Below are 72,089 nucleotides of genomic sequence, written 5' to 3'. Positions count from 1 at the left end.
TTGGGTTTTATGCCCTAAATAAAACTCATTACAATCTGATTAGTTATCAATTTAGAAGTGAATTATGTTTACATGTATGTTACATGTTTATGGTTTAATACATATACTTGACATATGCACAAAATCAGTTAAATCCAGAACATATAGTTATTCACAATTACAATATCGTCAATACAGTGGAATGTGATTGTGATTATATGATTCAAAAGATTTGGTCCCTGTTCATCAGTGTTTTGGATTTACACTGATGTGATAATCAGCGATGAAGTATACTTACACTTGGAGTAAGTGTTATGTTCTTTCCAGAACATTGGCAAAGTATACTGGTTTCGAATGCATGGAGTATGCATTGGACTGGACCGATATTGAACTTGGTTAAAGATATTGTAAACTTACCGTTGTATCTTTCCAAGTCAATGTCAGAAGTTGATCTTAGATTAAGAGAATCTAAATCCTGATATGCTTAGGCTCAATCTCAGGAGTGCTATTCTTGTTCTTTGATTTATTAGTTAAAGCCTGCTTTGAGTCAGGATAATACATATATTTTGGGAACATGATAGCATAACTGAATAGGGAGTGCTAAACATAAATATGGAAATCTATAGCTTCTACTGGTGTATAGAAGTAAAGTGATGATTCCTTTTGAGCTTAGTTAAATAGAAGTAAATGGATGAGCTCTTGTTTCAGTGACTATATATTAGATCACTAAAACATCATTTACAGGTAACTAAGTGTTCAAATGGGCAAAATACATTGAGGGGTGTAAACGGTAAATTGGTCCCGTCTCGATGTAAATCATCTATATAGAGGATCTCTAAATCACATTAAGATTATAACAATGGTTAAATGAGATAACATATTGATATCGTGAAACATATGATATGCTCTATATAAGTCTGAGAGTGTAATTCCAAGTTCTAAGAGTGGATTCAACGAGGAATTAATAAGTTAGGGATTTACTTGGTAAACCGGTTCAACTTATTGGAAGCTCAGAATATAGATCCATGGTCCCCATTCTAGTTGAGACTATACTGTTTGTAGGACTCGATAATTGATTTATGATTAATCAATTATAATTCTAAAAGTTAGACTATGTCTAATTTGTGAATTCTCACAGTTTAGGGATGAAATTGTAAATAAGAGGGTTTCTAGGTTTAATTATTAATTATGAGACTTTGCATGTCTGAATTAATAATTAATTTTAAATGGCAATATTATTTAATAATCTATTTTAGTTATTAAATAATTGGTTTTGGCATTTAAATGATTAGAATTGGAAAAATGGCATTTTTGGAGAAATAGAAATAAAATTGAGGAAACTGCAAAAATCATGTGAGGCCCATTCACACCATGGCCGGCCACATCAATGCCTTTTCCCAATTATTATTTTCAATTTAATTTGTCATTTAATTGCTAATCAAAGCCTAGCCTAAATAGGAAAGTGGTGAATCACACTAAATAAGGCAGTTATTCTATTACACAGTAAAAGAGGAAACTGTTTATTTGGAAAGATGTGATCTTCCCTTTTCCTATTTATAGCAGCCCCTCTTCTCTCTTTATCAATATGAGTTTGCTTGAGAAAACTTTGCTCTGCAAAGTGTGTCACACGAAATCAAGAGAGAAAAACAAGAGAGAGATTTCGAAATCCCTAGTGAGAGAGAAGTGCCCACTCACATCATTCAGTATCTCATCATAGTTTGGAAGATTGTGAAGGATAACATCCAACTGAAGAACTTTCGGGCTCAGATCTTGATTATACTCTGCTACAGACATGAATCAAGGGTTAGAGATCTGAGTGGAAGGAGACATTAATTCCGCTGCAATCACTGTAAGTTATTCTTAACTTTTATGTGTTTAGTTCATCGTTTTAGAAGTTCAATATTAGGTTGTTAAATCAACATACTTGCAAATAGATCTAAGATCCTGGATAAATATAATACCAATATCCACTAGGGTTAGATTTGAATTATATGGCATTAAAATAATGAAAAAATCAACTTAAAATACTACAATAGGTGGCCGGCCATAGCTTTAGTGGATTGGGCCTTGCTTTTTGCAATTTTGCAATTTTAACACCTTTTGTATCTAATTTTCTCAAAAATGCCAATTTCCTAATTCAACCATTTAAATGCCAATTCTAACTATTTAATAACTATAAATAATTATTAAATAATATTGTCATTTATCATATTTATTAATTGAACCATACAAAGTATCATAATTAACAAATATGCCCCTATATACTCTTTCTTTACAATTTCGCCCTTACTTAGTGAAAAATTCACAAATAGACATAGTCTAATTTGAGAATTATAATTGATTAATCAAAACCAATTACATGAGTCTTCAAGCAATATTATCTCAACTAGTGGGGGGACCATGGGTCTATATAACCGAGCTTCCAATAAGTAGATCAAGAATTTATTACTAAAATTCACTAACTTATTAATTCTTCGTTGAATCCACGCATAGAACTTAGAATTGCACTCTCAGTATATAGAATGCTCTATATGTTCTACCATATAGACACATCATTAGTTATCCATTGTTATAATCCTAATGTGATCAATGATCCTCTATATGAATGATCTACACAGTAAAGGGATTAAATTACCGTAACACCCTACTATGTATTTTATCCTTAAAACACTTGACCCCGTAGAAATGATATTTCAGCTTATGTGAAATGAGATCTCCACCATTTATTTTTGTTTGGTCAAGCTCGAAGGTGATCATCCTTTGATTACTATTCGCCAGATAGAAGCTATAGATTCCATGTTTATGCTAGCGCTCCCACTCAATTGCACTACCGTGTTCCAAAAAAGTACGTTTCACCCTGACCTAAAAGTAGGCTTAACTAACAATTCAAGGAACACGAATAGCCTTTCAAGGTTGAGCCTAATCATAACAGGATTAAGATCATTTGATCTAGGATCAACTAGGCGATATTGACTTGAATAGATTTTACGGTAAGTTTAATAAATCTAAGTCAAAGTTCAATATCGGTCCCTTCCGATGCATACTCCATGCATCCAACCTGAGCTTTACTTTAACCAATGCTCTGGAAAGAACATAGCACTTCTCCAAATGCAAGTAAACTCTGTTGTAGATTATCATATCAGTAAAACCCTGTGTCTGATAAATCTAGGAAACTTTATTCACATAGTCATCTTTACTTTCCAATGTGTTGACGACACAATAAACAGGATCAAGTATGTGAAAAGGGTTTCAGATGAATTTATACATTATGTACATATAATCATGAAATAAATCATGTGAACCATGCAACATTAAATGTTATTTCTGATCTATATTAATAAGTAAATCTGATTATATTGAAATGAGTTTTATTTAGGGCATAAAACCCAACACCCTAACCGCTGAAAAGAGGCCCCCTCCGGACATCTGTCAAACAGGAAACCCTAGAAGAATTTCCTGGACAAAAGTCTAGTGCAATAAATTCGCAAAAGACGACACTGCGCATGAAAGAAAAAGAAAGGATAGAAAATCGAGAAAAAGCAGTCTCCTCTATGCCCTAGACGACCAGTATACGAAGAACGTATGGTCGTTAGCAAAAAATAGTAACAAATACGTGACAAGAGTAGTCCTAACACCAGAAATGGTGAATCTAGACCTGTTACGTGAAAAATCTAAAAGAGTGGATTCCCAGAAACTTCAAATACCAAACCCAGAGAAACAGACAGATAAGTAAAGCATGCCATTTACATTAACAGTAAAGCAAGGGGTGCAAGAAACTTACAGTGAAGCGTTGAGACTAGGGGTTCTGCTATAGATCAAACAAAGATAAGAAGGAGTGAAAGTAATGAACGAAGGTGGACTGGGAAATTTTGCAGAATGTTTGAAGGTGTTCTCTTGGTCTGAGGATTTTTTCTCTCTACGGAACTTGAGCAAAGTTGGCAAGAAATGGGAAGTAACCGAAATGAAGGAAATGTGGTGGCTTTTATAGGCAAACATGCATGAGGAACAGGCACTATCACCTACCAATCGAACGGTTGGGGAGACGCACGATTTGAATTCCCAAAGATCGACGGTTGGATTGATTCGAAATTAAGGCGGTGGAAACGTTTGAGTATCCGTCTGACACCATTAATGCGCCGTATCAATCAATGGGCGTGAAACGAATCGACCTCTGCAAAAAGTGAATCGCTGCATTAAAGGCTATCATTAAATACACCCTCACGCGCTCAAAGCTCGTGCCAGGAAACCGAGGAGTCGACCGGAGGCACTTGAGCAAGTCTTGTTTTATTTTTCAAATAAACAAGGCTTGGGGGGTAAATGTTGCCCCTGATTTTGCCTTATATACGTGGACCAACCAGACAAGGACACGTGGATCAAACAACTTATCATTCAAACTATTTGCTAAGTCCTTATGTAATAAGGACTCATCCGGGACATGCCTCCCGGAGAAGGCATATGGGACCCCATATGCTCCCGGAAGCCCAAGTAACGCTAAGGCATCTCCGCGAGGTGTCAGGCTTCCCCTGAGCAATCAAGTCGCATTTAATGCCGCATGGGAGGAAGCGTGTTGGGACTGCTACACGCAATAAAGTCTGACGGCACAACCTCCAACCAGCAGCTACAAAGTAATGATCATTTAAGTCTATCGACGGCTACACTGTGAAGAGTCACGTCAGAAAAGACGATAAGGACATTCCACATAAAAGCCCTACAACACCTAGGGATTTGACAATGTATTACTCATGGTATATTCATTGGGAATGCCCAACTTTATGGATACTTACAGATACACTTGTACAATAGTTCTGGGGATCACCCCACCAAAAACACTATAAATACCCCTTCAAAGCTCATTAAATGGGGTCGAGAATCTTGGGTTGCATAAGAGCAAGAAGAGTAAATACTCACCAAGAACATTCTCTGTATTTATAAGAGTAAAAACACTCACCAAGTACATTCTCTGTATTAAATACATCCATAAATAACATAGACTCGTGGACTAAGGCTCATTAACGCCCCAACCACGTAAAAATCCTTCTCTAATTTTCTTACAGCTCTAGAATCTTATAATATTTTATTGGTTGCCGAACCTCGGTCAACATTAAGTTATGCATTTGGTGCGGACGTGAAAATTGTCTAAACAATCACGTCATCATTCTATTTATCACGTGTGAAAACCTAATAGAAGAACCATTCCTAGTGTGAATAGTTTGGGAATTATTTTTAACGAGCTGAAAAATTCAGGAGCACAATAATAGATATATCATAATTTAGTTGGCAAAAATCCTAAATAGCCATAAAAATGCTCTATTTGACTAAGTTTATGATTTTGATTAAAGCTTGAAATACAAAATAAATAAAAGTTGCACCTTATTTTAGGTAACTATTCTGTAACTCTTTTTTTTTTTTTTTGTAATGAAGTTATTTTTAAAGTGTTTGAATATTAATTAAAAAAATTGTAAATAAAATAAAAATTATTGAAATTAAAATATAGTTTTTAATATATTCTTTACGTAGTACAAATCCATACATATTATGTACATTTTTTTTTTTGCTTAACAAAAATATTTCATTAAAAAAAGCAAAGGCCAACCAAAAAGACAAAGTCTTAAGTGAAAGCAAGAGGTTCCACCTCCTCAGAGGACACAAAACCAAAAAAAAGAATGAGCAGCAGCCCACGCTGCAAGAGCATGAGCATGAAGGTTAATAGTCTTGCAAATCCACACCACTCTAGCATCAATCAAAGAATCCAACCGATCTAAATACTTATCTTGCCAGCATGGAGCCTTTTTAGCAAAATCATCATCCACCAACACTTTACAATCCGAAAGGAGAATTGAATTCTGCCAGCCACGTAAGAAGCAGAGGGAAGGTGCATGAAGAAGAATAATGGTTTCTCCTTAAACGAGAGAGGAGATATCAAACTTGACTGTCAAAGCTTCCAACACAACTCCACTATTGTCCTTCACAATGATAGCTCCCACATCCCACGAGCCTCTACAAGCAACATCCACAAAGATACAAACAATGTCTGCTGGGAAGACCGGCATCACGTCATCAACACTAGGAGCTACATAAGATCTTATGAATTCAGGAGTCAAGGCCTAAGAAATCTGGGTTGCAGAGTTTTGAGCTAAAGCTAATAAGCTCGCCACCGATGGAAAAATACCCTCATGATAAGCTTTATTCCTTGCCTTCCACAGCTCAAAGCACAAACATCCTGCGAAAGTACTAAATTGCACCTTAAGATCAAGGGGGATGCCAAGATGAAGATCAGGATTTATGATCCAGTTCAATAAGACAAAAGAATTATCAAAAAATAAATCCTCAGTTCTCAATCCCCAATGACTAAAAAATCAAGCTCCTTTAGCCACAGGGCAGCTAAAAAAGAGATGTTGGAAGAATTCTCACCCACATGGCAGATGGAGCAAGTCATTCTATTGCCCAAAACCCATTGAAGACGGCTACCAAAAGGAAAAACATCTCTTCCAAGCTTTCACAAGAACAGGTGAAATTTTTCATGGACCTTAAGCTTCTAAAGTTCTTCCCACAGAGGGTCCCAATGGCCCCATTGATGCTTAATTAGAGCTCTATAAGCCAGTTTGGTAGAGAAACAACCATCATGAGCATCTTTCCAAATGAGTTCATTAGGGTGTGTAGGTGGCAACCTCTTCAAAGAAAGAATTGACTCATCCAAGCTAGGCACAAACCATTAGCGAAGCTTGTTCGAGTCCCAATCACCATTTCCCTTATCCAAACAATGGGTAACAAAAGATGGGGAGACCTCAATAATATGATTAAAAGCAGCTTGATAATTATCCCAGGCTATCCAAGGAATCCAGGGGGACTTCCAAATGTCAATAGCAAAGCCAGGGCCTACTAGGAGACAAGTTTCTTTTCTAAGAACCTCTCTTGTAGTCATCACCCCACGAGCTCCAAAAGACAACGGACCATGTTCATTTTTAACGACCAGAAAGAAGAGGAATTATGAAAATACTTGGCCAAAAAGGAACGACACCACAATGACCGATCCCCCAAAGCTAATTTCCAGCCTAATTTACAAATAAGTGACGAGTTAATATCTTCAAAGCATTTCAAATTTAGGCCACCTTTATCAAAAGGAAGACAAATGGATTCCCAAGATGCCAAAGCCAAATAGCGATTACGATCTACTCTCCCCATCCATCAAAATTTTCAGACAAACGTATCTAACTTTTCACAGAGGCCTTTTGGAAGGAGAAAGGTAGACATAGTATAAAGAGGAGAACTCAAAGCCACTGATCTAATGAGAGTGCTCATTCCCGCCTGAGAGAAAAGTTTTCAGCGTCATCCCTCAATGCGAGCACGAAGATTATCCCTAACAAATTGGAAATCTTTTTCCTTGTTGTTAAAGAAGAAAATTAGGTTCCCTAAAAACTTATCATGCAAATTCAGAGCCCGAAAACCCAATGCTTTAGAAATATGCACTCTCATGTGAGCCTCAACATTCTTTGAAATTGATAACCTGCCCAGACCACGTGCAATAATCCTCTAGACACTTCTGAACACAAATAACTTCTCTCAAATCAGCTGTAATGCCCTGTCCAACAGGGACGCCATGTGTGCGTGTTTTTATAAAATTCTTATTTAAATACTATATAATTATACCAAAAGTGTGGGTAATTAAATTTTGATAATTAAAGCCAAGTATATAAAAACTTCTTTATAGTAAAAGATAAGTAATGAGAACTATGGGGACCCGTTGTTTTCAAAATATTACAAACTAGTTTATTAGTATTTTTTTTTCAACATAAACTTTACAATTCCAAAATACTATCAAAACAGAGCATCCTGTTCACTGGGCCGAACCACTGCGGCTGATATGTACATTGCTGCTACGACCTCGAACTCATGGCTGCTCAACCTTTGCTTTCCCCTTACCTGCACCATAAAGCACTCGTGAGTCACAAAGACTCAGCAAGAAAGTGAATAAAATAATAACAAGTTATATTCAGCAATTCAATCTCAAATTAACTTGCATACACATTTGCTCAATATTATACACAATTCTGGTACTTTATAAAGTACCCCTTGCTGGGAATATTTTACCAGGATCTAGATTTACTAACAAGTATGTTGGTTAACATCCTAAATATGAATTTTCTAAAATAATGAAATAAACATATAAGGGTTTAAACTATAAAAAAAAAACACATAAGGGTTTAAAAAAACCTTACATTGATTGCAGCGGAATAATATGACTCCTTCCGTTCAAGATCTCTAGCCCTTGATTTCTTTCTGTAGCAGAGCATTATCAAGATCTGAACCTGGATCTCTTTCACTCATTCGGGTTTGGTTACCACCGTCTTACTCACTACGATTGAGTACTTGACTTGCTATGTGTGGGCACGTCACTTATCACTAAGGCTTTCGAATATGGTGAAGAACAATGAAGGAGGTGAAATCTCTATAGAAGGAACTCTCTCATCTAGGTTTGGTTGAATAGTCAGGTTGACATTAATTTGATGAGTGAGAGTATCATGTTTTTTTTATAGTGTTCCAACTAGGGCTTAGGGTTGAATTATATGGATTAAAAAAGAATAAAATATTGGGAAAGAAATCAACCTTGGCCGTACAAGATAGTGGACCTCTTTCTAGTTAGATTTTTGCCACTTTATTTCAACCACTTATTCTTTTTTTCAATAATACCATATTTTCCAATTCAAACCTATAAATGCCAAAACTATTTATTTAATAATTATAATTAATTACTAAGTAAAATTGTCATTTATGTAATTTATTAATTAGACCATACAAAGTCTCTTAATTAACAAATTGACCCCAAAACCTCTTTTCTTCACAATTAAGCCCTTGCTTAATGAAAATTCATATATAAGACATAGTCTGATTTTAAAATTATAATTGATTAATTAAAATCAATTGACTGAGTCTGCAAGCAGTATTATCTCAACTAGTGAGGGGACCATGGGCCTATATAATCGAGCTTTCAATAGGTAGATCTAGAATTCACCAAGTAAATTCTCAACTTATTAATTCCGCCTTGCTCAACTATAGATTTAGAATTGAATGCACTCTCAGTTATATAGAACGCTCTATATGTACCACGATATAGATATGTTATGATTATCCATTGTTACAATCCTAATAGTCAAGGATCATCTATAGATGATCTACACTGAACAGAGACAAATTTACCGTTCTACCCTTCAATGTATTTTATCCTTAAAACACTTAGCTACCTATAAATGATATTTCAGTAAACTAATATAATTACTGAAATGAGATCTCAATCATTTATCTCTATTCAGCCAAGCTCGAAGAAAATTATCGGTTCACTTCTATGTCTAGATAGAAGCTATAGATTTCATATCTATGTTTAGCGCTCCCACTCAATTGTACTATCATGTTCTCAAAATGTACATATCACCCAGACCAAAAAGTAGGCTTAACTAACAAATCAAAGAACACAAATAACACTCTTGAGATCAAACCTAACGTCAGGATTAAGATCCATAGACCTAAGATCAACCATTGATATTGACTTAGAAAGATATAACGGTAAGTTTATGATATCTTATCCAAGATCAATATCGGTCCATTCTAATGTATACTCCATACATCCGATATTGGTAAATTTTGCCAATGCCCTGGAAAAGATATATCACTTATCCAAGGTGTAAGTATACCTATCGCTGATTATCATGCCAATCTAAATCCAGTGAACTGACAAATCAGGAAATTAAACTTTTGAACATATAATCATGATTATATTCCACTGTGCTGACGACACTATAATCATGAACAAGTACATATGTTCTGGACTTAATAGAATTTATACATTAAGTATAATCATGAAATAAATCATGTGAACCATGCAACATAAATTTATGATATTTATTAATTAATAAATCTGATTATATTAAAATGGGTTTTATTTAGGGCACAAAATCCAACACCCCTTTACCACTCGATCATCACGAGCTGAATATGTCACTATCGTTGCTTGATAAAGAAAACGATAAGTAAAAAACCTAACCGCAGTTTCAAGAGTAATTACTCGTAACGGTATTAACCGTTTTCAACCCTAGGTCATAACCTAGGCTCAACAAATATCTAATCAAAGTCTTGATAATAATCAAGGCCATAACCATTCTACTATTAATATTTAGTCACATACGATGCTTACCACTTTTCTTACCTTAGTTCAGAACTCAAGCGTACGGGCCGACCTGAGTGGAAAACAAGCTAGGCAATTCCGGTCTTATGTCACGACAACCAAAACTCAATAAAAACCTTAATCAAATTTTTGATACTAAACTCTAATTCTCATAATCGGAAACACCTTATTTTTTCCCGGATCAAACTAACTTAAACATCTCTAAAACACCCTGAATTTCACTCCAGAAGATACCCCGAATCAGATCGGACATGAGGAGAAAAACCCAAAATCCCTCCCCTGCTGGGCAAACCGGTCGACCGGTTTTTCCTGGGCAGCCATGGTGATTTCTGGTTTCACCCCAAAAACCGATCTAACCTCCACCAAACCTGCTCAAACCTTCTAGAACAGTTTAATATAGCAAATATAACATAACCAAACAACTAATTCATCACAACTTATCAATTTGCTCAAAATCACACTTTAAAGTGAAGAAAACACAATTTTTAACCTCATGTAGCTTAATCAATTCAACCAGCCCCTACACCTAACTAATACAAACTCAAACAACCTCAACAACTACCCTAGAATCATATTCCATCATCAATATACTTTACAGCCCCTTGGAAATTCAAAACCCTGACCAAAACTCATTAAACCTTAATAAATCAAAGAAAAACACAACAAGAACTTACCTCAAACTTCTATGGTGCTCTAAGGAATGGTTCAGTAAGGAAGAGGAATGGATTTCAGCTAGGTTCCTCCCAACTTTGCTGGCTTCTAAGCTTCCACGAGAGAGAAAAGAAAGAGAGGAGTAGGTTAATTATGGGACGGTTTCTTAGCTCATAAGTCATTTATAGTAAAAGTTTCTTTTCTTTCTTTTTTCTTTTAAAAATTCTGCCCGCACAAAAGCATAATACTCTCTTTTCTCTTTTCTCTTTTCTTTCTTTTTTTCTAAAAGACTAATTTACCCCCCAAAGAGAAATTAAATTTAAAAATAACCTAGGGGCATTTTGGTAATTTTACCAATCCATTAAATCGACATTCTAAAAATTCTAACCTAGTCTAGAATATCCTCAAAATAATTCTTCCATTAATGTCGTTACATTTCTAAACAAAATGCTAAATTTCCACAGTCGTTGGGCCCGATAAAATATTTTTATTTCAAAAATGGTATCCTCGATACACACATATCCCAATATAATCTGCGTAATTAATAAATTACGCTGATCATTCAATGAACCCTTATTAATTACCCTAAGTAAGATCATAATCTTACTTAGGAATGTCAATCTGGGCCATTTTTGCGGGCCCGGCCCGACGGGCCGACTGTGGCCCGAATTATTCGGGCTCTTATCAGGCTTCTGGCCCGGCCCGGCCCGGTATGTATTATTTCGGGTTGGGCCCGGCCCGGCCCGGTTTCAAATATTAAAAAAAAAAACCTAAATCCCTAAAAAAAAAATCCCAAATTCTAAACCTAAATCTCAGTTTCGACTTCTCTCTCTCTCCGACGACAGAGCCCAGGCTGCCCAACCCAACCCAGTCATCGCTCTCTCTTTCTTCACCTCCCACGGTGGTCTGGTTCATGCTCAGTAGTCTCCTATCCTCGTCATCGCTCAGGCTGGTTCTCTTCTCTTCTTCTTCTTCTTCTTCTTCTTCTTCTTCTTCTTCTTCTTCTTCTTCTTCTTCTTCTTCTTCTTCTTCTTCTTCTTCTATTTAAGCTTCAATGTGAACAGGAACACAATACTAGCTCTTATATATTATTGTGCTTTATGATGTTGTTTTATGGGATTTTGGGCTCACTTACGAAGTCCCAGTTTGACCCTTTCCTAGCTGAAATTTTTTTGCCTGATAATCACGTTTGTGGCTGTGTGAGATTCTAAGGAATATTTTGTTGTTGGTATATTAAGATAAAGAAGTCTTAGCTTTGGGTTTAAACATTCTCCAGTTTGTATTTTTTTTTTATTTCTGATCAATTGATTGGTCAAATTCCATGCAATGTGGCTTTGGCCTTTGGAAAGTTCAGCGTACAGAGCTTGGTTTGTTCTTTCGTTGCACAAAATTAAGAAATTAATAAGGTATTATTGAGTACTTATTACTATCATCTAAACAAATTAAAAATTATTATAAAAGACATATATAAGAAGCTAGATTAAATGAGTATAGTTAGTAGTGAGTATACTTACTCATATTTCTCCTTCTTGAATTTAACAAAGCCAGTCTTCATTCTCTCAACTGCATCATACCCTCTTATTTTGCCATCAGCTGGAGTTTGTAATTCTGTTATTATTTGCTCCAATTTCGAAGCTGCTGTAGTTTTCAACTCTCCATTTTCACTGCAAATTAATAAATATATAATAATTTAATCTTTAAGTCATACTTGTCAAAATGAAAAAGGGATATTTTATCATCAAAATATTTTTACTTGAGAAGAAATCTGTTTGTTCATTACTCACAACACAAGTCATTCATCATTCATTTATTGGTCAAATCTGTTATGCATATTCTCTTCTAGTTCAGTTTTACAATGTTTCTTAAGTTTGACTCTAATTTTATATATAATCTTGTTTATCTTCATAGACCAACATAATCAATCAACCATGTTAGAGCTTAATTAATTAATTAGTATTGAAAATCTCTCCACTCACTCTTTTGCTCAACTTTTTGTCATTTGTGTTCAAACATCAATTATTGGCTCCATTTGATTTACTCTGTTTTATATTTTTTTTTTATAGGCTTTGGCGTTTTGCAAATGTTTGAAAAGAACTTGAGTCAAGTGGAAATTTCAATCTCGATTCATCGGAGGTATATATATTTTTTTTATAATTACTTTATTATATTACATATAATTTTATAGAAGAGTTTGAATATCTTATATATTCATCCATAGTGAAGTAGGTTCTGCGAAATTTGTGTGCTGCGGTGATATAAGGATGATAAATTGTGTGTTATCTGATTATTTATAGTTAAAATTGACAGATGGTTAGGTTAATAAAATAGGAAAAATGCTGCCCGATTTTTCGTAGATATGTTTATCATATTTTTAAAGTAATTGCATGAATTAATTGATAGATATGAGAATATGGTGTTAATGTAGGTTAAAATAGTATGCCTGGTCAAATCGATTCTAATTTTGAGGATGATGTTGATTTTGTGCCATCAACTACAAATGAAGTAGAATCTGTTAGTAATACAGTAGATGAAACTCAGAATCAGAGAAAAAGAACTTCTCGTGCATGGGATCATTTCACACGGCAAAAAATTGATGGAAAAATTAAAGCAGTTTGCAAGTATTGCGAGCGTAAGCTGGTGGGAGAAAGTTCTAGTGGGACTAGGCATTTAAATTCTCACGTAAATACGTGTCCAGTAAGAAAAGGCCCAACTTGCCGCTAATCCTAGTGCAACTGCAAGCCCTTCAGTTTCTTTTAATTTTGATCCTGATTTAGCAAGGAATAAATTGACTCAAATGATCGTTAAGCACAAATATCCCTTGTCTATGGTTGAGCATAGCGGGTTTATAGAATATTCAAGCACTTTATGTCTCATGTTTCAAATGGTGTCAAGGAATACAATTAGGTCAGACATTATGAAAATGTATAAAACTGAGAAAGAAAAGTGCAGGCAAAATTTGGAAAAAAGTAGGAGCAGAATAGCCATAACCAGTGACATGTGGACTGTAAATCATCAGAAGAGGGGATATATGGCTGTAACTGCTCATTTTATTGATGATTCTTGGAACTTACACAGTCAGATATTGAGTTTTAAGTATGTTCAGTGTCCTCACGATGCTCCAGCACTACTTGAGGCCCTAAGATCTTGTCTTAATAATTGGAAAATAGAAGACAAGATCAGTACAGTGACTCTCGATAACTGTACTGCCAATGATGCCATGATTGATCTTTTGAAAGGACAATTTGAGCTTGACAGTTTTATTTTGAAGGGAAAGTTGCTACATGTCCGTTGTTGTAAACATATTTTAAATTTAATTGTCAAAGAAGGCTTATCTGTCATTGGTGATAATGTTGACGAAATTCGAGACAGTATTGCTTATTGGTCGGGCACACCAAAAAGACATGAAAAATTTGAAGACACTGCTCGTCAACTTGGAGTACCATACACCAAAAAAAATATAACTTGATTGTGTAACGAGGTGGAATTCAACTTTTCTGATGCTTAGCACAGCTTTATCGTACAAGACAGTATTTGAACGTGCAAGGCTGCGGGAGTTGCGTTTGAGGTGTGCCCCTTCGGAAATTGATTGGCAAAATGCTCAACAATTGTGTGATACGTTAGAGTTTTTTCATGAAGTAACCGAATTAATTTCTGGAACAAAGTACCCTACCGCCAATATTTTTTTTTCCAAAAATATGTGAAATTAAGACAAACATTGAATCATGGATGTTATCAGAGGTGCCTTTTATTAAGGACATGGCAACTCAAATGATGTCCAAGTTCCAGAAATATTGGCAAGAGATTCACGGGCTTATGTGTGTGGCGGTTGTTTTAGACCCGAGGTACAAGTTCATGTTGCTCGAATTTTATTTCTTGTAATTTATGGAGATGAGCAATATGTAACTGAAATTGCGAAGGTTCGTGAGCTTTGTTGCGAGCTACTAGAGGAGTACGGGTCTAAGTTTTCTCATTTGAGAGAAAGAAGGGTTCATGAAGAAAATGTATCAACATTGTCTTCAACACGCCGATTGGATGCCCTTTCTAACTTTGACAGATATGTTAGAGCTTCCTATCGAGTAGAGAATATGAAGTCTGAACTGGATTTATATTTAGAGGAGAACTTAGGACTGAAGAGTCATTTGATATATGCAACTATTGGAAGGTGAAGAGCCTCAAATACCCTTTGTTGAGTATGATTGCCAAGGATGTATTTGCTGTGCCTGTTAGCACTGTTGCTTCGGAATCTACATTCAGCACTGGTGGTAGGCACGTGAGTTCACATCGATCGAGGCTTCATCCTTCTACATTAGAAGCATTAGTATGTACACAAAATTGGTTGAAAACTGACAAAAAAGGTAGATATTATTTAACAATTGTAAATATATATTTATATACATTTTTTTTCATTTCTTAATTAGAATTAATATTTATTTTGTTTTTTTTAACAACAACAGTGAATGATGAAGATAAAGATGTTGATCCAACAATGGTAATTAGTTAAGTTTTTGTAATTTATCAAATAAATTATTTATTTTTATTATTAATACTTTTTTTGTTTTTATTTTTGTGCAGGAGCCTTACGTAGTTGATCTTGATGATTAGAAAGTACATTGTTCTTTTTAGTATATGAGTGAGGACATGGATGAGAACAAATTTTTAGTGTTTAGCACTTATGGTTGCTAGTTATTATATTTGAGTTTATGTTTGGTAGTTATTATTGATGTATTAAATATTGTTAGGAACAAAAGTACAATCTCAAACTTTCCTCTATTATGCATAATTGAATCACTCATTTATTCATTATAACAAAAATTCAATTATTCATTGAAAACCTTAGTTTCCAACCTTATCTATTATTAAAGTAAAATTGACAAAAAAAATTACCATCACACCCTTATAATTCTCTTCATTAAAAATAAATTGACTTGCATAATTATTACAATATTGATTTTAAAACGTAATCAAACAACATAATATTTCTCCCATTACCCATGACTCAAAACAAGACAAAACCAAAGAAAAAGAATCCCTTTTAATAAGGCATGTCATATTGTAATAGTATAATAGTTATATCTAACCACTTCCTAATAATAATAATAATTTTTAGAAAGAAAATAAAAAGAAAAGAGGGCAAATAATAATAATAATCAATGGTGGGTTTTGATGCATTATCTATTTTCTCATCAAATTTTCTCTCTCTCTAAAATAACATAATAAATAAAAAAAGGTGTCTATAATGAATTGTCTCAACCACCACCAAAATTAAATACCATTCACTTTACCAAATGAAACAAAACAAAGTAATAAGTATTCTAACTAAAAAAAACAATAAAAAAAAAACGGGTCGGGCCTAACCCGGCCCGATTATCTCGGGTCGGGCTTGACCCGCTAGGCCAAAAGAAGGAGTCGGGCCGGGCCGGGCCGGGCCGGGCCAAAGTGATGTCGGGCCGGGCCGGGTTTGTGGCGGGTCGAGCTCGACTGACATTTCTAATCTTACTTTATTACCAAAATAATTACATATTTAATAAAATATGTCTATTTAAATATCATTTATTTTTCGGGATATTACATCAACTCTACAGAAAATAAAAGTATCGTCTGCACACATCAAGTGAGAGATAGAAGGGCATCGAGAATTGATCTTAAAACCATGCAACCATCCTTGTTCTTCATGTTTCAACAACATCTGAGAAAGAACCTCACTACAGATAATAAACAAATACGACGATAACGGATCACCCTGACGTAATCCTCTATGAGGACAAAATTGTCTGAGAGGGCCTCCATTAAGGAGAACGAAGTAAGAAACTGAGGAGACATACTTCAAAATAAGAGAAATGAATCTCTCATGAAACCCAAAGATCTCAACTGCTCCAGGAACTTCCTTTCGATCCTATCATAGGCTTTAGACATGTTAAGTTTAAGGCCAACATAGCTACACAAGTTGCTTCTTTTCTTAAAAGAATCCATAATCTCATGGGCAATGATACTATTTTCCGCAATCCATCTCCCCGAAACAAAGGCAGACTGGAATGGGGAAATAATATCACCAAGAAAAGGCCGCAAACGATTTGCCAAGAGTTTCGAAATGACTTTATATGCAAAATTGCATAAGCTTATTGGCCTAAAAAAGTATGTGCCACTAGTTTTTTAGGAATAAGCACCACGAAAGTTTGATTCAACGTCTTTACAAACTCACTTGTCTCAAAAAATTGGATAACAGTGTTAACCACATCATTGCCCACTATATCCCAGTAATCCTTATAAAATTTTCTAGGCATACCATCAGGCCTCGAAGCTGTAAGAGCCGGCAAAGACCAAATCACATCCCGGATCCTCAGAAGCAGAAAAATTCTCAAAAGAGTCACATTCATCTCATTAGTAACCACCTGTTGGACATAGGGAACCGAATTTGGAGAACAAGGGAAGAATGTGGAATACACTACCTGGAATTTAGAGATGAAATAATCTCCCACTGCTTTGCAGCCTTCAATCCAATTCACTCCATTATCAGAAACAACCCTAATAAAATTTCTCTTCCGCTTGATAATAGTAGCCACATGGAAAAATTTGAAGTTACGTTCCCTGTGTTTATACCAAAGCTCCCTAGATTTTTGTTTCCAAATTTCAAGCTAGCAGGATTCCACCTCTTCAATTTCCAACAAACTTTCAACTTCCAAAAGTAAGTTTTGCTTGGAGGGCATTCGTTGTTGAACCTCCAAAAGAAGTTTATTCAACAGTTTAAGTTTTCTTTTATAAAAACCAAAGTAAACTCGGTTCCATTTGGCAAGATATTTTCTCGTGAAAGACAGACGGGTCACCATGATGGGGCCAAAGAATTAAAGAAGTTTAAATGGGGCCAAAGAATTAAAGAAGTTTAAATGGGGCCAAAGAATTAAATAGTTTTTTTTTTTTTTCTTTCTATAGTGTGTTTTTAGGTTTTTTTATTTGGGATAAGTTATTTTATTAAAATATAACTACTTTTATAAGTGAGTTGTCTAATATATTTTCACTCTACTTAAGTCTATCATATAATTTACATTAACTTAATCTAATGGGAATAAATAATAAAGGGTAAATGGCGGCAAAACCTCCAAAACAATCAATTTGGTTTCACTTAACCCCCAAAACCCAAATTTGGGCGGTAAAACCCCCAATACTCGTATTCTGTTAGCAATTTAACATTTCCATCCATTTTAGGTGTTAAGTGCCATGTTGGACTGGACACAGTGTACACGTGGCACAATTTTATTGGTCCACATAAAAAATTATTTAAAAAAATTAAATTAAATTAAAAATAATTTTTTATTTTTCTTTCTTTTTTTCTTTTCTTTCTTTCTTTTTTTTTCTTTTCTTTTTCTTTTTCTTTTTCTGTTCATCTCTCTCGCTCTATCACTCTCTCTCTCTCTCTCGATCTCCTTGGCAGCCATCATCGATTAGGGTTTGCTGCCCATTCCAAATCCGACAGCGAGCAAACCTTTATCTGATTCTGATTCTGGGTCCAACCTCCTCCTCCTCCACCACCTGCTCTTACTCGGAGACCAAGGCACAGAAGCAAGCATGAACTCCCGCTTGACAACCCTTGGCCGAACCCTAAAATCAACCTCAAAGAAGCTCTTCTCATCCTCTACCCAATCCACATCCACCACTTCCCAATTCCCTCAAACCCTAGTGGGTTTCCGAGCCCTATTGGCTGCGGAATCCCCCTCACTCACTGATTTCGCCGACAATCTCAAATCCAATAGCTCCTATTCCGTCGAGGTTGGGACCAAGAAGAATCCTCTTTCCCAAGCCCAAATGGATGAAGGAGGCCGTCCGCGGAGGCGAGAAGTACGTCCAGATTAAGAAAAAGCTCAGGGAATTGAATCTCCATACTGTCTGTGAGGAGGCTCGATGCCCCAATCTCAGCGAGTCCTGGTCCGGCGGTGAGACTGGCACTGCCACAACAACGATTATGATTCTCTGTGATACTTGTACTCGGGGTTGCCGGCGAGTTTTTTCTTTTTCAAAGCTGATATTTACTTGGGTTTGGGGAATGTGCGAGCAAACTCTAAGTTTTGGTGGCTGCCGAGGAGATCGAGAGAGAAAGCGTTATCGAGCGAGAGAGATGAATAGATGAAAGAAAAAAAAAAGAAAAAAAGAAAAAAAAAGAAAGAAAAAGAAAAAAAAAAAAGGAAAAAAAGATTTTTTTTTTAATTTTAAATTAATTTTTTAATTTTTTTAAATAATTTTTTACGTGGACCAATAAAATTGTAACACGTGTACACTGTGTCCAGTCCAACATGGCACTTAATACCTAAAATGGATAAAAATGTTAAATTGCTAACAGAATACGAGTATTGAGGGTTTTACCGCCCAAATTTGATTTTTAGGTTAAGTAAAACTAAAATAAAAATTTTAGGGATTTTGCTCACATTTACCCAATAATAAAAGTGGTAAAAGTGGGCATATGTTTAAAGGGAATATACATAATTGGTACCTCATGTTTTATTGAAATATTTAGTTGGTACCTTACATTACCAATAATACTTAATGGGTACCTTATATTATGAAAATTAGTTAAAAATGGTACCTTATATTATGAAAATTAGTTAAAAATGGTACCTTTTGTTTCAGTTTAATCAATAAATATTTTTTTAAGACCATATTACCCTTTTTTATGAATTGATTTTCTTATTATTCCTAATAAATTTTTTAAGAATAATAAAATTAATACTTTAATTAACAAACTAAATATATCAAAATAGTTATTCATTCGATTTTATAATTCTTTCTACCTTTATTCTTTATTCTGAAATTTTCTTCCCTTTTTACCGTGTAGGTGAAATTGCATATTGGTAAAATAGTCACTATTTTCCACGTCGTAGATTCAAGGTAGGTTAATTATCTCATTATTTCTTCTTGTGTCCTCTCTCTCTCTCTCTCTCTCTCTCTCTCTAAAACACTCATCTGTTCAATATCATCTGGTTTGTGATGTTTTTGGATTTTGTTAATAATATATAATCAACAACGACATCTTGATATATAGAAACTTGATTTGCAGCAATGAGAAATTATGGAGACAATGAGAAATCCAATAAGCAATTTTATTGCTCTCCATATAGAGACAAAGATTGTGATAATTTTCTTGAATAGAATAAACAATTTTGAAACGGGAGTAATGATGAAGAAAAAACTTCAAGTCTATGAAATTTTCTGATGATCGAGCGTCTCCAAAGATTAATGGCAAAAATGCCAAAAATTACCTATTAGAGAATTTATGCACAAGTGTTATTTTAGTGATGTTGGTTCTTTTTTAATATTCAACATGTAATTCAGTTTTGCAGAAAAGTATAGTTCAATATTTTAAACTATGTAATTTGTATCACTAACATTGCCATAAGCAGAATATCCATATATATATTTTTTATGGCATGCTAAATTTGAGTTATTCATTCATATATATATACTAGGTGATTGTTACGTGCCAAGCCACGTAGTGTTAGTTTTATTTAATATTTTAGTTTTTTATTTTAATTAATAATTAAAATAGTATAATTATTTGAACGATTTGTTTTATAAAAATAAAATATGTCAGTATATTTAGTAAGTAAAACATAGTTGTGTTATAATAATGTATGTTATTAATAGTAAAATGTACATTAATCTTCTAATTGAAAAAAGTTCTATTATCTCATTTCATATTTAATAATAGCTACACAACTATATATGTATAGACTTTCACATTCTTTGCAAATTACTAATAAGCCCCAATAATATTTTCATATTCTAATATTTTTCAACCTTCTCCTCTTGGTGGTAAAATTAAAAATAAAACTAAAAATAAGCACAAACATATAAGGTAAATACTAATTACAGCCCATTTCATCTTTTTTTTTTTAATTATTTTTTTAGGCTCAAGCCTAAAAATCTCTAAGCCAACACAATCAATCTTCTTTTATATTATGTTTTCTAGATATTTTATCTATATTTTTATTTTTTAAAAAATAAATAAAAAAATTATTAATATTCTCCCAGATATCGTTAAATTTAACAGAATATTCTTTTATTTTTAAGTATATTTTGTTAAACCATTAAACCAAGAAATTTCGTTAGATAGGCACTTTTAATATCTATTCTATACAAAGTGTGCCTATATAACTAAAATTTTTGGTTTATGAGAAATTTATGGGTGACTTTTTATTTTTATTTAATAAAATAATAAAATATTATTTATATATAATAAAATAATAATAAAATAAATTCTATTAATATTTGAATTGATATTTAGCAATCCATTTTATTTATATTATTTAGAATAATTTATTGTGGTTCAAGATCACAATGAACAGAAAAAGTGGCAAAAACACAAATGTAGTTCAAAATCATAGTAAACTAAGAAAGAATGAAAAGAGATTATTAAGCATTAAATATTCTCAGTAAACACACTCAAAGAATCGCATTGAGATAGGAAAAAAAAAAGAATACCAATTGTGATATATATAAATAAATAAAAGCGAAGAATGTTATATAATTATTTATATTCTAACAGAATATGACAGAATTCTTAGTTTATGAGAAATTGACTTTTTATTTATATTAAAAATAAAATGATTTATTAATAAAAATAAAATGGTTTATTAATTTTGAAAATACAATTTTAAAAATTAAAAAGTAAAAACAAAACCAAACCAAACAGATTTTTTAAAACTACCAACCAATCAAAAATTTTCGTGTGGACTCATCTTTTAAATTTTTAGAAACATTAAACTTTTTTAAATTTTAAACTAATCAAGCATTTGTATATATGTACAGTTTGATAATAGATATATATGGGGTGGATTTTTAAATAAATTTAATTTTGTAGGTGAAAAAAATGACAAAATTGGTTGTAAATCACAAAGAAATAATTGAGGTTGAAAGGATGAGTAGGGAACCGAATATAAAATAAAATGATTTATTAATAAAAATAAAATGGTTTATGAGAAATTCATGATTTAAAATATTTAATTTGATATCTTAATTATTAATAAACAATACCATAAATATACATCTACGATCATATAAGAATTTTATTCTAAAACTATACGATCATAGTTTAAGTGGTCAAGGTCCAAAGAAAAATAATAATTTCTTATAATCTGAAATCAAGACACGAAAAACAGAAACTAATTGAATAGGACTCTATTCAATTGAGGTGTCGACCATGCATGGTAAGTAAAAAGCTATATATTAAATTTTATGCCATGATACAATTAAAAATTAAATAAGAATTTACTACTATTTATATATTATATATATATATATATTGCTAAAGATGCAAAAGTATTGCATTTATATATCCCACGATGTTTCAAAAATACTTGAAAAGTTCATCTTGAATTAATTATTAATATGTAATAAAAAATATTAGTTATTATACTATTACTTCAAACAAAGGAAAGTTCTAGCGGTGCTTCTACTTTCTAATCATAAACCTCAATTTTGGCTTCTTTAACCAACTGCCACACACAACTTACTTACTCTGAATTTATAACCATTTACAATTTTTTAACACTCAAAAAGTTACTGAGTTTGTTTTCTATAGCTCTACTTATTAAGGTAGAAAAATATTTTTAGATTGACTCCATTCTGTTTATTAAATTAATTATTTTCAAGTTGACACATTAACGTAAAAATGACACAATAATAACCTACTACAAAGTATACACTTATATTCATTCTATTTATTGAGAATCAAAACTTTAATCTTCTTCACTAGATTAGCCAGAGACACATAATATTTGGACATAAACACAGGACACAATATTATAACTCAAACTCAAAAACACTTAGTCGAAACTTGAATGAATAATGTCACTCTTTTAAGTTTTAAGACTGTATATGACTAGGCAATTTTATTTATTGTATTATTATTCCTGCTACATAGTTGATCATTTTTAGATTTTTGATGTGAAATTTCGTATTGTGAGCTTTTTAGAGTTTCTTATAGACTTCAATGAGTAATAGATTTATATACTTATACCTGGAATAAATTTTCATAATGTTGTTTGGTGGATTCCTATTTTGTTATTAGGTAACATAATATTATTATTCGTTAGGTCTGTCACAATTATTATTAAGTGAGAATGAATCAATTTAAAAATCTTTTACTATATTGAAAGGTGAGATTGATTTTAATATGAGCTTAGTTATATTTAATTTAATTTTGTATATTTATTGTTTTATTTGAAAACAGGTGAATAAATGACTACACTATATACAACAATTAAGGACATCACTCCAACTACAGAAAGTTGGAAGAATAAAATGAGAGTGTTAGAAAAATTTGAAAAGCGGACAAATAAGAGTTCACCACTCAAATATCAAAAGCTTAATGTTAGCAGACAAAAAAGTATACAATCAATTAATTTACTGTTGAAATTGTCAATACTCTACTAATAAATGCTATATTTTTCTGAATTTTGCCTGTACTCGCGTTGCAATAAATTATTATTTCATAAATATTTTTTTTCTTTAAAAATGAACACAGGGTAATGATGTTGAACCTAATAACTAATAATATTTTTTTTAATTTTTAATTGTATCACGTTTTAGTAACGTAGAAAAAAACTAGCATAAAATTTAGTATACGTGCCTCGCACGTAACTTTTTACTAGTATAAAGATATATATACATATTCTTAAGTCAAAGTTAAATTAAAACTTCATTTTTTAGTTCTACAAATCCAGGTAACAATATTATTTTTGTTACAAGAAAAAAAATATAAAGAAAATTTTCAATTACTGGTAACTTTTTGAATGCAGCAAAATAACCTTGTATCATCTTCTCATATTTTCTTTTCTTTGTTGAAGACGACTTCTTGTGTTCTCTTTATAGGAAACGATACCATTTTTTTTTTTCATATTTAGTCTTATATTTTTATAAATTTGATTTATTAATTTCATATTTTTTTCCTTTTTTTTTTTTTTTTGAAAGAAAATGGTAACTTTATTAATAAGAAGATTCAACCATTACAATAGAAAGAAAATCAGCAGGAACATCATCCTCACTAAAAATACGATCTGGATACGAAGCAAGAAATTTCACGAAGAATGTGCGAGAACTTTGTTTACAGAACGTTTAACAAAATTAATTGAGACTAACGGCAAATCGGCCAAAAGAGAACGACAAACCGCCATCTGAAGGCCAAAAGGAGAAGGTATCTCCACTGTACTTTGGATTGCCTGGACAACAACTAAAGAATCGGTTTCAATCTCAACCGGTCCCCAATGTTTCCTCTTTATCCAACTCAAGACCTCCTTTTAATAAATGACATTTAATTTCTCCTGAAGAGAAAAAAAAAAGATCATCTTTCTTTTCGGTAGCCAAGGAGATGGCATCTGCATTGTCCAATTCATTCAACGTCACTGAGTTTGTAGTGAACCAAGGAAATGGCGTAAAGGGTCTAGCCGATTTGGGCATCGAAGCTGTACCACAACAATATATCCAACCACTTCACCAGAGATTCGACTCTTCCATAACCAACACCCAACATTCCACCATACCCATCATAGATTTCTCCAACTCGGACGATCCTCAAGTCAAAGAAGCCATCTGCGAAGCTGCAGCCAACTGGGGTTTCTTTCAAATTGTAAACCATGGCATTCCGATCGACATTCTCCACGGCCTCAAGGCCTCCGTCCATCGATTTTTCGACTTACCAGTGCCGGAGAAGAGGAAATATCTGAAAGATTCACCATCGGAGAGTGTCCGATTGGCAACGAGCTTCAGCCCGAGAGCGGAGCAGGTTTTGGAGTGGAAAGACTATCTCATGATGCTCTATGTCTCAGAGGATGAGGCTTCCGCCTCTTGGCCTCCGGAATGTAGGTTTGTCCAATTTAGATTCTTTTATAAAAGATATATTTCAATTTCCATTTACTTGTTTTGGGATCTTTGTTCGTGATGTGTAAACAATTACAAATGAGTGTTTTTGTATTCAATAATTCTGTTCTCTGTTTAAATAAATGGATTTGGTTATTTTATCTTGATACAAGTTAGTAGTGTTTTCAATAATAATTTTAAAATCATATATATTTAGTACTATAAATTCAAATTTTTTGATAAAATATTAATACAATCAAACTCTCAAAAATTTTATGAATTCTAAATTCAAATTTAATATATTGATTATATATCACTTTAAGGTACTTTAGTTAAATTGATAAAAGTGTATTGATTAAATTTTTTTTGATAAAATTTTATCAACACAATCAAACTCTCTTAAAATTTTATAAATTTTAAATTCAAATTTAATAAATTGATTATATATAATTAAGATCTATTTATTTAAATTAATAAAGTTGTATTGATTAAATTTTAATTTAGGGTACGAATATTTACAATTTAAAAATATGATGAAATACCAATTAAATATCATTGAAAACACATAATGTTAAATATGTTTTTCATGAAAACATAACAAACTAAATGAGGATATTCCTTTCCTTGATTGTATATTTAAACAACTGGTTGCATTTCTCTTTCTGACAAATTGTTTTGTTTATATATAAGGTTCAATTGATGTATTAGAAAACAATAGATTGATTAATTACATTGAGTGTTTATGTATAATTCTGTGATGCAATATTTTTATGAACTTAATTCTTATTTTTCTCTTATTAATGACTCAAAAAAATACTAGGCATGAAGCAATAGAGTACATGAAGAGAGCTGAAATTGTGATCAAAAGGCTATTGCAAGTGCTACTAGACAAACTGAATGTGAAGGAGATTGATAAAGAGAACGAACATATGCTAATGGGGGCAATGAGGCTCAACTTTAATTACTATCCCAAGTGTCCCAACCCAGAACTCACAGCAGGAGTTGGCCGCCACTCGGACATATCAACCATCACTGTTCTCCTCCAAGACGACTCTGGTGGGCTCTTTGTTCACCGGGAAGGTGACATAACTGACAGTTGGATCCATGTGCCGCCTGTGAATGGTGCATTGGTGATCAACGTCGGCGATGTGCTTCAGATAATGAGCAATGATCTATACAAGAGCGTTGAGCATCGGGCAGTGCCTAACAGGAACACGAGTAGGATTTCAATCCCTATATTTGTGAATCCAGAGCCTGAGGCATTAATTGGACCTTTGCCACAAGTATTGGAGAGTGGAGAGAGGCCTATTTATAAACAGGTTAAGTACTCGGATTATTTCAACCATTTCTTCAGTAAGCCTCATGATGGGAAGAAGGCTATTGAATTCGCCAAGTTACATGTTTGAGTAAGTCAATTCATTAGTATGGTTAATGTAAAGTGTCATATCTTTTATAATTTAATTTCACTATGTCAATATGATTTAAAGAGAGAAAGTAAGCAATATGGAAACAATACTTTGCAATGCTACTATATTCTTGCGCAACAAATATTTAGAGAAATATATAATATATTTTCAGTATATAACTTATTGCAAAATAATAAGTGCTGATAGATTGCCGACCCCATATGATTTTCTTAATTTACAAATTATGAAACTTACCATTTTTAGGAGAGATTGAAGCTTTGCTGATTTAGAGTTAACGTAGAAAGGGGTGAATTTTGCATATATGTAAAACTTCATAAAGTAAACATTTTAACAACATTAAGTTGGATCGAGTCACGTCATTGGCAACATGTGGTCCTAGAAACCAATTGTCTTTCGGTTGTTCAAGTCTTGCGAAGCTCAATTGTTATGATATCCACGTTTGGTCAAGTGGTTAATGATTGTAAAACTATTCTTAATGTTTCAAAAAATATTTCTATTTATTTTGTTAGACGATCAGCAAATATGGTAGTTCAAAAGTTTGCTAGAGCTTCTGTATTGTTCCCTAATTGTAATTTCAGTTTGGAGTCTGTTCTAACTGATTTGTTATCTAGTTTGGTGAGTGAGATGGTTATCTAATTAAGTATGATTTTCTATTAAAAAAAAACAACTAAAAGTGGCGATGGGATTGGGGTGCATTTTAACAACTCTATCTTGTTTGGTTTTCATATACTGTATTAGACACTTATGGTAAGTAGTGTCAGGAAATGGTAAGTTGGTAACCGTAGGCAGAAATTAGACACTAATGAGCATATACTATTATTACTACATCTAACTCTTGTAAGGAGCTACACATTATTCACATTCAAATTCAGCAACTAAAGATGATTTTACGTACACTACCATATATATATATATATGTACGTACATGCAGTGGACAAACTTTGTTGTGCGTAGAATGAAATGAGATGGTCTCTTTCCCTTCTCTGAGCAGTCCTCATATATCATCTTCTTCAGTCCTGTAATATGCACTACAATATGGAAGCTAGTTAGTCTTCTAAAATTAACATAAACACTCAAAATAAGAGACCCTTCTTCTCCATGAAAAATACAGTCAAATTAAGTAGAATTCAATTATTACTAACCTTGGTCGGTACCTATTTTCAAGGATAGGACATCCATTGATGAACAAAGAGCGTAGAGATGTGCTCGAGACCACTTGCTCTGGCAGAACTTGCAGATTCTTGCAACTTTGGAGTGACAACTTATGAAGAGATGCTAGGGGTTGAAAGGCATTGTCATTTAGCTTTTGTAAGGTTGGAATATAATTTAGTGACAGTTCAGTTAAAGAGATGGGAAGCAATCCCTCTGGAAATGAATCAAGCACTATTTCACCATCATATCCATCAATACTTAGTTTTTTGAGAAAGTTTAGTCCTTGCAGACCCCAGTGCTTGTGTTGTGCCACCAGTTGGCTGCAATTGCAGAGATGAAGCTCTTTTAGAGTAGATGGAAATCCTTCATGAGGAAATAGCTTAATATCTTGACATTGGTAGATTCTTAATGTAGCAAGAGATGGAAGAAGCTTTTGCATGTGTTGAGGCAATGCCATGACATTTCTACAATGGTGGAATTCCAAAACCATGAGTGAACGGAGTTCTGAAATGCCATTTTCTTTTGAAAAGGTAAGCGATTCTAAGCTTGAACAATCGAAAAAGATCAGCTTCTTCAGACTTGGGAAGTAATCTAAAGGGAATGACTTAACTGAGTCGCCAAACTGAATTATCAACTCTGTAATAGAAACACAACAATTTCTCCTCGGGAACTCCAGTTTCTTGCACAACAACTGGTTGGGACATGTATATGATCGAGGTTCTGGAAAATAACAACCATATATACCTGAAATATGGAGAATTTCTAATGTGTCAAGATCAGGAAAGCTCCCACTCAGGTTTGGGCAACCATTCAAACTAAGCTCTTTCAGAGAAGGGAAAAGTTTGAGCATGCCACCATCTCTATCATCACTCCCAATAGTGGACCACTCCTTCCATCCTGACATGTCATGTAATATCAAAGTTTCTAGTGATTGGAATGGAGTAATATTATTGGACGGATAATTGCCATAATAAAACTCAGCGCCTATTGTCTCCACCCCATGATAGCTTTGGATCTCAAGCTTTTGAAGTGAAGGTAACTGCCCCAATGATGGCAAGGACCAACAATGTTTATTATGACTCAGATGAATTGACACTACATTTGAAAATGATGAATCTCCAATCCAATTAGGGAAACTAAAACCGGCATACGAATAAATTATGAGTTTCTTCAAGTTTGTGTGAGGTTGCAGTGCCTCAAGTACCTCTGTTTCTAGTCTTGTGTTTGTGGTCTCACCCAGCCATTGAAAGGTTAGACCTGTAAGTTTCTCCTTATACCTCAAATTAGCTTTAAGAGCATCATTTACATTAGCTACATTTTGCATACCTGTAATATAAAGCTCTCCACTTAACTGTTGAAGCTCTCCCAACTCTTTAATGGTTGAAGCATTGTCATGTCCTTTACCTAAAACAAATTCAGGTAATGTATGCAACTTCTTCAAATTTCCCATTTGTGGAGGCATTTCGTCTAGTGGCGAGCCAATAGTATCAAGATGGCGCAAGTTTATTAGCCTTTCCATGTCCTTTGGCAATCTTCTAAGGTTTCTGCAACATGACAATAGCAGTGTCTGCAAATTGTATAGCATGCAGATAGAAGAAGGTATCTCTATTATAATATTTTGAGATAAGTCTAGATACCTAAGATGTTTAAGTTTATTGATTGAATCTGGCAACACAAATGACACAGAAAAACTATGCAGAGATAGTACTCTTAAGAATTTTCTTTCTACAAAAAATTCTACAGTTATCTTATTCTCACATGCTGTACTCAGTTCTATCCAAGTATGCAAATTCTGTGCTCTTGATAGTCCTTCCCTAACCGAGTCACAGTCAGTAACAGGTGTTGTTGTGTGCGATAAATGGCGAGTCTTATTTGAAAGATTCCTTAAATTATTATTGTCCTCTGCTGCCATACAGAATTCTCCTGAGACAAACATAGCTAAGTCATGAACCAAATCATGCAGGATAAATTTGGAGTCATATCTACTCAATCTTTGAAACAATGACCTCGAAACTAGATTGTCAAAATATTCTTCTCCAATTTCTTCTGGTGTCTTCTCTAATTGGTTATCTTCCAAAAACCCTTCTGCCATCCATAATAAGATCATTCTTTCCCTCTCAAATTCATGATTCCTTGGAAACATAGAGCAGTAAGCAAAACATTGTTTCAAATATGAAGGAAGATAACGATAACTCAACCATAACCATGGAACTATATTATTGTTCTGGCTTTCACACCATTCCCAAACATGACTCCTTAAGATCTCCTCCCATTTGATTGGATTGTTTTCGAATTTTAGAAGACCACCAACAGATATCACAGCTAATGGGAGGCCCTTGCATTTCTCAACTACAATCCTTCTTCCAATTTCTTCCAAATGTTTATTTGCTTCCCAATCTCCATTGAAGGCATGATCCATAAATATTTTCCAGCAATGACTAGGAGATACTTGTGATAGTTCATAAATTTTCCCCGTGCCTACAATTTTGGCCACTTGCTGGCTGCGTGTGGTCACAATAATCCTGCTTTCACGGGCACCAGATGTGAAGATGAGCTTCAGGGCATCCCAGTTGTCTTCATTTTCATCCCACACATTGTCAAGAACAATGAGAAATTTCTTGGCTCTCAAGGCTTCTTTTAGTCTACGTCGAAGTTCCTTAACTGAAACATCAGTAGTGATATGGGAATCGGTAGCAGCCTGCAAAATAATCTTCATTGTTCTTTTAATATCAAACTCAGCCGATAAAGTAGCCCATAGTTTAAGCTCGAAACCATGTTTCTTTAGTTTTGTATTACTGTAAACGAGCTGAGCAAGAGTAGTCTTGCCAAGTCCACCTGTGCCAACTATTGGAAGCACACCAATCTTATCACTACCTAATGTTTCGTTTTTTGTCAACCACTCCATTATCTTATCTTTATCATCATCTCTTCCATGTACCTGAACTCGGTGTTGTTTTCTCAGTGAAACAACTGATCTTTGTGAAGAGATAGTGCTTTGAATATCTTCTTTCAAACCCAGGAGAATTCTTTTCTGTAAAAGAAGGTTTATATCAACCAAGATTTTAGCTATCTCCGCTGCCCAAGGAAATGAAAGACATTATTAGTTGCAACTTCTTTTTTTGTCATAATAATATTTTTGTGATTAACACATTATATTTTGATGTAAAAATAAGTTAATTATTTTCCCATTAATCATATGTTTCAAGACCATAATATCCAGTGAATATATAACTATATATATTTATATTATATACAATGAACCACCTGTTGCAACATTCTAAGTGTTAACACTAACAACAAGAAGAGAGAAGCTCCATTTCTTAATGGGGTCTTTATCTCTAAATTAACAAATTGACTGGTGAGGTTCATGCTGAACAAACATTATCCCTTTTTTTTTTGATAAATTAATTTATTGTATCATAATAATTGATGAGAAATTGTAAAAATATTGTAGTATTGATCACCTTGAATAGCTCTGTCGAATTCAGTCAAAGAAGAGAAGAAGAATTTCATTTTCATAAGCACAGTAGTTGTATCAGTACTATTAGATTCATGTCCAAGGCTGTTGGATAGGAGTTGATAGTCAACATGGTCCACCATGTCTTGTGCTCTGTAAACTACATGATTAAGATCATCCAACCATTCCTTCACACCCGGCTCCTTGAGTTGCCTCTCTTCGGCATCATTTACCAGTAGACTAGCTGCCTTTAGCTTAAGGTTCAACTCCCTCAGTTGCTCACAAATTGATTTTTTTTCCTGGAAGAAGTTGGCAAACTCTGGAGAGTCTAAACTTTCAAATAGCTTGTCAAACAACACAGTGAGAAAAGCTTCAGCCATGATCAGCTATATTCTTGATCTGGTACTTCTGTGTTAAGATATGTTGATTGAGCACTCTCTATGAGTGAAAGAGTTTTGCTATTTGTCAAAAGTTATGACTAAGATATGAGTTGACTATTTTGTTGTGTGTGCAATGGTATAAAGCCAGATCCATTAATTGTGGTGATTGCAGGTGCAGATAATAATAGTGTTATTATTTTATAGTTATAAGAGGAGAAATCTTAATTAATTGGTGTCATGATGATAGTCAACTCATCCTCAGTATATATATAACAAACAGTAGGAGTAAGTACATAAACTTTTTAAGAGAGAGCATAATTATAATGGAATATGGAGTAAGTCAATGATAGTCTAAAGTAGGTAGTATGGTAACTATGATTAATGTAATGGTCAATTCTCCAAAAGTATCATATCATTAATAATAGTCTAATTTCAAGGCCAGTATATTTTCTTACAATAAAGATTAATTGTACATAACGATAACAGAGCGTTTATATCAGGTAGTGAACTGAGTTGCACAAATTTCGTGTACAGTTCTAAACTTAACTAATTGGTTTTAGCTTTCTGAGAATTATCGGCCTCATTTTGGTATGACTAGAAGGGGAGGCCTTAGACTATAATTAGTTACTATACCATTTTTTTTCTCTTCAATTTTTCCCCTGGATCAACAATATAGAGATATTCCATTATTTTTCAATGTTTATTGCATTGTTAAATGTTAATTACATGATGTAATTAATGTAATTATTATTTTCTATTTTATCATCTGCCACATATCTAGGCTAGTTTTCAATTATTTCACTAGTATCTTTGCTGGAAACTTCGGTTTTCATTTCATTTGGTTCAAGTAATTGATAAGCAGAGAACTCTGGGATTGGCTGTTGATAAGAGTAAGATGTCTCTGTTATTAATTATTTGACACATTATATATCACAAAGATAAAGTTTTAATGTTATTCTTCCCTTGATGGAAGAACAAGAGCAGTCCCTAACAAGAGCAATATGGAAACATTACTATGTATTGTTAGCAGTGAACCTCTAATTACTATGTTGGTGAAGTTTAAATTAGGAAATGGGGCAAGTATTCGTTCTTGGAAGACGTGCGGATGGGGGATTCTTCCTTGAGAAATCAATTTCCAGACTTAGCTGTGATCTCCTCAGCCAAGAATGTTAGCATTCGTGACATGATTGTTGATGAGGGTGAGGTAGGAAATTGTGTGGCGAGTTGGGATTTTAAATTCAGAATAAACATTATGGATAAAGAAATCCCTAGCTTGACACAATTGTTACAAAAGATGGAGCACGTCAGAGTTCTTAACATTCTTGAAGATAGTCGCCTGTGGATTCCAGACCCTCAGGGGATTTTCTCCTCTAAATCAGCGTTCTGCTGGCTTACTTCATCCGATAACTCCGGGGAGTTGTTTTGGACAAAGATCCTATGGAAAAGTAGAGGACCTTCCAAAGTCAAAGTATTTGAATGGTTGTTGGCCCTAGATAAACTGAACCTACATGCTAGATTGCAAATAAAGCGCCCCTTCTTGTGTATATCACCTGGATGGTGTGTTTGCTGTAAGAGGAGTGGAGAAGACGCGGCACATCTGTTCTTAAGGTGCCACCTTGCGTGGTCCTTGTGGATAAGACTGTTTCACGAATTTGAGATCCAATGGTCCATGCCGTGTTCGGTTCCCCATATGATAGTAAGTAAGGTGGGGGGCAGTAAAAGAAGTAGGTGTCTATGGAGAACAGCGGTGTTGGCGATTCTTTGGGTTGTTTGGTTAGAACGAAATAGCAGAATCTTTGAAGGATCGGAAAGCTCAGTAGAAGCTCTTTGGGAAAAAACCAAATTTTGGACTGCCTCATGGGTGTACAAGACAAAGTTTTTTGAAAATGTTTCATTTTTAGACTTAATTAGAGAATGGAGAGCTTTATTTTAAGCTATGGTGTAAATTTGTTTGCTATTGCCTCATGGGCATCCCTCCTTCGAGAGATTTAGTTTTTGTATGGTCACATGTAATTGATCCTAGGTTTTATGTAACCACGGTCTTCCTCCGCCACAAGTGAGGGTTTTTATCCATATCGGGTTTGGGGCTAGTCTAAGACAATGGCCTCATTCTCTTTGGGAAATTTCATTAATTGACCCTAATAATACAACTTATATCAAAAATTGGACCCTTTTATTTTTTGTACAAATTGATACCACTAATTCAAAAAGATTCCTAAAATACCCCTAAAATTAAATTTCACTCATTCTCTCTGACTTTCCCTCTCTCTCTCTCACTTTCCCTCTCTCGCTCTCTCTGTCTGACTTTCCCTCTTCACGAACCATCTCCGTCGACCTCGACCTCGACCCATCTCCACCACGAACCAAGAACCCGTAAACCCCAAACCCCCAAACCAGCAAACCCATCTCCGTCGACCATCTCCACCACGAACCCAACAAACGAGGCAAACCCAACCGACGAACGAGGCGAACCCAAACCCAAGGTGTGTCTCTCTCAAATTTGACCCAAACCCACGACGAAACGTCGACCCAAATCGAAGGAAGAACCGCCGTCGCCACCACCACCAAATTCATTAAAAGGTAATGTTTTTTTTTGAGAAAAAAATATATTTTTCATAGATTTGGATGCCAATTATTGCATGTTGTTGAGATTAGTGGATTTTTTGTAGCTTTTGTGATCTTTAGGTTGTAGATGTTAGTGTTTCAATGAAATCTATGTATATTACAGGGTTGTCGTTGACATATCGATAGGATGTCGATAGATTGGGTGTCTGTTTGAATTTTGCTGTAATTTGTATGTCGATAGGATATCACTTGTATGTCGATAGGATGTCGATTGGTAGTTTAAGTGTATTTCTGCCCTGTATTGTCGACTTGTCGACAGTATGTCGATGGTATGTCGATTAAATTAACTTGTTGATTGTTAGGTTGTATTGTCGACTGAATGTCGACAGTATGTCGATATGTTGTGTAATTGTTATTTGATTGAATTTGTCGACTGCATATCGACAGGTTGTCGATATGTTGTCGATTGTATTAACATGTTGAATTTATGTTTGTATTGTCGACTGAATGTCGATAGGATGTCGATATTTTGTCGACATAATAGTATTGTGTCTGCTTTTGATAATGTCGACATAATGTCGACGGTATGTCGACATAATAGTCTTGTGTCTGCTTTTTATAATGTCGACATAATGTCGACGGTATGTCGACATAATGTCGACATGTTTTTAAATTTTTTTGGCAGCTTTATTTATTTGGTTTTTGTTTTTCCAGATGGCTCCCAGACTCATAATTCCAGCACCCGAGCATTTTACTGGTCACGTCACATATAGAGGCACCGGAATTTTTGCAAAAATCAAAGCTCGGTTTGAGGAGTACAACTTGAATAACACGGCGAAGGAAAGCCGTTTCGGCAGCTTTTGGAATGTCGTACCCTTGACATTCTCCTCGGTGTTATTTCACCAGCTGATGCTCCACAAAATGAAAGTGGATGCTCAGGAGGAGTTGAGGATGCGGTTTTACGTTGGTCGGAAGGAGGTCAGATTCGGAGTGCTGGAGTTTGCACTCATTACAGGCCTGGACTTCTCCTCGGGGCCAACAGAAGAGGAGAAGGTTGCGCAGGTCGCGCGCTCAGGGTCAGACCGATTGATCAACAAATATTTCAACCGGTCTGATAGTGTGAAGACAGAAGCACTCCAAGATAGGTTCACAAACTGTCAGAACCCGGAAGACTTGTACAAGCTCGGCTTGTGCTTGTTTGTGGAGTCAGTGCTTCTGGGTCGCGAGGCAAACGCGCTGATTACGCCTCACATACTTAGATATGTGGAAGACCTCGAGTTCTTCTTCCGGATTCCCTGGGGGAAGCACTCATTCGCCAGACTCATGCACTCGCTTCAAAAAGACATGTTGAAACAGAAGGCCAACTACGAGAAGAAGCTGAGTTCGGATGTTCAGCACGAGTTCAAATACACAGCATATGGCTTCGCACCTGCAGTACAATATTGGGCGTATGAGGCCATTTTGGAGGTTGGGAAGAGGTATGGCACGAATCACGGGATTCAGTTCCCCAGGATGCTTAGCTGGACGAGCAAAGGCGATATTGGGAAGAAAGACGTCAGCGCATTATTTTCTAGACGGGTATGATTTTCACTTATGTTCAGAATAATTATTTAACATAAATGCTTGTAATAAATGCTAAATGGTTTTATTTTGATATTTTTTGAACCATAAACAGAATCTTGAAGTGGTGAAGGGGCTACTTCCACGGACAGAGGAGGAGGTATTTGTGAGGACCATATCTTACGATGGTGTGGAGAACCTGGTTGATGATGGTGTGGATGACACAGAGGCTGAGGCAGGTAGTCAGGTACCAGAGACTCAGGTCCCAGACACTCAGGAAACAGACACTCAGGTACCAATTTTTGGAACTTTTTTTTATGTCTTTATTTTTTATTGTTTTTGTTTTGTGATATTTGTTACATTGTGGAATTATTGTATGCTTACCGTATTTTTTTTATATATATTTTTTCAGGCCACTAGTTCAGAACCTCAGCCCAGTGCACCATCTTCATCAGGCGTTCGGGGTGCCGAGTACACTGATTTAGTGGCGAGGTTGGATAGGATCGAGGCTGACACTCAGGGTCTGTATGCTGCTCATGTCGAGCTGAAGAAGGCATACGAGACCAGTCATGTAGAGCTGAAGGGTGGTCAGAACGTAATTATGGAGCAGCTCAGAGACATATTGGCCATGTTGAATCGTCTGCCAACGACAGCTTCAGCACCGGAGGCCCCAGCAGATCCATCTACCCCACCACCAGCTGCTTCACCCCCAGTAGAAGAGGAGGAGGTCTTCCCCGACGGGTACGATCCTTATGAGGGAGCTCCAGCGACTCCGATCGAGGCACAACCTGTTATCCATGTACATGACACCGAGTCGCAGGGTGAGATTCTGTCGATAGAGGCACAACCTGCAGTGGTTAAGAGTGGGAAGAGGAAGAGAAATCCTCCTATATGGTTCGGTGACTATACGGAGATAAAGAGGAGACATAGGCCATCTTCGACTTTTGATCCCCTGGAGCCACCGGATGAGAAATTGTTAACCACTTTCCGAAAGTGGTATGTTGGACTCATTCCGAACCACCGACTTCGGGATTTGAGAAGTGGTGATTACGGTCCAGGATTCTTTTGGATAATGCTCACACCAAAGGAATGGCTTACAGATGACGTAAGTAAAGTATTTTATAATAGAATAATTAGCTTTTTTAGTCCCTGTACTTATGACACTATACTATGATGCCCCTTAATTTATAAGTGTAGTTAAAAATACCCCCTAAAATATATCAGTTGGAATAGTATAATCCTTCTATCTAATTCTGTTAAAATTGACTAAAGTTGACTGTTAAATTAATAATGTGGCATTATACATAGATAGTAGTTGAAAAATTATATACCATTAGGAAAATAAATTACAAGTCATAAAAATTACAATCACAGGAAAAAAAAAATGAAAAATAACATCCCAAAAAATAGAATATCATTACCTTAATTTTCCAAAAATCCCATGTTCTTTCTAGTGATATCCATCTCTTCAAATACTGTAGAATCCTAATTTTACACCTTTTTCTAATTTGAACTGCTAAAAAACGATTGGAATTATTTTAATAAAATTATTTTTATTAAATTTTTTTTAAAAGGTCATGAAATCATTTTTTAATCATCTTTCATTGTCAATTATTATGCCACCTCATAGTCAATTTTCCCTCTAAAAAGAGATGAAATTACTACTCTATCCTTTGTTATAATACCACATCATCAATACAAACACTATTTTTAAACAAAATAAACAGAAGGACTAAATGTATGCATATAAAATTATACAAGGACTATTTGTAACAAGCTGAATAGATTAAGGGGCATAATAGTATAGTGTCATAAGTACAGGGGGTAAAAAAGATAATTATTCTTTATAATATTACTTCACTTTACAACTTTATGTGCAATTAATATATTTTTTTGTCTATTTGACATTTCCCTTTATATGCAGCATATAGATGCAGCAATGCATATGCTGAGGAGGCGACGCACCGACTATCCACTGACATTTTCTCATAAGGGTGTCATTCTCTCCACATTCGTGACCAGCATGATCAGCAGTGCATGGACGAGCCACAAGGGTCCGAGGAGAAACTTTGTGTGGGAGGATTATATCCTGTACTACTGCAGAGGGGTTCATAAGGTATTGTTTTAGTAAGATTTTAAATGTTAATTGTTTGGGAGGATTATTATGGTTTGTTAATTGTTTCGTTGTTCTCTGTAATTACAGTCCCAAGTCTTTGAGAGATGGAGGGGTAACGAGTTTATTTACTTCGTTCTGAACCTTCCCGAGGCAAGGCACTGGGTCACACTTGAAGTCGACATAGAGCTGTGGAAAATTAATGTCTACGACTGTGATTCCAGCGTCTGTCATTGGACCGCCATGGAACCCATCCTGAAGACTTGGGGAGAACTGCTGCCCTCGCTAATCCTTGCAACCGGGGAATTTCCACATAACAACCAGATCATGGCGTTAACTAACAGGGACATCACGGTGCTTTCAAAAATGCATTCGACTCGAGCCACTCACGACTTAGTTCCGAAGTCAACAACCAGGTACATAGCGATAAAAAAGTACTACAGTATTAAAATATATTTTACGTTAGACTGACTTTACATTTTATTTTGCATTTAGTGGTGATTGTGGCGTCTATTGCATTGAGTATGTGGAGCATCTCATGATGCAACGTGGATTGACCGATGTGACGCCAGGCCGGATAGCTATGTTTCGTCAACGGTGGTGTGTTGATTTATTTTACCAAAATGTCGGCTGATTATATGTGTAATTATTGGGACATTGTATATTTTGTGTAATTAACATTACAGTTATGTATATATAGACTTTCTCTTCGTTCAAATTATGATAATTATTCGTGGTTTCAAATATAAAATATCGATATTATTCAACAAAAATAACTATTAAACCTAAAAATAATTAAAATATTTAAAAAATATTCAACCTCGACATTATTTTAAAACAGTTTCGAACCTGAAATAGCGATAATTATTCATAGTTAGACCAGTTACTAGTGAAGACAACGAATAAGTACAGGATGCCTCAAATGCAGGCTTTGCATGTTGCTCTGTTGTGGCCTGAACTGCCACAGCGGCTGCAGTTTCGTGGTACAGAACCTTTTTTATCACCAGACGGGAAACGGTTCTCCCGTCTTCTTCCAGCGTTGCTTTTTCTTGGACGACCTACATGCTTCTTTTCCACAGGTACCCCAACTTTCATATTCTTGATGTGTTCTGGGAGAACCCAATCATCCTCGTCACCAGCAAGATTGATGGTATCATCGTAAATTTTCCTCCACGTTTCTTTTGAATAATAAGGTGAGCAAAGTGTGTACACACTTGTGTTCGTTTTCAATGTCGCGACACATGCATGAAGGCAAGGGAGTTTCAATAACGTGAACACGCCGCAGGTGCATGTTCTTTCAACTAGATTCACATCACCACCTCTTTCACCGTTAGGTCCCTTACCAACGTTATACAAATTGGCTCCATTTCGTTGGACGTGCCTGTACCTTGCATTTTCATGAATTTTTGCCAAGTTTTTTTCAAAGAGCGTGGCCAAAGGGGTGGTACATTTGTCAGCATTTTCGAGGCGATCAGCGAACCACGATTGGAGTGTGAACCTGATAAATTCAACCAAAGTAGTTATTGGATATTTCCTGAACTCTTCTGTGACACTATTGAAGCTTTCAGCAGCGTTGCTCGTCATGATGTTGTATCTATCGCCCAAACAATAAGGGTGAGCCCACTTCTCAAACCCTATACTCTCCACATATGCAGCAATGGCCGGATTCATCTTTCTAAGCTTCTCGAACTCTCTATCGCATTCAGTCTTCGACCATGCATAAGCAACATTATAATTTGGTTGTGAAAAGCATCAGTCTTGAATTTGGCGTTCACGTTCATAACAATGTGGTGATAGCATGCACAGTGGACTGCTTCGGGAAAAACGAGTTCAACAGCATGATCAACGCTTTGATGCCTATCTGACACAAACACTAAGTTCTCAACCACGCCAATTGCTACCCTCAACTTCTGTAAGAAATACGTCCAGGAGTCGTTATTCTCACTGTCAACGATACCATAAGCAACCGACAACAATTGGTTGTTCGCATCGTATGCCACAGCAACTAACATTATACCGCCGTACTTCGTCTTCAAGAAGGTGCCATCGATACTCAAAACAGGACGACAAAAAGAAAAGCCCCTTCTACATGCACCGAGTGATATAAAACAGTACTTGAACCGCTCATCCTCTAAGTACAAGTCAGTAATGGTACCTGGATTCTTCTGTTCCAGCATGTACAAGTACCCAGGAAGCTTCATGTATGAAAACTCAGGCGTACCCCTAGCATACGTAAGTCCCATCTCCTTGCACCTCCACGCCTTCACATAACTCATACTGATACCATAGTTGTCAAACATGTCCCTCTGTATGTCTTTAGCCTTGTACTTAGTTCCATCTTGGGTGTACTTCCCCTTAATAAGGTGGCCAACTACCCATGGTGCTGCTTGACGGTGATCTGAACGTCTCGCATTCAAGTTACATGTGTGTTCATTATGAAATACAGTGACCTCAAAGTTGTCAGAATGCATCTTCTTCCTCCCCCTCAATCTCCATTTACAATCTGGAGCCTTGCATGTAACGTACAACACATCAGGGGATGACTTCTTCACCATCCACTCAAAATTGTTATTAAGTGCAAACCTACCCACCACTTGTCTCAGTTCTTCCTTGTTTTCATAAAAATTACCAAGCTCTATCACCCCTGCTTCCTTACTTTGTAAACAAGTAGTTAGCTCATGATTTTCCATTATATCTTCCTTTGTCCACATGGGAGCTTTGAACTTGGTACAAACTTCAAAAGAGGAGAACGTTGAGAAGGTTGCATGACGAGCATGTTCTTCAGTTCTGCCTTGTCGACTACTGCTAGTTCCAGGTGTAGTGCGATTTTCACTACGAGGTTGTCGTTCTCGTTGTGTACCTTGGTTACTCGGTACACACTCTAACCTCAACGATGGTCCCGCTACGGCTTCATCGACTGCCAAATCATGTTCATCGTCCATATTCAAATCTACAATAGGATCGTTATTGTAGAAGGTTGTATCGAACTCTTCAAACTGATGAAATCCTGTCGCTTCTTGTTCTTGCCCTACATTGGTCGGAACCTCTAAATTGGTCGGAACCTCTAAATTGGTCGGAACCTCCTCATTCACACCAATCCCAACATCTGTTTCGGGAACGCAAGACCCTACCACACTTCGAGGGAGAAAATTAGTAGGCGGCGTAGGCTCCGAATTCCCAACTTTTCTCACCTTGGTCACGAATAATGGCATAAACTCTGTATTTGACATTGTTGCCCTCATCTCTAAGAACGTTCTCAGTTGGCGTTCTCTCTTAATAACCTCTGGCGCAACTATTTTTCCCTTCATGTACAAGGAACAAATCTCCAACTTTAAATCATACTCTATCGGATCAATTTCTAACTCTTCATATAAAATTTGTCGCAGTTCTTGTAGGGTTGTCTCAGTTGTAACTGTCAACGTCAAGCTGCTATTTGCTTTGTAGATCCAATTATAATTGTCACATAACCAAACACCATCGTACGATACAACAAGGAACACTTTCTCTCCTGCAATTGCAAACCAAAAAAACAAGGTGAGTAAAGGAAAAAACACCCAAAAAAAAAATAAAAAATCGACATCCCATCGATATCAATCGACATAATGTCGATAACCACAACAGCAGAAATTATGACACTAATTGTCGACATTGTGTCGACATGATATCGACATAACGTCGACAACCACACCAAGCATGCTGGCCATCGATATAACATCGACACACCATCGACATTCAATCGACAAACACACAGTGCATGCGTTTCGTGTTTTACAGTTACACATTTAATGTTAATAAATTTTACCTACGTTCCCAACAACCCTTCCCAACTGACACGTTGCATGTCCGACACGTGTCCTATCGACAAGCTATCGACATGACGTCGACATGGTATCGACAAATAAGTTAGCAGTGTCACAAAATTGCATGTTGTCGACAACATATCGACATTGTATCGACATTCAGTCGACAAATACACCATTTCATGCGTTTTACCTGTACAGTTACACATTTAATGACCATTTAATTTTCCTACATTCCCAACATGTTTACTGCTCTATAAAAGCAAATCCCTTCCTTATTCATAAGTGCTCTTGTCTTCTACTTCTCTCTTACTCTTAAAAATTTCTCTTATTCTTAAGTTCTAAATATGGCGCCAAGAAAGAACAAAGGCAAATTCCCCATCTTAACTCCTGAAGAGCTGAAGCAGGAGCCTGATGTTGGCATAATTACTCCTGAAATGCAGAAAGTTTTTGACGCCCAAAGAGCTTTCGAAAGAGAACGATGTGGGAACGAGTTCAAGTTCAGGCAACTTGAAGCACATTTTTGCAAAACTGGTGTATGGCTGGCTCCACCACCAGGGTTCCCCGAAGGATGGCGTCGTTGCAAACTAGGCATCTTTAACGGTAAACCGGTGAAGCGTGGAACATTATGCAAGTATTGCAAGGCTCACCCACAAGCCAAAGAATTTAAAAAAAAAATAATTTGTTATGTTATGGCTTGTGGTGAGTTTTATTTAATGTTTGTTTTTTTTTTTATGAACTTTATTTTATTTTCTATTTTTTTTAATGTTTTTTTATGTTATGTTTTTATGTTATTTTAATGTTATGTTATGTTTTATTTATGGCTTTTTTCATTTGCATCGATATTTTGTCGACATGGTGTCGACAAAATATCGACAATTTCTCAAAATAAGATAAATGCTTTTTGTCGACATGCTGTCGACAAACTGTCGACAAATTGTAAATAATTTTTGATTGCTTAATGTCGATAACATGTCGACATTATGTCGACATAACGTCGACAATGGTCGTCACTGACCTTTCCTTGTGTAATCATCGACAAACCATCGACAAATTATCGATATATCATCGATAACACTGGAAAACCCAGAATTCGACTGAAAACCAGATCTGCCAGATCTCAACAATTTCAGAACAAAAAACAGCAGTTCCAACAAATAATACACATATAACAATTTTAAACTACATAAAGTCAAACAAAATGCTTAAAACACAACTTACCCATTATAATGGTGTAAGATTCTTGAGTGATATTGGATTGTGCTTCGGTTTTCCACCAACACCCACCGAGAAACAACCATTCAAGAGGGAAGAGAGAGAGGGACGGACGAGAAAGAGGGAAATTTTTGAGAACTTTTTTTAGTTTTTTCTAGAGAGAGAGAGTGGTGCACGAGAGAGAGGGAAGAGAGAGAGAAAGACACCACCGTTGGTTTTTACCAATTTTATTTTATTTTTTTTTAAAAAAAAGGGTAAAATGGGAAGTTCATGTAATCAATGGACTAAATTTGTACAAATTAAAGGAGGGTATAAATTTTGATATGGCTTGTATTATTAAGGCCAAAAAGTGAAATTTCCCTTCTTTTTTTTCAAACAAATATTTACAAAACATGTATACATATAAATATTCTCAGTATTTAACTTATTGCAAAATAGAAAGTTCTGACAGGTTGCCCCATCTCATATTCTCATTTGCCCAACTGCTAAGTTCATTCCAAGTATGAGTCCCATCATTAGAGCTTGACTTGTAGCTCCCTCTTGAAATAGAATTACTGAAACTTAGCATTTTAAGGAGAGAGTTTATTGTAGAAAGGGGTGCAATATTACTTATTACTTAATAAGAAAATTAAAGTATAGATTTTCACTACCAAAAATAGTGGTAGGAAGTAACTGGTGTGTATGCTGACTTGGTATATATATATTGAACAAGACACTTAGTAAGTAGTATCAGGAAACAGTGTCCAATGACCATTGACAGAAATTAGAGACGAATTTTTTAACTTCTGTATCTTCTCTAAGGCTATTCAATAGTAAAAAGGTTCATTATATTTCCAAAAACTTATTAATAAGCAAGCTATTATTATTGCATTTAATTCTTGTAACAAACTATTATTACTGCATGGATTCAAATAATGAGATGGTCTCTATTCCATCCTTGAGTATTTGTTATACCGAAATTAAATACAGTAAAATTGGAACGAATTACCGATAGAATAATCTGGCTGAGTCGCGGACAATGTCGCTCTCTTTAAGACGTTTCGCGGCTCTGCCCGAAGTGTGCACGGCAGTCTAGCAACCACGGCGTCCCCAGGATAAAACAGCCTCTGTATAAGTACGATACGTTCTGCACCGAACTGTATCGCTCTGTAACACCCTACTGTTTGCTCTCAGAAAAATCGTAAAGAAAGAAAAGATTTTTTTTTAATATTGAAAAGATCATTTCTTACGTTGTTCTGATACGACTTATATAGAAGTCGATCCAAGAAAAAACGGTAAGAAAACGGTAATATTATCGTTCGTGGGAGGAGTTGGAAAAGGCGGATCATTGACTGATCGCGTTTTACCTCTTCTGATCACGTGTTAAAATTAATTAATAAATAAATAAATAAAAATAAATCTTTATTTAATTAAATAATTTTTCTTCAAAAAATAAAGTGACACCTCACCCGCCAACCCGGCCCGGCTCGGATCGGTCGGTCGGACGGACGGCGGCGGCGGCGCGCGCACGCGTGTGGTGGTCCAGTGTGTGAGTCCTCACCCATGCGCGCAAAACTGGGTACCCCTTGGGGCCCAAACCCATATCTCAAACTTGCACTAGATATACACTTAAAATGTAGTGTTTCTATCCCATGTGGGACTCCTACTCACACACTTCACTTTTCTATTTTTACATATTTCATACAAAGTTCCAACAATCCCCCACTTGAAATTTTTAAAAATATTTTCTCGAGCAACCTCAACAACTATAAGACAGTGCTTCAGCAAAGATATCTTTCGATTTGAATCTTGCATAGTGAATACGATTTAGATTTTACTAGAGTGACTCGAAGTCTTGAACTCTATCTCTAACGTCGTACCACGCACCAATCTTTCAAGGGTGTATTCAAATAAGCCCGTGCGTTAATGGCCATGCACGTCTATCCCAGTATAGTGAACGCTCTAGAAATTTTGCCCCAAATTTCATAGGAAGCGGCCCCACTCCCACATTCACATAGGTGAGTCTATCAAGAGTACTCCTGTAGCTCGGTACTCCACTCCACATAGAGTATAGATCTCATTAAGAGTTTCTATTAACTCATCCTCTTATCGTTCAGGACTTCATGCTTCTCGTATAACTATAGCATGATCAACACATATCAACTCATAATTTGTTATTACCCGTTGAACCTAATTCTTGGGATCTCCAGTCATTAGGTTGGGTTACCATTATGAGTGACTCATTTTTCTAAGGGCAATAGTCCCATTCCTTTCAAAGTTGTATAGACTTTCTCTCTAGCTAGTCCTTTCGTCAAAGGATCTGCTAAATTGTCATCAGTGCGTACATGATCCACTCTAACAGCTCCTGTTGAGAGGAACTCTCTAACAGTGCTGTGCTTACGACGGATTTGTCGTTTCTTACCGTTATAATAACGGTTCTGGACTTTTGCAATAGCCGCGGTACTATCGCAATGGATCAACACAGCTGGTATCGGTTTTTTCCATAAAGGGATCTCAGCTAGCAGGCTTCTAAGCCAACCTGCTTCTTCACTAGCAGAGGCTAGTGCTATCATTTCAGACTCCATGGTGGACTGTGCTAAAATAGTCTGTTTCTTTGACTTCCAAGAAACAGCGCCACCAAATTATGCTAAAAATATAGCCACTTGTAGCTTTGGAGTCATCTGACAAAGTGTTCCAGTCTGCATCACTGTATCCTTCAAGGATGTACCGGAAACCTTTGATAGTGTAATCCAAGGTTCATGGTTCTCTTAAGGTATCTCATTACCCTCTCAATAGCATGCCAATGCTCTATACTAGGCCTACTGGTAAACCTGCATAATAATCCCACGACATAGGCAATGTCGGGTCTCGTACAATCAGTGGCATATCAAAGACTGCCAATGATGCTCGCATAATCAGATTGTCTCACACCGTCACCAGTGTTATTAAATAGCTTTACACTTGGATCATATGGTGTGCAAGCAGGTTTACAGTCAAAGTAATTATATTTCTTAAGAATCTTCTCAATGTAATGAGATTGATCCAAAGAAATTCCCTTTTCAGACCTAGTAATCTTAATACCAAGGATTACATCAGCTTCTCCGAGGTCCTTCATATCAAAGTTAGCACACAATAATGATTTCACAGCATTAACAGCATGGATATTTGAACCAAATATAAGCAAATCATCCACATATAGGCAAATAATTGTGCAAATGTCATTATGAGATTTATAGTAAATACATTTGTCACTTTCATTCACTTTGAAACCATCTGAGATAACTAAATTGTCAAACTTCTCATGCCATTGCTTAGGTGCCTGCTTAAGACCATACAAAGATTTATCTAACTTGCAAACCTTATGTTCCTGGCCTGGGATCACGAACCCTTCAGGTTGATCCATGTAAATTTCTTCTTCTAATTCACCATTAAGGAACGCTGTTCTAACATCCATTTGGTGCACAACTAAATTGTGTATAGCAGCCAGAGAAATTAAAACTCTAATGGATGTTATTCTAGTGACAGGTGAAAAGGTGTCAAAGAAATCTACATTCTCTCTTTGTCTAAAACCCTTTGCTACTAAGCGAGCTTTGTATTTGTCAACAGTTCCATCAGGTTTCAATTTCTTTTTCAGAATCCACTTACAACCTATAGTTTTGCACCCAGGTGGTAAGTTTGTATAATGCCAGGTTTTATTCTTAATAAGTGAGTCCATTTCATCATCAACGGCCTCTTGCCACAGGTCAGCATCTATGGAAGACAAAGCTTCTTGGAGGTTGGCAGGATCCTCCTCTAAGGTGTAAGCACAAAAATCTGAACCAAAAGTTTTTTCTACTCTAGCTCTCTTGCTTCTTCTAGGTTCTATTTCATTACTCTCAGTGTGCTCATTATCCCTAATGGTAGGAACATTGCTAGTAGATGTACCCCCACTATTTCTTAATTTAAAAGGAAATCTATGTTCATAAAATTCAGCATCATTAGATTCCACTATAACATGTGCATTCAGATCATAGAATCTATATGCTTTGCTATTCACCGCATATCCAATAAATACACATTCATAGGCTCTACTAGCTAGTTTTATTCTCTTAGGATCAGGAATCCTAACATAAGCTAAACAACCCCAGGTTCTAAAATAAGACACATTTGGTTGCCTATTTTTCAAGATCTCATAAGGTGAAAATTTACTCTTAGTTTTAGGAACTCTATTCAGAACATAACAAACAGTTAATAAAATTTCACCCCACCAGTGAGATGCAGCACCAGAATTCAACAAAATAGCCACAACTAATTCAGTAAATGTTCTATTTTTTCTTTCAGCTTTACCGTTCATTTCAGGTGAATATGGTGCAGTCCTTTCGTGTATCATACCATGTGAATTATAAAATTCAATAAACGAGTTTGATTCATATTCAGTTCCTCTATCACTACGAAGCATTTTTATTTTCTTATTATATTGATTCTCAATTTCAGCTACGAATAATTTAAACATGTCAAGTGCATCATTTTTATTTTTCATCAAGTACACATAAGTAAAGTCAGAACAGTCATCTATGAAAGTAATAAAATAACGTTTACCATTTCTGGTTAGCGTTCCATCAAGTTCACATATATCAGAATGTATCAAATCTAAAGGTTCGGTTTCTTTAGTAACTGATTTATGTGGTGTCTTAGTTATTTTTGCTTGACTACAAAAGATACATTTTTCAAAATCCTTTTCTGACATTTTCGGGATTAAGCCAATATTACTCATATTCTTAATGATACGTTTATTAACATGACAAAGTCTAGAATGCCAAACATTAAAATCACACAGCATGTAAGCAGAAGAAGATACTTTATTAAATTCAACATTTAATTTAAACATTCCATCAGTAGCATAACCCTTCCCCACAAAAGTACCATTCTTAGTGATGGTGTACAAATCAGCCCCAATTGTTTGAGTAAACCCAGCCTTATTAAGCAAAAAACCAGAAACCAGATTCTTTCTCATCTCGGGAGTGTGCATTACATCTTTCAGCAATAAGGTTCTTCCCGAGGTAAACTTTAGCTCCACGTTTCCAGTTCCAGCAACAATAGTGGTGTGGGAATCTCCCAACAACACTTTCTTGTCATCAGCAGCAGTGTATGTCTTAAACATAGCACGATCATAGCAAACATGGCGAGAGGTGCCAGTGTCTACCCACCATCCTTCTGATCCACCAATCATATTGATCTCAGAGATCATAGCTATAAAAGCTTCTTCAGTCAAGTTAGCCTGCGGAGCAGAGCTAGGCTTGTTCCGACACTTTCGTGCCATATGACCCGGCTTGTTACAGTTGTAACACAAAAACTGTGCGGGGTCATTCTGTTTATGTGGAGGTGGCTGCCTTCCATGTTGGTTCCTATTATGGTTCCAACTCTGATTATTGTTACGAGGAGGGTTGTTGCGGTTAGAATTAGAATTCGAGTTGCGGTTCTGATTCTTAAAATTTTTGCCATTAGGCTTCAGAACCGCTGGTGTGGATTTCTTAGTGTTGTTGTTTGAAACAACAAGCACTTCATTTTTCTGGTCTTGTTTTCTTGCTTCCTCCTCTATACGAAGGCAGGTGATCAAACTTTCTAAGGAAAATTCCTTAGTCTTATGCCTGAGAGTACTTTTGAAATCCTTCCAGGAAGGGGGTAACTTATCAATTAATACAGCAACTTGAAACTGTTCATCTAAAGTCATACCTTCTGAGATGATCTCATGTGCAATTTTCTGAAGCTCGTGAGATTGGGCTTCCACAGGTTTGTCGTCCACCATTTGATACTTGAGGTAGCGACTGACAGCATACTTTTTAGTTCCAGCTTCTTCAGTATCGTATTTCTTTTCCAGAGCATCCCATATTCCGTTTGCTGATTTATCTGAATTATAATAGTCATACAGATCGTCAGATAAACCGTTAAGAATAAAATTCTTACAGAGGAAGTCATTTTCGACCCAGGAGTCCAAATCCTTTTGTTGCTTCTCGCGTTCAGCCTCTTTGTCCTTGTCGGTAGAAGCTTCAGAGACGACTGGCTTCAGAGCAGTGAGAACGAAAGCAACTTTCTTCATCGTCAGGTAGAACAACATCTTCTGTTTCCATCGCTTAAAATGTAATCCCTCAAAACGGAAAGGCTTGTTAATATCGTTAGAAGCAGAACCAGAAAATTCATCGGTAGCAGCCATAGCAGAACTGAACGTCTTAAAATTGTTATACCGAAATTAAATACAGTAAAATTGGAACGAATTACCGATAGAATAATCTGGCTGAGTCGCGGATAATATCGCTCTCTTTAAGACGTTTCGCGGCTCTGCCCGAAGTGTGCATGGCAGTCTAGCAACCACGGCGTCCCCAGGATAAAACAGCCTCTGTATAAGTACGATACGTTCTGCACCAAACTGTATCGCTCTGTAACACCCTACTGTTTGCTCTCAGAAAAATCGTAAAGAAAGAAAAGATTTTTTTTTAATATTGAAAAGATCATTTTTTATTGCTGGTGTGGATTTCTTAGTGTTGTTGTTTGAAACAACAAGCACTTCATCTTTCTGGTCTTGTTTTCTTGCTTCCTCCTCTATACGAAGGCGGGTGATCAAACTTTCTAAGGAAAATTCCTTAGTCTTATGCCTGAGAGTACTTTTGAAATCCTTCCAGGAAGGGGGTAACTTATCAATTAATACAGCAACTTGAAACTGTTCATCTAAAGTCATACCTTCTGAGATGATCTCATGTGCAATTTTCTGAAGCTCGTGAGATTGGGCTTCCACAGGTTTGTCGTCCACCATTTGATACTTGAGGTAGCGACTGACAGCATACTTTTTAGTTCTAGCTTCTTCAGTATCGTATTTCTTTTGCAGAGCATCCCATATTTCGTTTGCTGATTTATCTGAATTATAATAGTCATACAGATCGTCAGATAAACCGTTAAGAATAAAATTCTTACAGAGGAAGTTATTTTCGACCCAGGAGTCCAAATCCTTTTGTTGCTTCTCGCGTTCAGCCTCTTTGTCCTTGTCGGTAGAAGCTTCAGAGACGACTGGCTTCAGAGCAGTGAGAACGAAAGCAACTTTCTTCATCGTCAGGTAGAACAACATCTTCTGTTTCCATCGCTTAAAATGTAATCCCTCAAAACGGAAAGGCTTGTTAATATCGTTAGAAGCAGAACCAGAAAATTCATCGGTAGCAGCCATAGCAGAACTGAACGTCTTAAAATTGTTATACCGAAATTAAATACAGTAAAATTGGAACGAATTACCGATAGAATAATCTGGCTGAGTCGCGGATAATATCGCTCTCTTTAAGACGTTTCGCGGCTCTGCCCGAAGTGTGCACGGCAGTCTAGCAACCACGGCGTCCCCAGGATAAAACAGCCTCTGTATAAGTACGATACGTTCTGCACCGAACTGTATCGCTCTGTAACACCCTACTGTTTGCTCTCAGAAAAATCGTAAAGAAAGAAAAGATTTTTTTTTAATATTGAAAAGATCATTTCTTACGTTGTTCTGATACGACTTATATAGAAGTCGATCCAAGAAAAAACGGTAAGAAAACGGTAATATTATCGTTCGTGGGAGGAGTTGGAAAAGGCGGATCATTGACTGATCGCGTTAAAATGTAATCCCTCAAAACGGAAAGGCTTGTTAATATCGTTAGAAGCTGAACCAGAAAATTCATCGGTAGCAGCCATAGCAGAACTGAACGTCTTAAAATTGTTATACCGAAATTAAATATAGTAAAATTGGAACGAATTACCGATAGAATAATCTGGCTGAGTCGCGGATAATGTCGCTCTCTTTAAGACGTTTCACGGCTCTGCCCGAAGTGTGCACGGCAGTCTAGCAACCACGGCGTCCCCAGGATAAAACAGCCTCTGTATAAGTACGATACGTTCTGCACCGAACTGTATCGCTCTGTAACACCCTACTGTTTGCTCTCAGAAAAATCGTAAAGAAAGAAAAGATTTTTTTTTAATATTGAAAAGATCATTTCTTACGTTGTTCTGATACGACTTATATAGAAGTCGATCCAAGAAAAAACGGTAAGAAAACGGTAATATTATCGTTCGTGGGAGGAGTTGGAAAAGGCGGATCATTTATCATTGACTGATCGCGTTTTACCTCTTCTGATCACGTGTTAAAATTAATTAATAAATAAATAAATAAAAATAAATCTTTATTTAATTAAATAATTTTTCTTCAAAAAATAAAGTGACACCTCACCCGCCAACCCGGATCGGTCGGTCGGTCGGCGGCGGCTGCGCGCGCGTGTGGTGGTCCAGTGTGTGAGTCCTCACCCATGCGCGCAAAACTAGGTTGCTCTCAGAAAAATCGTAAAGAAAGAAAAGATTTTTTTTTAATATTGAAAAGATCATTTCTTACGTTGTTCTGATACGACTTATAGAGAAGTCGATCCTAGAAAAAACGATAAGAAAACGGTAATATTATCGTTCGTGGGAGGAGTTGGAAAAGGCGGATCATTGACTGATCGCGTTAAAATGTAATCCCTCAAAACGGAAAGGCTTGTTAATATCGTTAGAAGCTGAACCAGAAAATTCATCAGAAAGTGCACCATAGCAGAACTGAACGTCTTAAAATTGTTATACCGAAATTAAATATAGTAAAATTGGAACGAATTACCGATAGAATAATCTGGCTGAGTCGCGGATAATGTCGCTCTCTTTAAGACGTTTCACGGCTCTGCCCGAAGTGTGCACGGCAGTCTAGCAACCACGGCGTCCCCAGGATAAAACAGCCTCTGTATAAGTACGATACGTTCTGCACCGAACTGTATCGCTCTGTAACACCCTACTGTTTGCTCTCAGAAAAATCGTAAAGAAAGAAAAGATTTTTTTTTAATATTGAAAAGATCATTTCTTACGTTGTTCTGATACGACTTATATAGAAGTCGATCCAAGAAAAAACGGTAAGAAAACGGTAATATTATCGTTCGTGGGAGGAGTTGGAAAAGGCGGATCATTGATCATTGACTGATCGCGTTTTACCTCTTCTGATCACGTGTTAAAATTAATTAATAAATAAATAAATAAAAATAAATCTTTATTTAATTAAATAATTTTTTTTCAAAAAATAAAGTGACACCTCACCCGCCAACCCGGATCGGTCGGTCGGTCGGCGGCGGCTGCGCGCGTGTGGTGGTCCAGTGTGTGAGTCCTCACCCATGCGCGCAAAACTAGGTACCCCTTGGGGCCCAAACCCATATCTCAAACAGCCTCTGTATAAGTACGATACGTTCTGCACCGAACTGTATCGCTCTGTAACACCCTACTGTTTGCTCTCAGAAAAATCGTAAAGAAAGAAAAGATTTTTTTTTAATATTGAAAAGATCATTTCTTACGTTGTTCTGATACGACTTATATAGAAGTCGATCCAAGAAAAAACGGTAAGAAAACGGTAATATTATCGTTCGTGGGAGGAGTTGGAAAAGGCGGATCATTGATCATTGACTGATCGCGTTTTACCTCTTCTGATCACGTGTTAAAATTAATTAATAAATAAATAAATAAAAATAAATCTTTATTTAATTAAATAATTTTTCTTCAAAAAATAAAGTGACACCTCACCCGCCAACCCGGATCGGTCGGTCGGCGGCTGCGCGCGTGTGGTGGTCCAGTGTGTGAGTCCTCACCCATGCGCGCAAAACTAGATACCCCTACTGTTTGCTCTCAGAAAAATCGTAAAGAAAGAAAAGATTTTTTTTTAATATTGAAAAGATCATTTCTTACGTTGTTCTGATACGACTTATATAGAAGTCGATCCAAGAAAAAACGGTAAGAAAACGGTAATATTATCGTTCGTGGGAGGAGTTGGAAAAGGCGGATCATTGATCATTGACTGATCGCGTTTTACCTCTTCTGATCACGTGTTAAAATTAATTAATAAATAAATAAATAAAAATAAATCTTTATTTAATTAAATAATTTTTCTTCAAAAAATAAAGTGACACCTCACTCGCCAACCCGGATCGGTCGGTCGGCGGCTGCGCGCGTGTGGTGGTCCAGTGTGTGAGTCCTCACCCATGCGCGCAAAACTAGGTACCCCTTGGGGCCCAAACCCATATCTCAAACAGCCTCTGTATAAGTACGATACGTTCTGCACCGAACTGTATCGCTCTGTAACACCCTACTGTTTGCTCTCAGAAAAATCGTAAAGAAAGAAAAGATTTTTTTTTAATATTGAAAAGATCATTTCTTACGTTGTTCTGATACGACTTATATAGAAGTCGATCCAAGAAAAAACGGTAAGAAAACGGTAATATTATCGTTCGTGGGAGGAGTTGGAAAAGGCGGATCATTGATCATTGACTGATCGCGTTTTACCTCTTCTGATCACGTGTTAAAATTAATTAATAAATAAATAAATAAAAATAAATCTTTATTTAATTAAATAATTTTTCTTCAAAAAATAAAGTGACACCTCACCCGCCAACCCGGATCGGTCGGTCGGCGGCTGCGCGCGTGTGGTGGTCCAGTGTGTGAGTCCTCACCCATGCGCGCAAAACTAGATACCCCTACTGTTTGCTCTCAGAAAAATCGTAAAGAAAGAAAAGATTTTTTTTTAATATTGAAAAGATCATTTCTTACGTTGTTCTGATACGACTTATATAGAAGTCGATCCAAGAAAAAACGGTAAGAAAACTAAAGAATATTATCGTTCGTGGGAGGAGTTGGAAAAGGCGGATCATTGATCATTGACTGATCGCGTTTTACCTCTTCTGATCACGTGTTAAAATTAATTAATAAATAAATAAATAAAAATAAATCTTTATTTAATTAAATAATTTTTCTTCAAAAAATAAAGTGACACCTCACCCGCCAACCCGGATCGGTCGGTCGGCGGCTGCGCGCGTGTGGTGGTCCAGTGTGTGAGTCCTCACCCATGCGCGCAAAACTAGATACCCCTACTGTTTGCTCTCAGAAAAATCGTAAAGAAAGAAAAGATTTTTTTTTAATATTGAAAAGATCATTTCTTACGTTGTTCTGATACGACTTATATAGAAGTCGATCCAAGAAAAAACGGTAAGAAAACGGTAATATTATCGTTCGTGGGAGGAGTTGGAAAAGGCGGATCATTGATCATTGACTGATCGCGTTTTACCTCTTCTGATCACGTGTTAAAATTAATTAATAAATAAATAAATAAAAATAAATCTTTATTTAATTAAATAATTTTTCTTCAAAAAATAAAGTGACACCTCACTCGCCAACCCGGATCGGTCGGTCGGCGGCTGCGCGCGTGTGGTGGTCGCCAACCCGGATCGGTCGGTCGGCGGCTGCGCGCGTGTGGTGGTCCAGTGTGTGAGTCCTCACCCATGCGCGCAAAACTAGATACCCCTACTGTTTGCTCTCAGAAAAATCGTAAAGAAAGAAAAGATTTTTTTTTAATATTGAAAAGATCATTTCTTACGTTGTTACCGATACGACTTATATAGAAGTCGATCCAAGAAAAAACGGTAAGAAAAACGATGAATATTATCGTTCGTGGGAGGAGTTGGAAAAGGCGGATCATTGATCATTGACTGATCGCGTTTTACCTCTTCTGATCACGTGTTAAAATTAATTAATAAATAAATAAATAAAAATAAATCTTTATTTAATTAAATAATTTTTCTTCAAAAAATAAAGTGACACCTCACTCGCCAACCCGGATCGGTCGGTCGGCGGCTGCGCGCGTGTGGTGGTCCAGTGTGTGAGTCCTCACCCATGCGCACAAAACTAGATACCCCTTGGGGCCCAAACCCATATCTCAAACTTGCACTAGATATACACTTAAAATGTAGTGTTTCTATCCCATGTGGGACTCCTACTCACACACTTCACTTTTCTATTTTTACATATTTCATACAAAGTTCCAACAGTATTCCTCATATATCTTATTCTTCGAACCTGTAATATGTATTAGAATATGAAAGCTAGTTTAGTCTTCTAAAATTAACATAAACACAAAATTTATACTAGAAAAAGAGACTGTTCTTTACATGAAAAATGTGTCAAATTAAGTAGAATTCATTTATTACTGACCTTGACCAGTGACCAATGGAAATGTGAGGAATGTGAGAAATCTTATGCCAATCTTCCCCTCTCCTTGGTTGGTACCTATTTTCAAGAATAGGACATCCATTGATGAACAAAGAGCGTAGAGAAGTACCCATGAACACTTGCTCTGACAGAACTTGCAGATTCTTGCAACTTTGCAGTGACAACTTATGAAGAGATGCAACGTGTTGAAAGGCATTGTCGTTAAGTTTTCGTAAGTTTGGAATATAACTCAATGACAATTCAGTTAAAGAGATGGGAAGCAACCCCTCCAGAAATGATTCGAGTACTTCTTCATCATCATCATCATATCCACCAATGCTTAGTTTGTTGAGAGAGCTTAGTCCTTGCAGACCCCAATGTTTGTGTTGTGCCACCAGTTGGCTGCAATTGCAGAGATGAAGCTCTTTTAGATTAGATGGCAATCCTTCTTGAGGAAATAACTTTATATCTTGACAATGGTAGATTTTTAATGTAGTAAGAGATGGAAGAAGCTTTTGCATGTGTTGAGGCAATGCCGTGACATTTCTACAATTGTAAAGTTCCAAAACAATGAGCGAACGAAGGTCTGAAATGCCATTTTCTTCTGAAAAGGTAACCGATTCCAAGCTTGAACAATCGAAAAAGATCAACTTCTTCAGACTTGGGAAGTAGTCTAAAGGGAATGATTTAACCGAGTCACAGTATTGAATTCTTAACTCTGTAACAGAAACATAACAATGGCTCCCTGGGAATTCTAGTTTCTTGCACAACAACTTGTGGAGACTTGAGTAGGAGCGTGGTTCTGGAAAATAACTGCCATATATACCTGAAATATGGAGACTTTCTAATGTGTAAAGATCAGGTAAGCTCCCACTCAAGTTTGGGCAACCATTTAAGCTAAGCTTTTTCAGAGAAGGGAAAGGTGAAAGTACCCCACCATCTCTGTCATCACCTCCAACAGTAGACCACTCCTTCCAAGCTAACATGTCATGAAAAATCAAAGTTGCTAGGGACTGAAATGGAGTAATATTATTGGACGGGTTATTTCCATAATAAAACTCAGCGCCTATTGTCTCCACCCCATGAAAACTTTGGATCTCAAGCTTTTGAAGTGAAGGTAACTGCCCCAGTGATGGCAAGGACCAACAATATTTATTATGACTCAGATGAATTGACACTACATTTGAAAATGATGAATCTCCAATCCAATTAGGGAAACTAAAACCGGCATACGAATAAATTATGAGTTTCTTCAAGTTTGTGTGAGGTTGCATTGCTTCAAGTACCTCTCTTTCTCTTCTTGTGTCCATGGTCTCACCCAGCCAATACAAAGTTAGGCCAGTAAGTTTCTCCTTATACCTCAGATTAGCTTCAAGAGCATCATTTACATTAGCTACATTTTGCAAACCCAAAATATAAAGTTCTCCACTTAACTGGTGAAGCTCTCCCAGCTCTCTAATGGTTGAAGCATTGTCATGTCCTTTACCCAAAACAAATTCATGTAATACTTGCAACTTCTTCAAATTACCCATATGTGGAGGCATTTCTTCTAGTGGCGAGCCAATAGTGTCGAGATGACGCAAGTTTATTAGTCTTCCCAAGTCCTTTGGCAATCTTCTAAGGCTTATGCAACATGACAGTAGCAGTGTCTGCAAATTATATAGCATGCAGATAGATGAAGGTAACTCTATTATCAAATTTTGAGATAAGTCTAGATACCTTAAATGTTTAAGTTTACTAATTGAATCAGGCAACATTGCTGGCATAGAAAAACTAAGCAGAGATAGTACTCTTAAGAATTTTGTTGCTAGAAAAAATTCTATAGTGATCTCATTGTGTGATGTTATTGTACTTAGTTCTGCCCATGTACGCAAATTCAGTGCTCTTGATAGACCGTTCCTAACTGAGTCACAGTTAGTAACAGATGTTGTTGTGTGTGATAAATGGCGAATCTTATTCGAGAGAAGCTCTGAGCTATTATTGTCCTCTACTGCCATACAGAATTCTCCTGAGACAAACATAGCTAAGTCATGCACCAAATCATGCATGATAAATTTGGAGTCATCTCTACTTGATCTTTGGAATAATGACCTTGAAACTAGATTGTCAAAATATTCTTCACCAACTTCTTCTAATCTCTTTTCTAATTGGTTATCTTCCAAAAAGCCTTCTGCCATCCACAATAAGACCATTCTTTCCTTCTCAAATTCATGATTCTTAGGAAACATAGAGCAGTAAGCAAAACATTGTTTTAAATATGAAGGAAGATAAAGATAACTCAACCATAACGAAGGAACGATATTATTGTTCGGGCATTCGTACCATTCCCAAACATGACTCCTTAAGATCTTCTCCCATATGTTTGAATTATTTTCGAATCGTAGAAGACCACCAAGAGATATGACAGCTAGTGGGAGGCCCTTGCATTTCTCAACTACAATCCTTTTTCCAACTTCTTGCAAATGTTTATTTGACTCCAAGTCTCCATTGAAGGCATGATCAATAAATATTTTCCAGCAATAGCCAGGAGATACTTGTGATAGTTCATAAGTTTTCCCACTTCCTACAATTTTGGCAACTTGTTGGCTGCGTGTTGTCACGATAATCTTGCTGTCACGCGCACCAGATGTAAAGACCAATTTTAGGACATTCCAGTTGTCTTCATTTTCATCCCATACATTGTCAAGAACAAGGAGAAATTTCTTGCCTCTCAAGGCATCTTTTATTCTACCTTGAAGTTCCTTAATCGAAACATTGATGTCAGCAGTGAGATATGAATTAGTAGCAGCCTGCTAAATAATCCTCATTGCTCTTACAACATCAAACTCAGCTGATACAGTAGCCCACAGTTTAAGCTCGAAACCATGTTCCTTTAATTTTGTATCATTGTAAACAAGGCGAGCCAGAGCGGTCTTGCCAATTCCACCCATGCCTACTATTGGAAGCACACCAATCTTATCACTACCTAATGCTCCATTTGTTATCAGCCATTCCATTATCTTGTCTTTATCATCATCTCTTCCATGTACATGAACTCGTTGTTGTTCTCTCAGTGGAACAACTGATCTTTGTGAAGGTTTAGTGTTCTGATTATCTTCTTTCAAACCTAGGAGAACCCTTTTCTGTAAAAGAAGGTTTGTATCAACCAAGATCTTAGCTATCTCAGCTGCCCAAGGGAATAAAAGATATTATTAGTTACAAGTTTTTTTTCTCTCTCATAATAATATTTTTGTAATTAACACAATACATTTTGATGTAAGAATATCTGAATAAGTTAATTATCTTTTATCATAAATCATATGTTTCAAGGCCATACTATTATGTAGCAAGTATATATATTCATGATGAAATGTAACAAGTCTTTATCCCTTGTTCTCATTTCCAAAAGGGAAAAAAAGGTTCCAATATTTAATGAGGTTGTCTTTGGCTTTAGCTTTATAAATTGACTGACAAATTCCATGCTGAACAAACATTAAATGTAGGATGATTTATGAGACATATTGTAAATATTGTACAAATGATCACCTTGAATAGTTCTGTCAAATTCAGTCATTGAAGAGAGGAAGAACTTCATTTTCATAAGCACAGTAGTTGTATCAGTACTATTAGATTCATATCCAAGGCTGTTGGATAGGAGTTGATAGTCAATGTGGTCCACCATGTCTTGTGCTCTGTAAATTACATGTTTGAGATCATCTAACCATTCCTTCACATCCGGCTCCTCGAGTTGCCTCTCTTCGGCATCATTGACAAGTAGACTAGTTGTCTTTAGCTTAAGGTTCAACTCCCTTAGCTGCTCACACATTGATCTTTTTCCAGGAAGAAGTTGGCAAACTCTGGAGAGTCCATCCTTTCAAATAGCTTGTCATACAAAACAGTGAGAAAAGCTTCAGCCATTATCAACTTTGTTCTTGATCTGGTATTTCTCTGCTATGTTGATTGACCAACACCCTCTCTGTGTGAAAGAGTTTTGTTATTTGTCAAAAGTTATGCCTAAGAAGTTGTTGGCTTGGCTTAATTAATAGTTGTGTAAAGAATGTGGATGGCGAAAATTAATTGGTGTATTGCTTTTAGAGTGTGCAATTTTATAAAGTCAGATTCATAAATTGAGGTGATTGTAGTTACAGATAATTGTGTTATTATTTTATAGTTATAGGAGGAGGAATCTTAGTTCATTGGCATCATGATGATAGTCAACTCATCCTCGATATATTTAATAAACAGTAGAGTAAGTAGATTAAACTCTTAACCAAATAGCATAATTACTAGAGTATGGAGTGAGTCAATTATAGATTATGGTAGTATGGTGTCAGATCAACAATGGAGATTTAATATAGAGTATGGAGTAAGTCAATGATATTCGATCACAACATTTAAATATAAGGATAATTTAACCCACATAAAAATATCATAAAAGAGCAAGTGAGCGTAAAAGTAAGATCCATCTGTGAGAATTTGTATGAATGGTTGGAGATGCACAATTCTGTATTATATTTAGAATTGTTCGTATGCATATATTTTACAGTGAACAACAACATAGAATATAAGAAATCACAAGTGGGTATTGTTTGGTGTTGCATGAAATCTCTTTTAACACCATTTAGGTAAGGTTTCTCACACATGGTATTGCTTGGTTTTAATTAAATATTAAACAAACATAGTTCTTGCTTTTGGATAATGTTCCAATAGCCATTTTGGTTAGGCGACAACGAAAATAAAAATGAGCTACTTTGATCACAATAACAAAGTTTAAAAACACAACTTCATGCTTGATGGGCAGTCGCGGGTAAGATTCTTATGTTACATTTTATTCGATTTTTTTTTTAATTATCGAATGACACAAAATACTATTGGGGACATCTGTTTCAATATATGGAAAATTATAATCTAAATCTATTTATATGATCAAAAAAATGATAATAAATATTAAAAAACAACCCACATCACAATATAAACAGCCAAGTTCTTATCGATATATTTTGTTCTCGAAGAACCCAAAAAAATCCTTGAGTGAAGACTTGAAACTTGGATTCACTTCAAGAATAAGGAGACAGATTCTTAACAAAAATGTGGTGGCGATGATGGTCTTGGTGGCTGTTGTGGGAAAATCATGAAAATGTGAGAGATGCATAGAAAGCAACTAAAGGAAATGAACAAAAATCTGCTGTCCCAATTAATTGCTTCCTCTCTTCACTATGTGCACAAAGTAAATACAGATTTGATGTATAAGCAACATTAAAAAACTACACAACTTCTTTATAATATAGTTCATTCTAAGCATACAGGAGAAAATTAAAAATAAAACAAAAAAAATTACAGTAGGCAGGATTTAAAGGAGGAGAAAGAAAAAGATTACTTAAAAGAGTTGAAGAAGTTCACTGTGTCGCTAAGAGCCTGAATGAAGCTGTCTACATCCTCTTTAGTGTTATAAAAGTAAAGACTTACTCGTGCACTTGCATTGATTCCTAAATACCGATGCAGGGGCTGGGCACAGTGATGGCCTGATCTGATGGCAACACCATGCTGAAACTGTAAATGTTAGAATGGAAGCCATCTCTCCTACTTATTACATTAATTTTCTCATCTTTCTTTTATACTTTACTATATCTTAAAAAAAATAAAGCCTCATTCTTTTCATACCTGTTGGTCAAGAAATGTGGCAATATCTGTTGGGTGAATGTTTTCGACATTGAATGAACAAAGTGCTGCCCGAGGAGCATTTTTTGTTGGCACTGGACCATAAATGCGGACATTAGGGACTGATCGGAGGCTTTCATATAGGTATTCTGCCAACTCAACCTGTAAATGGATTTCCTCAATGTATAAATAAACTGATATATTGTTTTTTCTTTCTATGCATTTTTACGTCTTTTGAGTCAAACCCTGACCTGTGTCTATCCTAGAGAAAGTAGGACCAATTAATTATTTATTTCAGGATACTGAAAGAGAGAACATGTGGAACATTAGATTAAAAATATGACAGCATTTGCTCATGAAAGAAACCTGGACTCTGGACTCGGGTTCAGAACTTTGGAATAAATTTTTATATGCTAATCATAAGAAAAAATATGCAACCAAGATTGAAGTGTTCATCATTAAAAGAATCTGCCAACACAAGAATTCTCTAAAAGTCCACAAGACTCAATGAACCAAGTATAATGTTTTCCCCTAATTCTGGAAAAGAAAGAATATTCTCATCTCCATTCTGAATCACGCTGACACAATATTTACATAATTTAATGAATATTATTTAGGAGCAACTTTTAAGCATTAAATTCCTAGACCAAGATATAACAAACTTTTCCTGACAATGATATTGAGGGTGATAAGCCCCCAACTATGTTCTATTCCAGGTGTAACAAGAAACAGCAGAAGCAATACATTACTAGCTCGACTAGTTTTGGAGCTTAGGTGAGGCTTTTGGGTGACATGTTAGATTACAGGTCTGACTTGAATATTTAAAACAATTACCTAAGTAAAAATGTATCCAATACTATCCTTGTATTCGGCCCAATCCTTTTAGTAGAACTTAATGGGAATAAGATGAGAGGCATTCATATAGAAAAGGGTCATTAGAGATTTTTCTGGAGTTTCTTTGTAGAGCCTTGGTTCAAGAAGAAGGCAGGCTCTCAAATATCCACGACAGTTGTATTTTTTTCACATTTTCCCATCGAGCTTATTCTTTTCTTGCCGTTTGAGTCTTATTAGATGGATATGAGGAAACCTTGGGTACAAGCTTATTTAAGATATTAGGCTAATGTCTACCTTCTCTTCAGTAAGAAAAACAGCTGAGAGCAGCAAATTTGGACTAACCTCATAGTCATGAATCTTTTGCATACCGATTCCTGTCAAATAATCAATTGCTGCACCTAATCCTATTGCTTCTCCAATTGCTGGTGTGCCAGCCTCAAATCTGATTTATTGAAAAGGCTAATTATCAATACAACAGTGCATGTATCACAAAGTAAACTAACCTGCAAAACAATCACTAACCTGGATGGTGGTTCTGCATAAGTGGAATGATCTAGAAATACATCAGAGATCATTTCTCCACCACCTAGAAAGATCAATACCAGAGTGAGTTTCAAAAAGCACCTCCAACCCCTACATTGTGGGCATAGACACGAAAAACTCTTGCACACAGAATTTCAAATTTCAAAACAGACTAGTTCTCATCTCAACTTTCATAGGACTAAGTTACCTAAAAATGGAGGCATGGAAGAAAGGAGATGACTCTTCCCATACAAGAATCCAATGCCTGTAGGTCCACACATCTGAAGCATTTGCTTAACTTGATATACTTGCCCATGACCTTAACATTTAGAAAAAGTAAAGCACTACCCTAACCTTGTGAGAAGAAGCAACAAGGAAATCGGCATTGAGGTTCTGAACATCAACCACCATGTGCGGAACACTCTGACAAGCATCAACTAGCACTTTTGCTCCAACATCATGCGCCCAACGAACAATATCTTCAACAGGAAGAACAGAAGCTATAAAGGAAGAAAAAATATGTCAATACAACAGTATAAATTGAAGTATGATTATTTGAGAAAAAACTACATAGAATATGAACAATGTCAGTAATTTGAACAAACATTCCGAAACCCAAAAATAGTAAATTTTATATGTGACAGCTATGGAAGCCTGCTTCTGGCTAACCAGGAAAACCAAAAACAAATAGACAGCATACCAAGAACATTAGAGACATGATGGACCACTACAAGTTTTGTTTTTGTGGACAACATTTCCTTCAACATGTTGATATCTGGAACTTCATCTTGATTTAAGCTCACAAATTTCAGAACAGCACCAGTCTTTTGAGCTACAAGTTGCCAAGGAACAATGGAACTGTGATGTTCAGCAACTGTAAGTAGAATCTGCAAGATAAAAAAGAATGAGTTCCGAACAGTCAAGACTACTAAGTAGGATAAGTAATGGGGTCAAATTACAGTTTTTAGTAGAAAACTATCAAACAATGTGGCAAAGAAGCTACAACTACTTAAAAACAATTTGTAATATTAATGTTCTTCATATAAAAAAAACATAATAAAAAGCTCCTACAGAGAGAGAGAAAGCACCATAAAACAATGCCAAAATTGGTTGAATATAGAGAACGCTAAATAATGAATGAGAACTGACAATATTTTATCAATTTTTAAACATATCTATGAAGAGAAAAATGTTTTACTTTAGTTTATCATAATAAAGGCTAGTTTCGTTTCTTATAATGAAAAACAAATATATAAACATAAGATATATATTAATATATAAAATCTAATCACTATCTATTGATAAATTTTAGTATTTTTGGTACTTGGATAAATTGTAAGTCTATTTTACATGACAGTGAATAATATAGTTGCAAGGGACCTCCTAAAGTTAACACGTATGCAACAAGTTGTTTGAATCCTCATTCCGGCATCTTAAACTATTGGCTATTTCATAAAAATTTGTGGGAGGTTCTTGTAATGTTACACACCTTCGTGTAAAACATAACAGAGTCGCAACTCATCTATAATTAAAAACATCACTACTATATTGGTACTCTTTATATAAATATATATAAATGACTTAGAGCAGGAATATATCATGATTACAATGAAATCTGAAGATAACATTTCGTTCTGTATTCATAAATGTAATGCAAATTGCAAAGCATGTAAAGTCACTTTCATAAAACTATTGGAAGAAGATGCATAAACACAGAAAGGTATAGAGAAAGTAGAAGAAAAAATCTACCTCATCTTCTTGTTTTAAATTTTGGAGCCCCCACGAATAAGCTACTAGATTGATAGCTTCTGTAGCATTTCTTGTAAATACAATCTCACTAGAATCCGATGCATTGATAAAAGATGCAATCTTCTTTCTGGCCAACTCATACTCGTCTGTTGCTCTTGCACTATTTTCATCAATACAAAAAATGGAAATCAGTAGCAGTAGCATACACAAGTTTTTCTATAAATCATAACACATATCCTTTCTTTTCCTCCTCCTTTTAATCAAGCAAAGCCCAACTATTATGGTAAAACTCAACACACATAAAAAAAAAAAAAATAATATCTCCCTCTTCTATAACTTCACAAAACAATCTAGTACTTTTAGTTTTCAATTTCATACCAATTAAGCATATAAGTACCTTAAAGAATGAATCCCACGATGCACATTCGAATTGTAAGCTTCGTAATATGTTTGTAAAGCTTTCATTACAGCTATAGGCTTCTGGGAAGTAGCAGCATTATCTAAATAAACAAGTTTAGAGCCATTTACTTCCTGCAAAACCATATATCAAGACTTCATGTTATTACAATAAATATATAAACAAGTACATAATTTTGCATAGAAGAGGACTCCCAGAAATTTAATGGCAACTTTATGTAGTAGTCCACCACAGTTCAATATCCAATTCTATAGCAATGGAATAAACCAATACCCACAAACATACAAATCTACGCCAACTAAACAGAAAATTAATACACAAACAGTCTCATTTTTCTGTTTTTCTCCAAATAATTAGAAATTTCTCCGTAACCACCAAACAAGAAGTCAGGTAAGAACAAAATTATATCCACTGATAACTTTTATACATAAATATATGAAGCAGAAAAACCTGGTGGAGAATTGGGAAATCGGGTCGAGTTTGGTGGCCGAGGGAAACGGATAGGGGAGCGAGTGGGTCGCCCTCTTTGAGAGTAGAAGCTGAGGCGGAGAAGCTTCGGAAGGTCCGAGAAGAAGCGGAGGAGGAAGTGGCTCTTGTACGGATGATTCTGAAAGAGGGGAATTTGGTAGCGACGGCAGCAGCAAAGGTGGCACCTTCCATGACCATGGCCATTTCTCTCTCCGAAGTTCAAGGAGGTGGTCTGAAAGAGGAAGAGAGTATATGTGGGAAGGTATATTACAAGCAAAACTACCTAACCTCACATCTATATAGGTATCCTCTCATATATATTTTGTAGGCTAATTAGGATTTTTATCCCTGAAATTTGACATATACTAAATTATGCCCCTGAACTTTTAAGGTCATTAAAAATGTCTCTGAACTATTGAGATTGTTGGATTTAAGGACTTTTTTCTAATTTTAGTAAAAAAGTCTAACATAGATGAAAGTTCAGGGGGCATAATTTAGTGCATGTCAAAGTTCGAAGGGCATGATTTGGTAGATATCAAAGTCTGGGGAACATGATTTACTACATAAACAATAATTGAAATAGTAAAATTGAATAAAATTAGACAAAAGTCCTTAAATCCAACAATCTCAATAGTTCAGGGGGCATTTTCAATGGCCTTAAAAGTTCAGGGGGCATGATTGTTGGGTTTTATGCCCTAAATAAAAATCATTTCAATATAATCAGATTTACTTATTAATATAGATCAGAAATAACATTTAATGTTGCATGGTTCACATGATTTATTTCATGATTATATGTACATAATTATTTCCAATTATTTCCAAATACCTATTCTTGTATTTTTTTTCTGCTTAAAACACATAAAAACAATAGCATAAGTCTATTTAACACTTACTAATACACACACTTCCATTTATTACAAAGACACAACAAACTAAAACAATTACATAATATATACATTAATTGCTCCACAATTCACATTAAAATTCAAGCTTAAAGATATAAAAATAACTCTAAATCTTAGAGTTATCATGAAATTAATTATTTAAATAATTAATTTTGGTACAATTTATTTTAAGTATATTTTTCCTAGTATTAAACTAGAGATTAATAATTAAGCCTTCTCTACACTTAATTATTTATTTCTTGAATTTAATACATTTAATTAATTTGAAAATTAAATATCTAAGTTGATTTTCATCATGATACTTAAATATTTCTTTTTCATGACACTTAATTAAATAGAAAATTATTTTTAGTTGAAATTTATTTTTTCAACTAAATTTAAATAATTTTCAAAATATATTTTTTCTTTATTTTATTAATCAAATTTCGAAATTGCATTTCTTAAATGCTGGAATTTTGAATTTTATTTGAAAAATAGATTAAAGTTGTAAATTATTTATTTTAATTTTGGGCCAACTTAAATCAATGATTTTTTTCATTTAATGATTAATTAAAATAAATGACGTAAAATATATTTAATTAGAAAATGAATTAATTAGTCCATGAAAATCTAGATAGATATTATCTGTTTTTGCTTGAAGTATTTTTCTAGTGTATTTAATTAAATAAAAAATTAATATTTAAGTTAATTTTCATCATCATACTTAAACATTTGAAATTTTTCTTATATATTTAATTAAATAGGAAAATTATATTTTTTTGTTGTAAATTAATTTTATTAATTAATTTTGGGCCAACATTAAATTAGAATAATTTTTCCAGGATTTATTTTTTATTTTAACATGCATTTTTGAAAATTGTATTTTTAAATACTTTAATTTGTCGAAATGCAATATATATTTATAGAAAATTGAATTTAAGTTGTAAATTAATTTAAATTAATTTTGTAACAACTTAAATTGAATATTTTTCTAAATATTTATTGGAAATTATTACTAAGATGGAAAAAATTCATGTGATTTTTATATCCATCTAAGTAAAATTTATATTTAGAATTTTTCATTCTAAATTGGAAATTTTAATTAATAAATATATAATTAAAATAAATAGATTAAAATAAGTTTCAAAGAAAATACAACTCTCTTTAAATAATGAGCTTTATTATTATTAAGATATTCGATCTCCATTGTTGGCTTTACATCGCGTTTGTTTTAGTGAGTAATCCTCCCTAATGGAGGAACGTTCATTAGCAATTTCGCACTGTTTAATCTCGAAAGATAAGTAGTTTGTAAGTGTTTTATATGGTATGGATCACCCTAATGGTGGCGACCATATTTGACTTGCAAATTATGAAACAACGGTGGAAGCTCATAAGATAGAATTGCCTTGACTCTCGCCTAAACGGGACAACGCTGAATTCCAATCTTGATCGAATAAAAGGTTGCTAGAATGTTTAACATTTTAGATGAGTTGACAACTCTATTCAATGGATGGTAGCTTTGACTCTCGCCTAAACGGGACACTGATATTAGTTTGTTGAAAACCTTGGAAATTATTTAGGATTGTATGTTTTAGTATTTTCACTTGTCATTCCTACTTGCTATATGTTTAATAATTTCTGAATTGTGTATGAATTTATATTGAACCATGTTATTTTTTGTTAATAAATTGTAGTTTAATTTCGAATCTTCATTGTTGGTCTAACTTGGTTTGTTTATCTAATAAGATAAATCCCTAATGGATTTTCACCATTAGACATACATAATAGTGTTAGATCTCGAAAGATAAATATTGTATATGCGACATCTAGCTGTTCATCAATAGATGACACCTTAGACTAGTATTTTTACAATATGAAACAAGAAGATTGTATAAATAAGATTACTTTGACTTTCGCTAATCGAAACATCGTTGGATTCTTATTTAAACAACGAAATTATCCTAACTCCTCTTAGCTTATTCATTTCGAATTAGCTCAATAATATATCATTGGATGAATGGTCTATAAATCATTTCATGTCATTATATTTTCTCTTAAGAAATTAAATGACGCATATGATTATAATCCCGAAATTCTATTCCTAATTGATATAAATCCTCAATCTTAGAAATCTCCTACTTGTATGGCAAATCTGACTCAGAGTTTAAATTAGTAGTGGTGGTCCAAGAAAGAATTACTCATTATATTTGGTATAAATTTAAGTCTTTGACTTTAATTTTAGATTCCAAACAGAAATTTTCTTATATTTCTAATCCCAGAATACAATACAGTTACACTTTCTCAAGTGTTTAATATCCATCTTTTATTAATGGATTCAAACTGTATGGAATATGAGTTTAGTATTTTGTAACCAGGATCCACTTGCACTATTCTAAGAACTCTTTGAAGTAACTAAACCTAAGTCATTAAAAAGACACAACCATATTTTTATTAATCTATGGCATTTGTATCTTGTTCATAGTGTTTTTGACAAGATCAATCTCTGCAAAAAGTTAATATGCCTATATCCACTGAAAGTAGTTCATCTCATTCGCAGATGGATGTACATTCAGGGTTGGATATGAGTTTTTTATTGTATTCTTAAAACGATAACTCTATATTATACCTTATGCAAAGAAATTTGAAATGTTTAAAAAAAAATCATTAATTTCTAGCAATGGTTAAAACTATTAAGGTAAGTGGTTAAAGATCTTTCGAACTGATAAGGGTGGAGAAATAGTTAGTAGATATGCAGTTCAAAGATCATTAAATTGATTTTTGAATTATATCCAAACTTACCTCCCCAGAAATTTCAATTTGCATATTGATGATTAGTTACAAGTCGTTGCCTAAATCCTTCTATGGTAATACAATTTCAGAATGATGTAATGGTTGTATACTTAATGTAAATCATTACTAGATTCATGGATGTCCTAATCAAAATCTTAAGAAAAGCTAGAACTGTTAACCATGGTTTTTTAGCTATTCTAAGTGATTAGGGGTGGATCATCCCATAGTCAATAGATAAGAAAGTGTTTGTTCAAACAAATACTACTTTTCTAAGATAATGACTAAGTCTGAAAATAAAGTAGCAAATAAAGGAGATATTTATTTCTTGATTCCAAAAGTGTTCTATCATCTTATTTGACATATGATGATCCCACTGCCTCTGTTGTCTTGTCACAACCAAAGAGGTTAATACCATTTAGTTTTCTTAGACATAATTCACGGTACCTTGTCGTAGTGGGAGAGTTTCTAGGAACTCACCTTCTTATGACTTGGAAGACACTAATGATTAAAATCCATTGTGAGTTTAAACAAGTAATGCATTGTCAAGATAAGAAACTAAGAAGAAAAGTCAATAGAACTATGGTTTAATCCATTCACATGGAGTAACCTAAAGTTTTCTATTACAAGGACATAAAAGGAAATTTTTGTTTATAAGTCTATTCAATGGACTTAACAAAACTTCCTGTTCCTAGTATTATAGGTTTGAGTTTGTCTAAACCTATGGCTTGTGGTATACCTGGTAATTACTTACTCTAATGCAAGCAACTTACTTAGTAAGATGCAGAAGCATTTTCTTTCTAATGGCAATCTATAGAAGCTTCACAACTTCTTAGGCATAGATTTTATTTATCTAAGGAAAAGTCTCAACTATTCCAGAAAAGATAAAGTCATGAAAGAATTTCTTAAATCAACAGTGAGAGGTCTTAGATATGCTTTTGTATGCCTTAGACCAGACACCTGCTGTTGAGTGGGAGTAATGAGTAGGTATCAGATTAATCCAGGAAAAGAACATTAGAAGACAATCAAGTAAATCTTAAGATTAAGAAGAGGAACTATATGTTAGTCAATAAGGGTGTATTTAAAACTCTTAGACTACACCACATCAGATTTCGAGATTTGCCTTTGTGCTAGAAAATCTTTCTGATAAGATGGTGATTACTCTGGGGGTGGAATAGTGATTTTGGAGAAGCGTAAAAACCTATCTGAAGTCTCTAGATCTACCAGAAAGGGACTGAATGTTAAAAGTTGCAGGAAAGGTACTTATTCAGTCTAAGGAAAGTTCTATACATTTTTGGCACCATTCCAAATTGCCTTAACTACTAGTGTTACTTCCTGAATAACCAAGAAGTAGTTGCCAAAGGTATAGAATCCAGTATCCCAAAAGAGTAGAAATATAGAGAGGAATTTCACATTATCAATGATTTTGTGATTAAGGAAGAGTAATGGTGGAGAAAATGTTGTGTTTAATTCAACCTTTCAGATCCTATTACGAGGAGTTTACTACTACTACACTTGATTTGTATATCAAGGTGTTGAGATTATTTGAAATGCACTTTTTGTTTTATATTAGTGCAAGTGGGAGTTTGTTGGGTTTTATGCCCAAAATAAAACTCATTTAAATATAATTAGATTTACTTATTAATATAGATCAGAAATAACATTTAATGTTGCATGGTTCACATGATTTATTTCATGATTATATGTACATAATGTATGAATTCATCTGAAACCCTTTTCACATACTTGATCCTGTTTATTGTGTTGTCAACATATTGGAAAGTAAACATGACTATGTGAATAAAGTTTCCTAGATTTATCAGACACAGGGTTTTACTGATGTGATAATCTACAACAGAGTTTACTTGCATTTGGAGAAATTCTATGTTCTTTCCAGAGCACTGGTTAAAGTAAAGCTCAGGTTGGATGCTTGGAGTATGCATCGGAAGGGACCGATATTGAACTTTGACTTAGCTTTATTAAACTTACCGTAATATCTATTCAAGTCAATATCGCTTAGTTGATCCTAGATCAAATGATCTTAATCCTGTTATAATTAGGCTCAATCTCAAGAGGCTATTCGTGTTCTTTGATTTGTTAGTTAAGCCTACTTTTGGGTCAGGGTGATACGTACATTTTGGGAACATGGTAGTGCAATTGAGTGGGAGCGCTAACATAAACATGGAATCTATAGCTTCTATCTGGCGAATAGTAAGTAAAGGATGATCTCCTTCGAGCTTGACCAAACGAAAATAAATGGTGGAGATCTCATTTCACATAAGCTAAAATATCATTTATACGGGGTTAAGTGTTTTAAGGATAAAATACATTGTAGGGTGTAACAGTAATCTAATCCCTTTACAGTGTAGATCATTCATATAGAGGATCATTGATCAAATTAGGATTATAACAATGGATAACTAATGATGTGTCTATATGGTGGAACATATAGAGCATTCTATATACTGAGAGTGCAATTCTAAGTTCTATGCGTGGATTCAACGAAGAATTAATAAGTCAGTGAATTTAGGTTATAAATTCTTGATCTGCTTATTGGAAGCTCGGTTATATAGACCCATGGTCCCCCCACTAGTTGAGATAATATTGCTTGTAAGACTCATATAATTGGTTTTGATTAATCAATTATAATTCTCAATTTAGACTATGTCTATTTGTGAATTTTTCACTAAGTAAGGGCGAAATTGTAAAGAAAGAGTTTTAGGGGCATGTTTGTTAATTATGATACTTTGTATGGTTCAATTAATAAATATGATAAATGACAATATTATTTAATAAGTATTTATAGTTATTAAATAGTTAGAATTGGCATTTAAGTGGTTGAATTAGAAAATTGACGTTTTTGAGAAAATCAGATGCAGAATTTAGAAAACTGCAAAATCCAAGTAAGGCCCATTACACTACATGGCCGGCCACTTGGAATGATTTTTTAAACTGATATTTTCATTATTTTAATGCCAAATAATTCAAACCTAACCCTAGTGGAATGCTATAAATAGATAGTGAAGGCTTCAGGAAATTCACACACTAAATTTTCTACTTTTTCCTTCAGAGAAAAACCTAAGCCTTCTCTCTCTATACCTAGCCGCCACCTTCTTCTCTTTCTTCCCTCTTCAATTTCGAAATTTCTTAGTGTTAGAGTAGTGCCCACACACAGCAAGTGATACCTCAATCATAGTGAGGAAGATCGTGAAGAAAGACTTTCAGCAAGAAGGAGTTTCAGCACTAAAGAATCAGAGAAAGAGATCCAGGTTCAGATATTGATAATGCTTTGCTACAGAAAGGAATCAAGGGTTAGATATCTGAACGGAATGAGTCATTATATTCCGCTGCACCCAATGTAAGGTTTCTCATACTTTATATGTGTTTATTTCAATGTTTTAGAAAGTTCATATTTAGGGTGTTAATCAACATACTTGTGAGTAGATCTAAGATCCTGGTAAAATAATTTCCAACAATGATTTGGTACATGTCAAAGTTCAGGGGGCAAAAATCCTAATTAGCCATATTTTTATTAAGGAAATTTGAGTTTCTATGCTTACATAGGACAATAATAAAATAATCTCCTACTAATATACATTAGATATGAAATTATTTTACAAAATACACAAAAATAAAAAAAAAATACAATAACATGATTTACAAAGAGAAATGCTGGTCCTCAAGATTGGGGAGATTGAAAAAGCGTATCTGTGCACCAAAAGTCGGGGGAGAGAAAAGGGAAGAGTCACAAGGATCCTCCTATCGACCTGAGGCAAAAAGATAATACTAAGCACGGTGATCTTAGAAATAACTTCGAGCAAAAGAAGAAAATTATGCTAGTCTTAGATAGTGCATTGAATGAGGGCATCTTGGCTGAACTCACCATCCTCTGAAAAGATATAACCAAAATCTCCCGGAGGCAAAAGGGAGATGATTCAGAGTCTAATTGCGAGGATCGGGAACATTGTGCTAGAAACATACTTGAAGGGGAGCTCCCAAAGAATTTCAAAATTCCTGAAATGACCTTATACGCTGGAGACTCAGATCTCAGTGATCACTTATCTAGATTTAACCACGTAATGACGGTCATGAGATTCAGCAATAACGGAAAGTGTTTGTGTTTCCTGCTGACATTAGGACAATCCGCTGAGGAGTGGTTTAAAAAGTTGGAGCCTGGATCCGTGGACTATTAGAACAAATTGCAAGTTAGTTTTAGAAGGCAGTTCGTGGCAGCTAGGAAAATAAACCTTGAAGTCAGCGCTTTGACTAACATTAAACAACTACCAGTTAAAACTCTAAAAATTTTGATAAAAAGATTTTTGGAAGAAGCTTCCAAAATAAAGAAAAGTGGATGATGGACAATAATTGGCATTGCTACAAGCTGGTATCTGGACAGGAACCCTTTCTGGAATGAACTTCAACAAGAAGGAGCCGCTACTCTTCAGAACTTCCAA

General features: G+C 35.1%; 5 protein-coding genes across 5 annotated transcripts; 1 reads left to right on the top strand and 4 right to left on the bottom strand.

Moving 5' to 3' along the window:
* The first annotated feature begins 24,103 nt into the window (after positions 1-24,103).
* LOC115719386 (feruloyl CoA ortho-hydroxylase F6H1-3) lies at positions 24,104-58,515 on the top strand. The gene is made up of 3 exons (XM_030648407.2): positions 24,104-24,655; positions 25,470-26,055; positions 58,153-58,515. Exons 1-2 carry the CDS (start codon positions 24,162-24,164, stop codon positions 26,053-26,055), a joined length of 1,080 nt encoding a protein of 359 aa, XP_030504267.2. The 5' UTR covers positions 24,104-24,161; the 3' UTR covers positions 58,153-58,515.
* On the bottom strand, positions 26,876-31,065 carry LOC115720096 (putative disease resistance RPP13-like protein 1). Its single transcript, XM_061107470.1, has 4 exons — positions 30,693-31,065; positions 27,219-30,303; positions 27,017-27,130; positions 26,876-26,921 (listed from the first exon to the last, which is right to left on the bottom strand). The coding sequence occupies exons 1-4, from the start codon at positions 31,063-31,065 to the stop codon at positions 26,876-26,878; spliced, it is 3,618 nt and encodes a 1,205-aa protein (XP_060963453.1).
* LOC133032978 (uncharacterized) lies at positions 48,595-49,489 on the bottom strand. The gene is made up of 2 exons (XM_061107469.1): positions 48,833-49,489; positions 48,595-48,720 (listed from the first exon to the last, which is right to left on the bottom strand). The coding sequence occupies exons 1-2, from the start codon at positions 49,487-49,489 to the stop codon at positions 48,595-48,597; spliced, it is 783 nt and encodes a 260-aa protein (XP_060963452.1).
* Positions 54,291-58,157, bottom strand: LOC115719385 (putative disease resistance protein At3g14460). The gene is made up of 2 exons (XM_061107496.1): positions 57,859-58,157; positions 54,291-57,499 (listed from the first exon to the last, which is right to left on the bottom strand). The coding sequence occupies exon 2, from the start codon at positions 56,559-56,561 to the stop codon at positions 54,306-54,308; it is 2,256 nt and encodes a 751-aa protein (XP_060963479.1). The 5' UTR covers positions 56,562-57,499; positions 57,859-58,157; the 3' UTR covers positions 54,291-54,305.
* Positions 58,516-59,498: 983 nt separating the features above from the next.
* Positions 59,499-64,247, bottom strand: LOC133033001 (cysteine desulfurase 1, chloroplastic-like). Its single transcript, XM_061107497.1, has 10 exons — positions 63,944-64,247; positions 63,473-63,606; positions 63,076-63,235; positions 62,027-62,213; positions 61,681-61,826; positions 61,535-61,607; positions 61,327-61,390; positions 61,147-61,246; positions 59,974-60,132; positions 59,499-59,856 (listed from the first exon to the last, which is right to left on the bottom strand). The coding sequence occupies exons 1-10, from the start codon at positions 64,163-64,165 to the stop codon at positions 59,686-59,688; spliced, it is 1,416 nt and encodes a 471-aa protein (XP_060963480.1). The 5' UTR covers positions 64,166-64,247; the 3' UTR covers positions 59,499-59,685.
* Between the last annotated feature and the right edge of the window lie 7,842 nt (positions 64,248-72,089).

This window comes from Cannabis sativa, unplaced genomic scaffold, assembly GCF_029168945.1.
Source record: "Cannabis sativa cultivar Pink pepper isolate KNU-18-1 unplaced genomic scaffold, ASM2916894v1 Contig1, whole genome shotgun sequence".
In the NCBI taxonomy this organism is placed as follows: Eukaryota; Viridiplantae; Streptophyta; class Magnoliopsida; order Rosales; family Cannabaceae; genus Cannabis; species Cannabis sativa.
The sequence above is the reverse complement of the archived record's forward strand: the minus strand, read 5'-3'. Positions and strand labels throughout refer to the sequence as shown.

Bases quoted from the DNA above. Each gene is read 5' to 3' on its own strand.
- LOC115719386 (XM_030648407.2), top strand. From the start codon at position 24,162: ATGGCATCTGCATTGTCCAATTCATTCAACGTCACTGAGTTTGTAGTG. The intron at 24,656-25,469 runs GTTTGTCCAATT...AAAAAATACTAG, and splicing joins TCTTGGCCTCCGGAATGTAG to GCATGAAGCAATAGAGTACA.
- LOC115720096 (XM_061107470.1), bottom strand. From the start codon at position 31,065: ATGGCTGAAGCTTTTCTCACTGTGTTGTTTGACAAGCTATTTGAAAGT. The intron at 30,304-30,692 runs GTGATCAATACT...TTCCTTGGGCAG, and splicing joins ATTCGACAGAGCTATTCAAG to CGGAGATAGCTAAAATCTTG. The intron at 27,131-27,218 runs GTTAGTAATAAT...TGTTAATTTTAG, and splicing joins GAAAATAGGTACCGACCAAG to AAGACTAACTAGCTTCCATA.
- LOC133032978 (XM_061107469.1), bottom strand. From the start codon at position 49,489: ATGGCTGCTACCGATGAATTTTCTGGTTCTGCTTCTAACGATATTAAC. The intron at 48,721-48,832 runs GTTGTTTCAAAC...AGCAAACAGTAG, and splicing joins ACCAGAAAGATGAAGTGCTT to GGTGTTACAGAGCGATACAG.
- LOC115719385 (XM_061107496.1), bottom strand. From the start codon at position 56,561: ATGTTTCCTAAGAATCATGAATTTGAGAAGGAAAGAATGGTCTTATTG.
- LOC133033001 (XM_061107497.1), bottom strand. From the start codon at position 64,165: ATGGCCATGGTCATGGAAGGTGCCACCTTTGCTGCTGCCGTCGCTACC. The intron at 63,607-63,943 runs GTTTTTCTGCTT...ATGGTTTTGCAG, and splicing joins ATTTCCCAATTCTCCACCAG to GAAGTAAATGGCTCTAAACT. The intron at 61,608-61,680 runs GTTAGGGTAGTG...CAAATGCTTCAG, and splicing joins TTGTTGCTTCTTCTCACAAG to ATGTGTGGACCTACAGGCAT.